This window comes from Medicago sativa, chromosome 4 (assembly GCF_051527215.1).
Source record: "Medicago sativa cultivar Bolivia chromosome 4, Bolivia_mono, whole genome shotgun sequence".
NCBI classification, from domain to species: domain Eukaryota; kingdom Viridiplantae; phylum Streptophyta; class Magnoliopsida; order Fabales; family Fabaceae; genus Medicago; species Medicago sativa.
In genome coordinates, this window is record NC_140752.1 from 65,846,767 (window position 1) to 65,918,855 (window position 72,089).

The window sequence follows — 72,089 nt, forward strand, 5'->3', positions numbered from 1 at the left end:
TTGATCTCTCTTGTTTCAAATTGTACTTTAGTTAAAAAAAATGACGAGTCTCTTTTATTTCAATTTATGACTATTTTGCCTAGGCTCTATAAATTTTTTTTTTTGAACAAGCCAAAATGGAATTATATAAATATCAAAGGTGTTTCAAGTCGCACAAGGCGTGCAAACAAGAAACCCCCAAACAGTTACAAATTCAAGTCTTCGGTGGTAAAAAACAGCATCGCGAAGAAACAATAAAGTGAAATAATAACAAAAAGATTCAAAAATAACACCCATACAAAGTAAAGGATGTTGCCACCAGTCATGGTAACTAATAGCCAAAAGTAGACATATTAGATTTCAGCCAAAAGAAAGAGAGCCTTTTGACTTTGTCTGCTATGCTCAGAGGATCTGAAATCTTCTGTTGAAAAACTCTGCAATTCCGCTCTTTCCAAATAGTCCAGACACAAGATAACCAAATAAGTTGAAAAAACGAATGTAACGAACGCGGTAACCCCGGAAGGTGTCCGAACTGATAAAAATGATCTCGAGCTGTTAAAGGAGCAACAAATGAAATACCAAGCCACCGAAGAACAAATGACCAAATGCTACTGAAAGTACAACAATCGAAGAATAAGTGATTGGCGGTCTCTTGTGACCCACAAGCACCTGCACACACGTTATTAGCAATATGAAGCACATGTCGACGCACCAAGTTATCTTTAGTCGGAAGTCTATTACGAAACAGCCGCCACGCGAACAAAGAAACCATTAACGAAACTCGTTTATGCCACACATCAACATACAAGCTCCTATCAGCAGGTATCTCCTTCGATGTGAGAAAATGATAGGTACATTTGACTGTATATCCATGAACAGGATCAAGAAGCCACCGCCAACTGTCAAAAATGTTATCCTGCAAAACAATGTTATGCAAAAAAGTTCTGACTCTGCCATTGAGTGACAATAATTGTTAGAAGAGAGGTAGTTCAAAGAGAAATGTAACCACGTGACATACATGTTGCGTTTTGTTTTTTTATGAAATGAATGGTTTTGGTTTAAATTTTTGTTTTAATTAGAGAAAAAGTTATAAAACTACTCTTGCATCTAAAATTGGTTTAAATAGTAAAAGTTGACATTTTGGTAAAAAAAAACAAGGGTCTTGTTATCTTGTGCCCTTAGGGCACAAGTTAAGGAATTCAAAATTAGAAACTTTACATAAAAAACTACAAAATTTTGACTTTTAAAAGTTGAATAAAGTTGAATTCACAACTTTTGAGACAATTGTTTTTATTTTAAATTTCTTAAGATATGCCCTTGGGGCACATGTTATCATTTTCCAAAAAACAAATGACAATTGACTTGCTAACTTATATATATAAATCTTTTGTTTTCAAATGAAAACACAATGGTATAATCGTAGAAGCATTGTTAGCAATATTCTCTCTTCAACATCCTCTTAAACATTCGTTATCTTATTTTATTAAATAAAATCAATGTATCTCTTTGCATTGATTTAACCCAATTCAATTAAAGAGTAAGTAGTAAAAAAAGTGTTTAAAGATGAATACCCACCGAATGTCTTTCTACATTGATTTAACTCAATTAGAAAGTAAAAAATATTAAAGAAAGTTTACGATAACGTTACGGTAACCGTAATTATATTAAAATTCTGTTAAAAAAATATTTACCATCACGCGTAACAAGCGCTCACGTTCGTTCCACGTTGGTGTTCCCCTGAAAATAAGCATTGGTTTTTGTAAAGAACTATAAGAAACAAAGAGTTGGTAGTACTTATTGCAGTCGGACAAAAAGGAGATGGTGTTGATGTTAAATATCCAAAAGAATTCTTATTAAAATAAGGAAAAAACAAATGGTGCAAATGTAGAGGCGACGAAAATCGACGAATACTCGATCACGGTTGGATTTTATTTTGATGGTAGCCATGTTGAAACATTGTCAACTTTTTTTTTAAATAAGCTAAATTAACTCGTTCAAATTAATATTAAGGAGAATTGAATTTGAGACTTTAACGAGGAGCACACTTAAAATCTCAAGCCAATATCACCGGACGCACCGCCAACTTTTATTGTGTCCATGTCGTGCATTAAAGGTTTTGCACCATATAATAAATAGTATCTAAAGTAGTAAAATACGTTGTTTTTTATAAAAAAAAAGAGTAAATTCTTTTCTGTCATTTACAATACAACAATTAAATCTTATTGTTTTGTCAAAAAAAATAATTAAATCTTATCATTTAAAGTATCGATGAAATAAATCTTAACTTTTTTGAATTTTTACTTTGAATAATAGTGAAACTCTTTAGGATTCAAACTCTTTCTACACCGAACACCGATCCTCGTTAAGAGTGTGTTTGGTTTGGAAGAGAATTTGAGAAGAGATATGTTGATATGAAAGTTTGGAAAAAGAGGAATATATGGAAAATAGAGTTGATTTGATATATTGTTTAGTAAAAGAGAATGAAAAAAGAAATAGAAGAAGGATTTGGATCCTCGACAGCTATTCTGGACCGGTCATAAGACCATTCACACGGCTACACGTGGACAATAATACGTCGCCTTAAGGCTACGCGCTCAAGGGAGCACGCCAACTTGCATGCACCATGCCACACAGGTATAGCTACACGTGTCCTTCCCCGCTCCTAATCACACGCCGCATAACCCGGGGACGGTTATGCCACGAGCGCGCCTATGTAAGGGTGAACTTGCTTCACCCTCAAGGTACACATCACTTTTCACAACACTTCTTACACTCTCTTTTTCAGTTCCATTACTGACTTGAGTGTTGGAGTGCTAACATGCCTGCATGCACTGTTCGTTCCACTGCAGAGACTCATCGTCGCCGCGCTGGAAGTCATTACCGATTCACCGAAGCACTCTCTGCCACTATCGTTCTCACCGGACTGATCAATAGCTAAAGTGTCTGCTGCCATCCCTGCTGCATATTAGCCTGTATTTCTGACAGGCTATAATAAATGCAGTAAATGAAGTTTGACTTAGACTTTGAAGAGAAGTTAATATGTTCGACGCACCGGTCTAGCCGAAAATATAGACTTGGAAAGGAATGTTGTTTCGAAAGTCATAGTTCGACAAGCAAGAAGGAGTCGAAAGGAGTTTGGTGCCAGATAAAACCCAAACAACAGTTTCTTTCAAGGGATGATATTGAAATTCAAATCGAAAGGGCGTTTACAGCCGTTAGTAGCAGTTAATTTCGAATGTCTCTGTGTAGTTAGTTTTCTAGTATAAATATTAGTTTACGGTAGGAGAAACAGGTCATAATTCAACCATACATAAAACTTACACTCAAATTATCCGCATTTAGAGAGAAACGAGTAACAAGTCATAATGTATGAATCTGTGTACCAATTTACATTCAATCAATGCAATTTATGTTTATTTATTTAAATTCCATTGCAATTTACTTGTTCTTTTCAAGCAATTTACTTTATTCCTTTGAAGATAACTTCGACGAATTTGACCTTTGTTGAATTAGACGATTATATTCATCTTTTATATAACAATATCAAGAACATTCATCATTTTCTGGAAAATAACAAACACAATATATCCCAAAGATTTACTGATTGATCACGCAAGTAATTAAATTTAAATCAGCGGTTCTTTACCAAAAATTAGGGTAAACACTGCATTACACCAACCATTTGTTCCATTTGTTCTGGGTTAATAGTGTTTTGCCCCCTGTAATATAAGTCATTATCGAGTTTACCCCCCTGTAAATGTTTTTTTTGGATTCGGTCCTTGTAAAAAAAATTGTTTCAAAATAGCACGTAGGCCATTTGACTGTGCATATTCACTGATGTGACATTGAAAGTAGATTTAATGCACTTATATCATTTTAGCCGAAAAAGAATCCAACGGTTGGTATGATGCAGCAGAGGATGTGGCTGTCGAGGATCCAATTCCTGATATCATACACAAAAGTTTAAGCTTTATTAATTAATACTTTAAAGAGTAAATTACACTCTCCTCCCATCAAAGACGCTTGAATTACACTCATCTCCCCTCTTATGTTAAATTATACACTTTCCTCCCCTCTTATTCAAAACATATTATAAAATATTTCACTCCTCTCCCTTGAGATAAGCTTGAATTACATTCCTCTCCCCTCTTATGTTAAAATCTACGTTTTACTCCCTCAATAATTTTTTTTTTCTTTCTAATAATCTAGAAGAAAAAAATAATCTAACACATTTTGAAGAAAAAAAGTAGTATAGGTTCATTTTGATATAATCAAAATTTGAATACATATTTTTCGCTATTTTTTATTCACAATTTCATTAACATGTAGTTTTAAACCCTTGTTATAAAATATGAAACAACCCAAAATAAAGCTAAAATATGTGAAAAATTACTAAAGTAAATTAAATAATGCTTATTTAAATGTGAATTTTATACTCCAAATTATAAAATTAATAACAAAATATTTAAATTTACTAATAATTGACATTTAAATTATTAAAAAACGAATTTATGTTTTTTAAATCGTGATTCAAAATTAGTATATATTATAAAAATATTTATTTATTTTTTTTGACAGAATAAAAATAGATTAATGTGTAGTGTATCTTTAATTATTAAGACAGGGGGTTGAAATTCAAGCTTCTCATAAGGAAGTGGAGTATCAATTTCACTTTTCAAGGGAGGAAAGTGTATATTTTAACATTAGAGGGGAGTGTAATTTACTCTACTTTAAATGACCGGATTATAGAATCCACGTCTTAATTTCTTTAAAAAAAAACGAAAGAAAATTATATGTTGAAGTTACAAACAATGTTAGGTGTCTAACATGACAATCATCATGCATAATGTAACCAACACAATTATAATAATTTGTAACAACTCAATATTCAATAGTGTAAAATAATGTAACGGTAAATATTGTTATTAGATAGTGTAACATACTGGAGTTAATAATTTTAAAATATCTAATAACAATATTTAAAGAAAAAAAATTATAACTACTCATACACATCAAAATACAATTGATCACAAGATTAAAATATAATAAAATACACATTAAAAATAATTTAATTTGTTTTTTGCATGGTTACTCATGCACGAGACTAAAATAAATATTAGAGTAAATTACATTTTTTTCCTTAAAGATGCTTGAATTACACTTTCCTTCCCTTTTATGTTAAAATATGCACTCCTATCCCCTCTTATTCAAAACACATTAGAAAATATTCCAATCCTCTTTCCTATAAGGAGCTTGAATTACATTCCTCTCCCCTCTTATGTTAAAATCTACACTTTACTCGCTCGATAATTTTTTTAATTTCAATAATTTGGCAAAAAAATAATAATCTAACACACTTCAGAAAAAATAGTATTGCGAGTCTATTTTAATATAATCAAAATTTGAATACATATTTTTTGCTATTTTTCATTCACAATTTCATTATCATATAGGTTTAAACCATATTATAAAATATGAAACAACCCAAAATAAAATTTAAATACGTGAAAAATTACTAAAGACAATAAAGTATGGTTATTTAAAAGATAATTTTATACTCTAAATTATAAAACTAATAGCAAAATATTTAAATTTAATTATCATTGACATTTAAATTATAAAGAAATTGATTTATTTTTCATAAATGGTGGTTCAAAATTAGTATATATTATAAAAATATTTATTTATGTTAAAATAGATTAAAGTGTAATGCATTTTTTAATAATTAAGGGACGACGATGTTGTAATTCAAGCATCTTATAGGGGATGGGAGTATAAATTTTACTTTTCACAAAGGAGGAAAGTGTATATTAACATAAGGGGGGAGGAGAGTGTAATTTACTCTAAATACTAAAGATGATCGTACTGATATAAAACAAATGTACGATAAAAAATAATGAAAATTGTAAATACTCCAAGAGTCCTTCAAGAAAGCATAATTATTAGATCCTTTTGAGTTTTTCAAAAACTATATAACAAATCTAATCAATTTATTTATGCAATTATTCAGGGATACATCACTGTTGAGTTCTCAAGAATTCATTAGAATAAACTTGAGTTTTTACGTATCTAAATAATGAAAACAATTATTCAAGCAATCCTTTAAGGATGCAGTTCTTTTTGAATTCTTCAAGAATTCATAAAGAATAAAATTGTTTTTTTAAGTTCTTCAGTAATTATATATTATAGATATGCTCAATCTCTACTAATAAGATCCATTGAGATCTATCTTTTTTGTACTCATACATTATCATGTATTTTATGCTTTCATTTTTTTTTTTTACTAATAAGTTACTATTTATCTAGTAGCAAAAATAATCAAACGATTTCATAAGAATGAGAAGAAATAAAACTGACCTATACGTTCTTCTTTTGCACAATGATGTAAGCTTCAAACTTTCGAATTTCAGTTGGTTAGAGCATCAAGTTGATAACGACTTATGAAAATATAGATGATAAAGAGAAAGAGAGAAAAGTGAGATTTTTAAAAAAGTATTAAAAAGCTGTCAAAAAATGTATATGATTAATTAAATTTAAGTAACAAGATTATTTAAATTAATTAATTAAATTTAAGTCACAAAACTATTAAATTACTTATACCAATTAACAAATATGAATTTGTTTGAATCCCTCACCTGTGTGTGTGTGTGTGTGTCTATATATATATATATATATATATATATATATATATATATATATATATATATATATGAGGTTTGCTAGGATACACCCACTAGTTTTTATTAAGGTGTGTTTTAGCAAAAATATAACTAAAAAGTTGTTAAATACACCTTAAGGTGAATGTTGCTAAAACACACCTTCTAAAAAATAAGTGGGTGTATGTTAGCAACTCCTATAGACATTTGCTAGAATACACCCACTTATTTTTTAGAAGGTGTGTTTTAGCAAGTTATAACTAAAAAGTAGTTAAATGCACCTTAAGGTGTAACTTGCTAAAACACTCCCACATAAAAACTAGTGGGTGTGTTCTAGCAAACCCCTATATATATATATATATATATATATATATATATATATATATATATATATATATATATATATATACATTCAGTTGTCCTCCACCCACAGTTTCAACCATGTTCTCGTGTGCAGTGCTGGAAAATTAATAGTAAATATTTTCTTGAACCCTCAAGCAAAATTTTCAACGATTTAAATAAGAAAGGGGAATTAGTCACTTTAGTCCCTGAATGGGGAACGATTCGTCAATTTAGTCCCTGAATGCAGATAATATGCAAAACAGTCCCTGCATGGTCAATTTCAGGGACTAAAGTGACTAACGAAGTCTACATTCAGGGACTAAATTGACTAACGGAGTCTACATTCAGGGACTAAATTGACTAACAAAGTCTACATTCAGGGACTATTTTGCAATTTATCTGCATTCAGGGACTAAATTGACGAATCGTTCCCCATTCAGGGACTAAAGTGACTAATTCCCCAATAAGAAACAATGCTTCGGTGGATCAACCGACCGCATGTGTTAATTGCGTCAATATATAGGGAAATGCTCTACCAGTAGAAGAAAATTGGAAAAAAAATGGCTACTTGTATTTAGGAAAATGTTATTTCTCTAGAAAAATATCATCAAGAATTTTTCAAGACACATGTGGCAAGTTTTAATTGCATGATTTATTTGTTCACTTCCTATTTTTCAGCCACACCTCCTTGAATTGTGGTAAATAGTGCATTGTGATTGACTGCTCTTTATTCTTGAAGAATTCTTGATGTTATTTTTTTAGATATATATCATTGCTATGTATTTAACTTTTCTTTTCCTCATCTCTCTTCAAACCAAATAGGATAAATTCTACCTTTTCTCTTCAAACTCTCTCTCTCTCTCCATTTTTTCTCTCCCTTATTTCAATATACCAAACACAATATAACTCTTTCTACATCGTACACCAATATACCACTGATTAGCTTAGGAGAAATATAGTTAATTGTATTTTGTGATTATTTTTGGACAATATTATCTCTCATACTCATATTATATTATTACTCTCTCTCTCTTCCTTATCTCTTTATTGTTTTTGACAAATAAAAAAAGAGAAAAAAAGATTGTCATAAAAATTATCAGTTGTGCAAATATCATTACAATTGTAGTTACAAGATCTAATTTTGATGTGTTTAACCTTTCAAATCAAGCTGTGAATAATTTTCAATAATATATATAGTTAAATAGAGAAACCATTCACTCATGGCTTTAATAGAGAACCAAATTCTTAACTTGAACTAGAGGTTATGAGATATTTGTCTAATATATATAGTTCAATTTAAGAGTTAAGGAGTTAAAGGTCCTGGGTTTGAGTCCTAACAAAGAAAAAATACTAACATAATAATTAACAAATCAATATTTGTCATTAAAAAAACAGAGATTTGCATCTTCATGTCAGAACGAAGATGTTTATTTCAACAATTTAAGAAAAATAATTTTTTTTTTAACTTGGATAGAGATCCAATGTCTTTTAAAAACAGAGATTTGCATCTTCATGTCAGAACGAAGATGTTTATTTCAATAGTTTAATAGAACATTTCAAATCAAGCCTTTAATAGGAGATCCAACTTCTCAACTTTAGAGGTCGTGAGTTATTTATCCAGTATATATAGTTCAATTTTTTTTTTTTTTTTATCTAAAAGAGCTAAGGAGTTAAAGGTCCCGAATTTGAGATCTAACAAAGAAAAAAAATACTAATATAATAATTATCAATCAATTTTTGTCATTAAAACAAAACAGAGATCTGTATTATCATGCCGAAGATGTTTATTTCAACAGTTTATGAAAATTATAAATAATTAAATTTTTAAAATGAGAGCATCCAAAGTTCACACATTTGTCGAACAAAATTGTACAACAATAAGGAAAACCCGAAAATATTTGTAACTTTTGTTAATCGGTAGCTCCATAACAACACTTGACCATGCTCATGTTCATATTATGATGATGTAAACTTCAATAATGCCATGCGTACGTTCTTCACAAGTTCCTTTATGCTCAAGTTGTACCCTTCACCCAACTATAAAATAATATATGATTAATATTAGATACAAGGGTAAATTTCATGGAGAAAAAAGACCAAAATAAAAAAAAAACAAAATTATTGTAGAAAACAACTTAGAATAAACTACTTATTATAAGATAATAACATTAAAAAAAATTGTGATAGGTAGCTACCTGAGCAATGATGGTAATGTCGAGTGTAGAATCTCCAAAGGGTAAGACACTGTTATTGACAACAAATAGTTGAAATTTTTGAATTTCGACCATAATTTTAACTAGAAGCCCCTTGTGCTCCTTGCATTGGAACCGAATCAACACTTGTTTTCCTAACACTCTTGCTTCCACTTGAAATGGTGAACCAACAACACATTCAATGTTATCCTCACATGATGACGAATCTTCATCGCTGCATATGCATGGTTTGGTCGGTGACTTTTTTTCCACAACTTCCAATCGGTTTTTAAGCTCTTTCAAGTATTTGATAGTGTCAATTAGTACAGATAACTTGTCCATCTAAAAGAAAAATAATAAAGAGTTAGAAATAATAATGTTAAATGATAGATTTGTCCTTAAATAAAATTGATTTGTCTTATTTTAAAGAAAGATAAGAATGTATTAAATATTTTTTGACAAAGAATGTATTAAATATGTAATTAATTTTCTTATATTTGTACTCACCGCTCATAATTATATGTCAAATATTTTTTGACAAAGAATGTATTAAATATGTAATTAATTATTAAATATGTATATTGTTTGTGTATATAGGAGTGTTATTTGAACAACTATTTGGTTGACAACTTATATGACAACCAAAATTTACAAAAAAAAATAAAATAAAATTTGCACAAAAACCAAGGCAATAAAGAGGTAAAGTAAAAAAATAATGTGAGTATGAGAAAGAAAATTATCACAAAAGTTGTCAAAAAAATGGATGTTCAAATATCATTTCTCATTCATATAACATACTTTGATCATATGTAAAGGGAAACGTTAATATATATGATGTTCGATTTGTCTCCCTAAATATTTCAAAATATAAACTTTTCATAATTTTTTATGATAAATATTTAAAGATATTAGTGATCAAAATCTTATACATGACATATATGAATTGGTGCAACATGTATTTATCGATGAAGTAATTGATTGATAGTTGATGATTCTAAGAGTTAGCTAATAGGGTAAGTGAAAATTACATAACATACCTTTTTAAGGTTAGGAACAAGAGCTGCAAGAGCAATGAAGCTTTGGGTGAGTTTCTCTCTACGATTTCTCTCAGCCATGATGTGATCCTTACCATGAGCACGAGGCCTTTTGCTTTTTGAGGTTTTGGCTTCAAACTTTTCATTTTCCAATGACCCTTTTGAGGTTTCTGTTGAGTGATTCATATTTTCCAATTCGGTTGGAGACACTGATATTGTTTCATTCTCTTTTGAGTTACTAGGGGGTGAATTTTGGGGGTTGTCAAAAGATGGTATTTGAAACTGAAAAGAGGAGTTAGATGGTGATGGAGAAATATTTGGTGAAAGTGATTCATTGATTTTGTCACTATTATCAATTGTTTCGTGAATGAATGACTTGCTGAGATCATTTGTGGAAGTGGACCCCAATTGTTTGTTTTGTTCTTGAAATACATTAGATATGTCATCTGAAAGAAACCCTCCCACATCTGCATCAAGAAAATTAAGGTTGCATTCCTCAGCAAATATATTGTATTCGTCCATTTCCTGCAAAAAAAAATAAAAGTTCAAGTGTTAATTAATTAATGACTATATTATTCCAACGTTGAGACAAATAATATAAAGTCCATCAATTATTGTCTGAAAAAAAAAATCTTGAAGACTTGGCCTACAAATCTATTTGAGACCTATGTATTAAGAGAGAGAAAATATGAATGAAATGTGATTATTCATTACTTGTAAATGAAGGTACAAGGGGTTTATATACATACATGAAGGAACATGATAAGCTATGATGGTAATACTATACTATAGTGTAACTAATCACTTGCTTGGGGCGCAAGTTATCTCCTTATCCTTTGTATGCTCCAATATCCCCCCACAAGCTGGAGGTTGGTAAATGTCCAGCAAGCCCAGCTTGGATAAAAGAAGAGTGAAAGGTTGAGGATGAAGAGCTTTAGTGAAGAAATCAGCAACTTGTTCTTGAGAGGAAACTGGAAGAAGTTTGAGAATGCCAGATTGCAGTTTTTCTCTCACTATGTGACAATCAATCTCCAAGTGTTTTGTGCGTTCATGAAACACTGGGTTGGTGGCAATGTGAAGGGCGCTCTGGTTGTCACAAAAGAGAACAGGAAGCCTGGTGCATGAAATGTGGAGATCTTGAAGAAGGTAAATCAACCACTGCAGTTCACAAGTGGCTGAAGCTAGAGCCCTATACTCAGCCTCTGATGAAGACCTAGAAACAGTTACTTGTTTCTTTGTTCTCCAAGAAATTAGAGAGTTCCCTAAGAAGAAGCATTGGCCACTAATGGATCTCCTAGTATCAACACAGCCTGCCCAATCTGCATCTGAATATCCTTGCAAGTGGAGAGGCGAATTTCTGGGAAAAAATAAACCTCTGCCTGGACAATTTTTCAGATATCTTAGAACTCTTAATGCAGCAGCATGATGGGTTTGTGTGGGAGCAGAAAGGAACTGACTCAACTGCTGTGTGATATAAGTAATGTCTGGTCTGGTGGTATTGAGATATAGTAACCTACCAACCAATCTTCTATAGGAAGAAATGTCTTCATAAGGCAAGGCACCATCATGATGTAACTTGAGAGAAGGGTCAGAGGGAGTGGATGCAGGCTTAGATCCTATAGTTCCTGAATCAGCAAGTAGATCTAAGCAATATTTCTTCTGACAAATAGAGATCCCAAGATGTGAATGGGCAACTTCAAGTCCAAGGAAAAACTTTAACTGACCCAAATCTTTGATTTTGAACAAGGTATCCAAAATAGATTTAATGGAGGTAAATTCATCTAAAGAATCACCAGCAAGAATAATGTCGTCCACATACACAAGTAAAATTGTGTAAGAAGTGCTGGTTTGTTTGATGAAAAGAGAATGGTCAGAGTTGGCTTGAGTATAGTGGTGCTGAAGAAGAACAGAAGTCAATTTATCGTACCACTTCCTACTTGCTTGCTTGAGACCATAGAGAGATTTATTGAGCTTACAAACTGTGTTAGGGTTTTGAACTGTAAGGCCTGGAGGTAATGTCATATAAACATTTTCCTGTAAATCCCCATGAAGAAAAGCGTTATTAACATCCAGCTGATGGAGATGCCAATGTTTAATGGAAGCTAGGGCAAGCACCATTCTGACTGTAGTGAGCTTTGCAACCGGAGAAAAAGTATCAAAATAGTCAAGACCTTCTATTTGTGTATACCCTTTTGCAACCAAACGCGCCTTATATCTCTCAATGCTTCCATCTGCATGGCGTTTGATTTTGAATACCCATCTGCATCCTATGGGTTTCACATTTTGAGGTAAATCCACAAGAGTCCAAGTACCAGTTTGTTCAAGAGCCATCAACTCAACTTGCATCGCTTTCTTCCAACAATCAAATTTGGTAGCTTCAACATAGGTTTTGGGCTCATTATGGGCATGTAAGGAGAAAACAAAAGAAGAGTGATTAGTTGACAAACTATCATGATTAATATAAGAAGAAATAGGGTAAGTGATGGATTGAAAATTATTGCAGACATAATCTTGTAAATATGAAGGTGCAGTTTTAGTTCTAGTTGAATTTCGAGGTAAAGGAGAGGCAGGAGAAGAGGAAGGAGGGACAGAGTCATCAATGAAAGTAGGAACAGGAGGGACAGAAGAATTATCAGGAATGGGGGTCAAAGAAGTTGTGGGGGAAGAAGAAAAATATTCCCAACTGGGAGTAGTGGAAGATGGGGTAAATTTATATGGAAGGATAGTTTCATGGAAAGTTACATGTCTGGAAACAAAAATTTCTCTTGTATGGAGATCAAGAAGATGATAACCCTTATATCCAGCTTTGTAACCTAAAAACAATGACTTCCTGGCACGAGGCTGAAGTTTGGACCTATGAGATTGCAAAGTGGAGGCAAAGCAAAGGCAACCAAACACTTTAAAAAGTTGTATATCAGGAAGTTTGTTAAACATGACTTGATAGGGAGACAAATTGTTTAAAACTGGAGTAGGAACCCTATTTATGAGGAAAACAGCATGTAGAACAGCATAGGACCAAAAAGAAGGTGGGAGTTTAGATTGAAATAATAGAGCTCTACTAATGTTGAGGATGTGTTGATGTTTTCTTTCAACACGACCATTTTGTTGAGGAGTCTCAACACATGACTTTTGATGAAGAATGCCATGGAAATTATAGAAATCAGGGAGAATAAACTCAGGTCCATTATCTGATCTGACAACTTTAGGAGTTATATGAAACTGGGTTTGAATCATAGTAATAAATTGTTTCACATGTTGAGAAACTTCTGATTTTGATTTTAAAAGAATGGTCCAAAGGAATCTACTATGATCATCAACTATGGTAAGAAAATATTTGTGACCATGAACAGATGAAATAGAAATGGGACCCCATATATCAAAATGTAGCAATTCAAAATTTGCAGAAGCATGAGATAAGCTAGAGGAAAAAGGTAAATGCTTTTGCTTTGAAAAGTGACAAATGTCACAAACATCTTTATTATTATGAACAATAGAGGGATACAATTCAGACATCTTGGTCATTCTTTGATTTGAGAGATGACCAAGTTTAAAATGCCATAAGGCAGAAGCAGGAATACAATTGCTTGATTGACAATCAACTGAAAATGAAGAAATACAAGCTTTATTGCTAGAAAACATAAAATTGTTGAAACATTCATCAAGAGCAGGACTGTATCTGTAAAGGCCATGAACTTGTTTAGCCAAACCAATCATCTTCATAGAAGTTTGATCCTGTATCAGACATTTATCATGAGAAAAATGCAAAATACAAGAGAGAGACTCACAAAGCTTAGCAACAGATATAAGGTTTAATTGACATAAAGGTGAATATAGAACATTTGTGAGGTAAAGCTGAGGAGTAAAAGAAACATTACCAGCATAATGAACAAGGATAGTAGTTTTATTTGGAAGAGTAACACAAACAGGTTTGATTCTATGAAAAGAGGTAAAATAAGAAAGATTGCAGCATAAATGCTCATTTGCTCCTGAGTCTAAAAGCCAATAATTGGGAAGAGAAGATATACCTGCATTCACTGAAGGAGAAGCAGTAAAACTGGTAGAAATAAGAGGAGTAGCTTGAATATGATTGGAGGCAGCATTGGAAGAAGAAGGAAGAGATGCTGAAGGGACCAAATTTGCCTGTTGCAGCAAGGATACAAGTTGAGTGTATTGCTCTGGAGACAAACCATTACCAGAACCAGTGGAAACCTCCAAACCATGATCCATTATGCTACTCTCATCAGGACCATCATTAGAAGCAGCATTAACTTTGGGTTGCTGCTTGGGAAAACTAGGATGACCATGTTTTTGATAACAAAAGTCAACTGTGTGATTGGTTTTGTGACAAAAAGTGCAATATCTTGTTGGTTTCTGAGAATTGAAGAAAGAACCTTTACCACGCCCTTGTGATTTCTTAGCATCAGAAGCATTCAATTGAATGGTGTTATCATCAGAAACTGACACTGCAGAGGGTAAAGAATTATTGCTTTCTTCTTGCACTACAAGGGAATATACCTTGTTAAGGGAAGGAAGAGGATCAAGAAGAAGAATCTGAGTTTTGACAATACCAAAGTTGTCATTCAAACCAGTAAGAAACTGCATGATAAGATCCTCATTTCTATAGAGTTTAGCAACCCTAGTAGCATCACAACGACAAGCATGAACACAAACACACGAAGGAATAGGTCTGTGAGAAGCAAGTTCCTCCCATAACGCCTTCATCTCAGTGAAGTACTCAAGAACAGACCTAGAACCTTGCTTCAAATTATTGATAGAAGAACGCAAATTTGCAATGCGTATGCGATCAACTTTGGAAAAACGTTCATGAAGATCATTCCATACCTCATAAGCTGTATCATAGAAAACGATGGTTTGAGCAATCGAATCAGAAACTGAATTGATGATCCAAGATTGTACAAGATGGTTACAACGTTCCCATGCACTTCGATTGAGATCATCAATGTCAGGATGCTCAATAGAACCATCAATGAAACCAAGTTTGTTCTTCGTGCCCAAAGAACGCTTCATGGAACGGTTCCAAGCCAAATAATTGGAACCATCAAGCTTTGGCAAAACAGTTAGAGAAGAAGGACCTTCACTCGGATGAACATAAAAGGGAGATTCTTGATCAGGACCTTGATTACGAGGAGCCATGATCAAAGTAAATCAATGGAGAAAAAGCAAGAAAAACAGAGTATGAAGAAGAACTTCTGAAAAACAGATGAGGAAGACGAAGTGCACAACTTCGAAAATCCAAAACGAATCAAAGAAACAAAGCTTGAAGATGAAGAATTCAAGCACAAACAAGGAGAATCAAGCACAGAATCATGAAGATTCGTGAAGAAAGAGTGAAAAAAGGTGCAACGGAAGATGAAGAGAAAAAACGGTTATGGCGGTTATGGATCGTAACAAACTCCTCCATGGAAGGAGAAGAAACTGATACCATATTAAGAGAGAGAAAATATGAATGAAATGTGATTATTCATTACTTGTAAATGAAGGTACAAGGGGTTTATATACATACATGAAGGAACATGATAAGCTATGATGGTAATACTATACTATAGTGTAACTAATCACTTGCTTGGGGCGCAAGTTATCTCCTTATCCTTTGTATGCTCCAATACTATGTTTATTCTTATTTAAGGTTAGGCTTATTTCCCTTGAGACCTATGATTGAGTAAAATAGCATAAGATTATAAGCTTCACTTAGCTTACATTTAACTTAATTAATGGCAAAAGAATTAATTAATAATCAACCATCTTTGAATTTGGAAAGCAGGAAAGGTGAATAATTGCCTTTTGATTTTCTTACCAAATCAGATAACCAGCTGCTGATTGATGATACTTTCATTGCTTGGTTGTTGATTTCCTCCATTGTCTCAAGGGTAACACTTGTGTACTGAACTTGAAACAGGAAAGGATTCAATGCTATTATTATTTGTGCTGAATTAGAGTCCCACAGTTGGATCTTTTATAGGACTATATTTTAAGCACGTGTTGTCAGTAATGTATATTCCCTTTCACTCTAATACGTATATAAATATTCTATTTTATTGTTTGGATCAATAACTTATATATTTGATTTATATTATAGATGGTATACATACTTTTTTTTTATTGAAAGAATAGATGGTATACATACGTTGTTAAATGAATCTAATAAATTATTGTTTGCTTTGAGACATGAAAAAGTACACGACTATATCATTTGTTTGGCTACATGATATATCATTTTTTTAATACAAAAATTACTACTATATTATTAAAAAAGGAAAATTGATATTACACTAACGTGTTTAATAGACAACCCCTTATACATATACCCACCCCCATAAACACCCTCTTATATCCAACCCATAAAATAAAATATTATATTATTTATAGGCCAAATATCTTTGATGGTGGTGATTTAAGTTTGATGTTTATAACAAATTAGTTTTTTTTTAAAGGAAAATTCATATGTATTATTCAGCCTTAGTTTGTAATTAAATCAAATGATTACCGAATTTATAATGTTGTAGATGAAATTTTTATTTTTGAAATTAATAGATTTGAATTCGAAAACAAGAAAAGAAAATATGTGTAAATAATCATAATTAATATGTAACCAAGAAAAAAATCATAATTAATATCATAAATAATTTTTGGATCTACCACATCAATGTTAAATGGTCAATTATGGCTGACAATGAACCGAGCTAACTCGAACATAGTTCGGAACTCGACTCGATAATTAACTCGTTGGTCTTGGTTCATGAACCAAATGAGCTTAACTTGGACTGAAAATTAAGTTTGTTAAATAAATGAGCTGAACTTGAGCTATGTATAGTTCGACTCGTTTGGTTCATGAGTTAACTCGATAATGTATATAACAAAATATATAACATAATAAAAGCTAATGATAAAATAATGTAACCCTGAATGTGGACGATGTATCATATACTCTCTCTAGTTCAAGCTTTTAAACAAACCTATGGATTAAAATAGTCCCACGTCGGGGTGTTTAGAAACCTTAGAAAACATGAGTGTCTATAATACTGAAGCGCATCACTATGTACGGCAGACAATAGTAGTGGTATGATCAATGCTCTACAATAAATATTAAGTGCCAGTATGCTTTTCACTAATTTATTTTAAAAGGAAAAATTAGAGTTAGGAAGAAACGTGAAAGAACTTAATAGAATCTTAAAATAATATATATGATCATACCTGACCAAAAGGTGACTGCCGGTGCTGTGGATGCGGTGGTTGCTACGGTGGTAGAATGTGTTGGAATGCTTGTTGGAGCGGATGGGGGGTGTGTACCTGCAGGCACTCCGACGTTCAAGTCAGTAGAGATTCAGAGAGTGAGGGTTTTAGAAGGAGAAAGAGTTCTACCTTGGGGACTGCATTGAGTCCCCTATTTATAGAGGTGGAGGGCTGCAGAGCCGTTGAGGAGGCACACCTGACCCTGGCGGTTACGAAATCGTGGGAAGTGTAACCGCCAGGGAGTTTATTGCAGGAACGTGCAGAATGTGCAAAGAGACGTTGGAGTTCTTTTGAACCGGTCTCATTTGCTTCCTGCACCCCCCTCGCGGGGAGGAGCAAGCAATATTGCCAAACATGGGGTTTGGGCTTTGAAAGATATTGGGCCCAAGTTAATGGGCCAAAGATCTTTTGGGTCGGTCCAGAACAGTTGCCCCCCAAGTCGTTGCTCTTGATTAAGAGTGATGCATTAAGCGCGAGCATTTGATCATTGGCGACCGACTGCTTGAAGGATATTTTCTTGTCGAGCATCTTTCCCGTTGAAGGGTAAAGAGGGCCTTGCTCGCCTGACCTGGAGACTTTTTTGATTCAGAGTGTAGTCCGCGCGGGCGGTCCAGAGCGTTAGTAGGGTAAGACGAGCGAACTCGTTCTTCCCTAGCCATGTTCGCCTTGTGCTTGAATGAATTTGCCAGTTTAGATGAGTCGTGCTCGGCATCCTGATGTTCAACGGAGGGTCGGACGGAAAGATTCCCTTGCCAGAGAGTTTGGTCGAATGTCATTCCGCAATTAATGTTCCCGTTTCGAGGAAAAATTGAAGAGACATGACCTTTGGTTTCTGTATGACACGTGTAAAGGCTATTGTAGTACTTGAGTACCTATAGTCTGTAGAGTGTTCTCGGCTTGTGTCTCCGAGGTGTCATCATAACTGTTGATTCAATCCTGACGTTCCATGAACCGCTGCCAACAATCAGAGCCCTTGGATGAATGGTTTGATCAGATCTGGACCGTAGGAATGCTACAGGGAAGTAGAGTCGTACGTGAAGGGCTATATTGGATAGAAAGTCGTGACTTTTGAGTGGTTTATGAAGCGAGTATAAATAGCCCAAACGTTGTTTGGAATGTTACTTCGTTCATTTTCTCAGAGCGTTAGAGGTTTTCCCCGGAGTTTCTCAAAGGCGAAATCTTTTCAGTCTTTCACTTTCTACTTCAAGTCCAAACCATCCATCGTAACATGTAACCTGCTGATACTCATCTTTTTGTTTTTGCACTTGTGTTTCCTTTAGTTTCTACTTTTATTTAGAAACCGTAGGAGTGCATGCCCTTAGGGCAGAAGTGTTTCCAACTCGATGGTTTCCGCCGTTGGATATGGCGGTTTCCACCGTGCATCGGAAGTCTTTGGAAGTATGTCGTCTGTTTTCTATTAGTATTTAGAAGAACATTGGCGACAGACTTAGGCTTTGTTTATAAGCCTTTGGGTCCGTTCGCCGGGATTTGATCTCCCCAATGTGTGAGTTAGGCCTGTTGTCCTTCCTATTTTCTAGTGGTAGTGTTTTGATCCCTTCCTTGTCGTGGACGACCTGATGGGTGAAGGAAGGGTGGATCTGAATGTTGGATTCACTTTTTCCCTTGCTTTTTCAGGTTTTTCATGGCGGAGGAGGGAAAGTCTACTACTTCCTGGCTAGGAGAGGAACCTCTAGAAACAGAGTCTGTCTTCGCTGTTGGTGGTGTGGGCGAGGTTCCTTTTGGGGCTATATGTGATACTAAAGATTGGGATCTGATTCCTCCGAGCACGTCTGATCGGGTGTGTTTGGAGTATGAGAACTATGTCTTTCCCATGTATGAGGTGGTTTTCAAAGACATGGGTTTCCAGCTTCCTTTCTCCAATTTCCAGCAGGATATGCTTCGTTGGACCAAGCTATCCCTCTTCTCAAATCCATCCCAATTCTTACGCCTTCATGAGGGCTTTCGAGCTGCTGTGCGATTATCTCCGCATCCCAGCTTCTAAAAATGTTTTCTTCTCCTTCTTCACCGTACAAAGAGGCACGGACTGGGTTTCCTTTCGCCAAACCCAGAATATGTTTGAGATTTTTGCTGGAAAGGTCTGGAGCTTTAAAGAGCGTTTCTTTTTGGTCTGGCCAAAAAGTACAGCCGCTTTGGATAACCTCTTGGAAGCCGCTAAGGATGGCGAACAGGAGCGCCATCCTTTCTTCCACTTGTGCTGGTCTCAGGACCACTTTGTCTATGAACCGAGGGACTTTGGTCGAACCATCGCCAACCTTACTGATGAAGAGAAAAGACTGCGTCAACAACTTTGGCCTTTTGTTCAGTCTCTCCGGAAGAGGGTTAAGACTGACAAACGGGGTAACCTATTGATGAGTGCGGACGAGACCCCAGTAACAGAGCCCCGCCTCATCAATACCCACGAGTTGCTGACTTCCGAGAATTTTGAGGATTGCTGATAGGGCCAAACCGCAAGTGCACGGCCTATCGAAGTAATAGTAGTAAGTAGAGTTATCGTTCTGCTAGGGAGTTGGTCAATCCAATTAGCTTTTAGAAATTGATTAGAAGAGAAAGAAATAAGGAGTGGGAGAGTGCAGTTTTTGAAGGTAAATAACAATAATATTTAAAAAGCCTTGGGATCATTGGTTCATCGTAATAACGAATCTTTTCACAAGCAAGCCTTAAACTTATAATTAAACGTTAATCCTAATTACTAAGGACAAGTTTCTCTTTAGCATATCACAGCTCCTCTCGAAGTCAGTGAGTGTATCCCTCCAACAACCACACCTATTCTCATGGGTGATTGCCTTTGGGACCCTTGAAGATCGAAACTTTATGTGTCCCAAGGTTTGCTAGACTATTCTCATGTTTTGCAAACCTTGTCTAAATTCACTTGTTCGGATATCAAAGCTCCGCGTTCGCTTTATGAATTGATATCTGTGATGATGAATTAACCATTATCAAACCCTCCGCGTTCGCTTCCACAGTTTGATAATAATTAATTCATGTTAAAACGGTGAATTTAGATTAGGAATTAGGGTAACAATTAATTAGGGTTTAAGACTTGGCTTGATCCGGATTACGTCATTAGACTTATCCAACGATCCCAAGACAAAGAAGTCTACTCACTCATGTTCATCGTAGACATGGGGGAAGAAGAGAGAATGCGATAAAAGTAAATTGCAAAAGAAGAAAGTAAAACGAAATAAAGACTTTATTGAAATAGCAATTGAAATAAACAAAGTAAAGATCATTGTTTATGGTGGAGAGCTACTCTATTTATAGCTTTACAATCGACTTAGAAACTAAGCAACTAAAAGGGTAAAACAGTAAAGCTGCAACAGGGTAACTTGGGCCCGAAGAAAAAGCAGCAAAAGAGACTCCTGGAGGTGGCACGGCCGTGCCACATGTTGGCACTGGCCGTGCCAAGCTTCTGACTTGGTGGGAACATATTTTTGTCCCGTATCTTCGTATTCTTGCGCTGTATTTGCTCCAGTCCTCTTTATTTTGCTCCAAGACACCTTCCACCATATATTTATTCCTAAAATAAAATAAAACATAATTTGAAGTAAAATATTCTAATATAAAATAAAATGCAATAAAACTAAATCAAATCTAAAATAAAACTAAACTAAATAAGGCAATAAATTATACTATCTATGACTCATCAAACTCCCCCACACTTGAATCTTTGCTTGTCCTCAAGCAAAAGGCAGCAAACATAGCAGCAACAAAGATTGATTTATGGCAATATTAAGAACATAAGTCTCAAAGAAAGGTTTTGTTCCAAGTACACTAATTACAATTTCAAATACTTCTCATGAACCTATTCTACCCAACATCAAGTCTCAAGTGAGTGTGTGTGTGCAGTCCAACCCTTTTCTTGCTCCTGTATAAGACATATATTATGAGGAATAGGTTCTATCCTTAGTGCTAAAGTAACCGAGAAAAGTCCTTTCTTCATTTCATATAAGAGTGATGGGAATTTGAGTTAAAATTAAATTAAATTAGATTTAACAATTAAGCACAAGGGGCTGCAGATGCTTAGGGGCTATCTATCCTCGTAGGGAGTCTTCTCGGATGTAATTGTCCTTTCCCCCTAGATTCAAAATCACCCTAAGTAGTGCTGCAAAATTATTGTTTGTTTCATCTCCGCGCAGGAAGTCTTTTTGGATGTAATTGTCCTTTCCCCCTAACATTGATGAATTTGTTTCACTTTAGGTTCAAATTAGGGAGTCACCACCACAATTAGGAAGTTAGGGATTGTCCTTTCCCCCACATGTTGGTGCCATTCTCCCGCCCCATTTAACATTAACAAATTAATAAGAATATAACAATTAAGAACAATTTGATTAATTTTCCCACACAAACTTATACTACTTTTACTCTTAAGACTTTAAAGGGTCTAAGTTAACACTAAAGATAGAACGTGTTCCTTAAAATACCTATTCATACATTTACTCAAGGATTGCAACCGGGTGCTTTTCTCATTGGAGAATTTTCACATTAAAACAGGATATGGGCATAGCAAGAACATAAGAAACACAAGAAACTACTTTTATGTACAAGAAACAACCTTTAGAGAAGAGACAAAACAAAATTTTTCATGCCATATTTACATTAAAAACAAGCTACTTAGTCATGCCTCTTGCTATAAAAACAAAACAAAAGAATAAAGTTCAAGGGAGTTTGGGAACACTACGACTCTAGACACTTTATTAGGCCCCCCCCCACACTTAGGGGAAGCATTGTCCTCAATGATTCAAAAGAAGAAGAAATTAAAAGAAGAAGAAGAAGAAATAGAAGGAGAAGAAAGAAGAAGATGAGTAGAAGAATGAGAGAGATAGGAAGAAGAAGAAGAGAATAGAGGAAGAGGAAAGCTCACATTTGTTTATTGAGGTCCGTAAGGAGGACCTTGAAGTTGGAGGTGTTGCATCATCCGACGGAGCATCTCATTATTTTCATCATTGACACGGTTGCCCCTTTGAACTTCATTGCGAAGGCCGGAGATCTCAACACCTTGCCTTTGTTGCTCGGTGCTCATCCTCTTGATTTCATTGTGAATCCATGTCCATCTTCGATTTTCATGAATCTCACCGGTTTCATGGCCATGGTGCCCCTCTTCATGGTGCAAGTTAGCACCTTCTCCTTCATCATGGTGCAAGTTAGCACCTTCTCCCTCATCATCATCTGTCCCGTTGCTTGTTGTTCTTGAAGGTTATTCCATGATTCTTTACTTGTGCTTGCTTCTTTGGGGGAGGTCCTCCTTGAGAGCTTGCTAGTTCTTTACCACTTCTTCTTGAAGCCATTGACCCTTGTTGGAATTGGTTTGGAAGGTTTAGGGTTTGGGAGGATTTGTGGTGGAAAGGATTGGTTTAAGGTTGGGGTTGATGTTTAAGGAAGGTTTGTTGGTTTGGATGTGTAGTTTGGTGAAGGTTTTGTGGTGTTTGGGTTAGGTTTTGAAAGATTAGGGTTTTGGTGATTTATGGGTTTGAATGGATGAAAGATGTTTTTGATTGGTGGTCTTTGTTTTGGGTGAAGTTTGTGGTTGATTGGTGAAAGAATGGAGTGATTTGGTTAAGAATTGAGGGAGATATGAGGGTTTGAAGTTTTGAAGGTTATGGAGGTTTAGAGAGAAGTTTGAAGGTAGAGAGAGGTTTGTGGTTTGGGAATGAATGGGGAAGAAGAAGAAAAGTTAGGTTTATAGTGGCTAGAACACGGGCACGGCCGTGCCACCTATTGGCACGGGCCGTGCCATCTTTCTGTTGCTTTGGCCATTTTTTTTCTTCAAATACCTGGCACGGCCGTGCCATACTTAGCACGGGCCGTGCCACCTCTCTGGTCACAGGGCTTCAAAATTTTTTCAATTTCTTGATTTTCTTCAAATCAAACTTGGACAAATACCTACAAAAGAACTTAAAACAAAGAAAAACAAAACAAAAGCAATTAAATGCGTGGGTTGCCTCCCACGAAGCACTCTTTTAATGTCATTAGCTTGACGGTTAGAAAGAGTCCTTAGAATGGATCAAAGATATCATATTGTGTAGATGACGCTATAAAACGTTCTTTCACAACATGATCGTTAAGCATGCAACAAGAGTAAAGCGCGGGACCTTTCATAACGTTTTCCAACTCAAATCCTACCATCTTATCACTCACTTGAAAGACTATCCTACCAAGTTTAACATCAATGAGAGCTCCTGCAGTTGCAAGGAAAGGTCTACCTAGGATTATGGGGACGTCATCGTCCTCTTCAATGTCAACGACTACAAAATCAGTTGGGATGTATATCCCTTCTATCTTAACAGGTGTGTCCTCGACAAATCCTACAAGTTTCATGGTAGAACGATCAGCAATTTTCAATTCCATCTCGGTAGGTTTCAATTCTCCTATCCCTATCCTTTTAAGAAGAGACAAAGGCAGCAAACTAACACTAGCTCCTAAGTCACATAAAGCTTTGTTTGTGGTTTCATTCCCAATTTCACATGGTATGGAAAAGCTACCTGGGTCTCTAAGCTTAGGGGGTGCTTCTTGGATGATTGCACTAGTTTCCTTAGCCAAGGCTATTGTCTCATTATGCTCTATAGCCCTTTTCTTTGAAAGAATTTCCTTTAAAAACTTGGCATATAGAGGCATCCTAGACAAAGCTTCAGCAAAGGGAAGTTTAATGCAAATCTTCCTAAGTATGTTAACAAATTTTTCAAACTTACCCTCTAGTTTAAGCTTTTCAGGATTTAAGGGGGATGGAGTTTTGTTTTCTTCAAGTGGTTTTGCTTCATCTATCACAACTTTATCACCTAAGGGCTTGACATTTTCTTTCCCAATGTTTTTAACCTTAGCAAAAGTTTCGCCTAACTTACTACCCCTAAAAGATATGACATTAACTTGGGCTTTGGGATTGGCTTCGGTTTGACCAGGAAAGACTCCCGGTGTTTGGGAAGAGGTAGCCACTTGTTGGGCTATTTGAGCGATTTGAGTTTCAAGCATTTTAGAGTGAGTAGCGATAGAATCAACCTTGGTATTGAGCTTGGAAAGAGAATCATTCAGAAATCCAGTTTGGTTTTTAAGTTCTTGAAGTTGTTTGTTTTGGTTGGCAATAGAATTTTCCAACAAAATTTCCAAATTGGATTTCTGAGTGAATCTTTGGTTGTTTGCATAACCGGGTGGTGCTACTTGTCCATAGGGATTTTGGTTTTTATAAAAATTTTGATTTTGTCTCATCCCTTGGTTGTATTGAGCATAATTCATTTGCTCAACACCGTTAATAGCACTACCTAGTTGGCAATCAACACCAGCATGACCAGTTATACCACATATTTCACAAGAAGGAGTAGAAGCAGAATTGATGGCACTAACATTGATTTTTTCAAGTTTTTCAGTTAGTGTATCAATTTTAGAAGCAAGGTGGTCATAGTTAGAGACTTCGTGTATACCTGCCTCCTTTTTGGAGGGTGAAGAACTAGTGATGGCTCTCTCGTCGGTCCACTTGTAGTGATTTTGAGCCATGTCTTCGATCAAGGCATACGCCTCCGTGTAATTCTTGTTCATAAGTGCTCCACCTGCAGCTGCATCAACAGACATCTTAGTGGTATAAGACAAGCCATTATAAAAAGTGTGGACTATAAGCCACTTCTCTAGGCCATGGTGGGGACAAAGTCTTGGCATTTCTTTGAAACGCTCTCACGCCTCATAGAGAGATTCCCCATTTTTTTGGTTGAACCGCGTGATTTGGTCTCTAAGTTTAGCGGTTTTAGATGGTGGAAAGAAACGGGCAAGGAATGCTTGCCTCATCTGATCCCATGAAGTAATGGAACCGACTTCGAGGGAATGGAACCAAGCGCTAGCTCTATCCCTTAAGGAAAAGGGAAAGAGATGAAGTCTTACGGCCTCTTGGTTCTCCTTCATGGTTCCACTAATTCGTAGGAAAACAGAGATGTGAAGATTGGGATCCTCAGTGGGGGATCCCGAGAATTGGTTTTGCTGCACCAAGTTAAGTAGGGCAGGCTTTATTTCGAAATTGTCATCCTCAACCGTTGGGTACACAATAACAGCTTGTGGCTCAGCCATAGACGGCGTTGCACACTCTTTAAGAGTGCGATTGGCCATGGCGGTGTTATTTCGTGCGTCTCTCTTTCGTTTATGCAAATACCTTTCGATCTCGTTGATTATTACAACTCGATTTCTGGTTTTTCGCATAAAAAATTGAGAACCCAAGAAGTTAACAATGACAGAAAAATAAAAAGTTAAAAATAAAAAAGAAAAGAGAAAGAAGAGAGAATTCTAATCACTAAGGAAAAGCTAATTAAATTAGTTAACTCCCCGGCAACGGCGCCAAAAACTTGATAGGGCCAAACCGCAAGTGCACGGCCTATCGAAGTAATAGTAGTAAGTAGAGTTATCGTTCCGCTAGGGAGTTGGTCAATCCAATTAGCTTTTAGAAATTGATTAGAAGAGAAAGAAATAAGGAGTGGGAGAGTGCAGTTTTTGAAGGTAAATAACAATAATATTTAAAAAGCCTTGGGATCATTGGTTCATCGTAATAACGAACCTTTTCACAAGCAAGCCTTAAACTTATAATTAAACGTTAATCCTAATTACTAAGGACAAGTTTCTCTTTAGCATATCACAGCTCCTCTCGAAGTCAGTGAGTGTATCCCTCCAACAACCACACCTATTCTCATGGGTGATTGCCTTTGGGACCCTTGAAGATCGAAACTTTATGTGTCCCAAGGTTTGCTAGACTATTCTCATGTTTCGCAAACCTTGTCTAAATTCACTTGTTCGGATATCAAAGCTCCGCGTTCGCTTTATGAATTGATATCTGTGATGATGAATTAACCATTATCAAACCCTCCGCGTTCGCTTCCACAGTTTGATAATAATTAATTCATGTTAAAAAGGTGAATTTAGATTAGGAATTAGGGTAACAATTAATTAGGGTTTAAGACTTGGCTTGATCCGGATTACGTCATTAGACTTATCCAACGATCCCAAGACAAAGAAGTCTACTCACTCATGTTCATCGTAGACATGGGGGAAGAAGAGAGAATGCGATAAAAGTAAATTGCAAAAGAAGAAAGTAAAACGAAATAAAGACTTTATTGAAATAGCAATTGAAATAAACAAAGTAAAGATCATTGTTTATGGTGGAGAGCTACTCTATTTATAGCTTTACAATCGACTTAGAAACTAAGCAACTAAAAGGGTAAAACAGTAAAGCTGCAACATGGTAACTTGGGCCCGAAGAAAAAGCAGCAAAAGAGACTCCTGGAGGTGGCACGGCCGTGCCACATGTTGGCACTGGCCGTGCCAAGCTTCTGACTTGGTGGGAACATATTTTTGTCCCGTATCTTCGTATTCTTGCGCTGTATTTGCTCCAGTCCTCTTTCTTTTGCTCCAAGACACCTTCCACCATATATTTATTCCTAAAATAAAATAAAACATAATTTGAAGTAAAATATTCTAATATAAAATAAAATGCAATAAAACTAAATCAAATTTAAAATAAAACTAAACTAAATAAGGCAATAAATTATACTATCTATGACTCATCAATTGCCTCGGTAGTTTATAATTTTCTTTGTTGTCTTTCACCTGTTTGCTTTTTTGCTACCTTCTTATGTTGTTCCCCTAATCTGACGAAGTTTCTTTATCCTTGTGTTGCAGAAAAAATGAAGAAGGATTTGAGGGACCTCGTGAATGCGACGAGGAAGAAGATATCGGCCAAGAAGAAACGGAAAAATGTTCAATCTCTAGAGCATCTTATTGCTGGTTCTGCCCCTGGCTCGTCCTCTGAACCTGTGGTGGACTTGGAAGGAGAGGAGCCTTCTGAGGATCTGGTGCAGGATTCTGCTAAGAGAGAGAGGGTGAGGATGTCTTCCGAGGATCCAATCACGCCGATCAAGTCCATTCCCGTCTGTTCTGAGAAAGGAGACTTCCTCCAGCTTCTGAAGATGTGGTCCGAGCTGGAGCTGTGTGGCCCTCAGTCGACCCTTTTCTTGGATGATCCTGAGCTGAAGATCATCCAGGATCTGGGTCCAGCTGGCCAGAGTAAGGCGATAACTGATGGAGTTATTGCCACTATGAAGGCCTTGGAGGTTGCTGCTGCCCTGAATAACGATTCGCTGGAGAGTGAAGTTCAGGTTGATGCTTTGGTGCGGGAAATGGATGCTTTGACCGTTAGGGTGGCCGCTCTCGAGGAGGATCAAATGAGTAAGAGGTCAGTTGCGGAGGAGCGTGACCGTCAGCTTGCTTCTTTGGAGGAGCAGTTGTCTGGAGCTCAGACTACTCTTGAGAAAGCGACTTTGTCTTCTCGGTAGTTGGCTGAGGAGAAGGTTCTCTGGAGGAAGCTCTGAAGAAGGCGGATCTCCCGGGAGAGGATGAGGCGGAAGACCTTGCTGTCCTGCGGCGTGCCGGTCTTGTGGATCGGATTGGTGAGCTGGAAGGAAGCTTGGTGAACGCCATCAAGCTTGGTTTTGATCGGGCGGTGGCTCAGCTGAAGGTGGTGAACCCGGGCATCGAGCTGAACATCGATGGAATTTATCCCCTTAGCGAAGTAGAAGATGGGGTGATCACTCCTCCCCCCGATCCCGAGGAAGATAATGGGCATGTTGTTGAAGCCCAGGCCTGACAAGTCCTTGTAATTAATTTTTCTTCAACAACCAAATTTGTAATGACATTGTGCGCCCTTAGTGGTTTTAGCACCTTTATAATATGATTGTATTATTCTCAATTATACTTGTTCTGAAATGTATGATTTACTTTCAAGTATAATATTTTGAATTTGATTGCTCGTTGTGTGAGGCTTTTTAATACTGTGTGAAGTATTTATTGAGAGCGAATTATCTATCTTGTGTGTTTGACAGACTGTAATAATTCGTATGCCCTTAACTGTTCAACTTGAGATGTTGTTCGCTTTTGAAGTACGAAGCTCTTAAGCTGAAGCGTGTTTTGCTATGGTGGGATGGACTACCCCCCGCAGTCATTATTTCGACGAAGTGATTTAATGACTAGAGAGTTTAGCATGCCCGCCTAACTTCTTGTTACTTTGACTTGATGAAATCAAAGCTCTGCCCTTTTCTTCCAAGGTAGTTAGTTACTTTGTTTGGAAAGTTTTACCTTTGCGTTGTCTTGCGTGGAAGAGCTCGGGCAAGAGGTCTCCGACTGTTTACGCGGAGTATTAGTCGGAAGTACTGCACATCCAAGAGATTGTTTATCTGAATGTGTAACCAAAGTTATGGACGTGTAACAACAGATGAACGAATAAACCATTCTAAGTTCAACGCACTGAGGCGTGAATCACCCATCGCGAGCTGGGGTTCTACCTAACATGCCGAGCAGTGATGTCGCAACGGTAAGCATACATACTGAGGAGTGAAAGAACTTGTTGTGTAAATTTCTCTCATCCTTTTTCTTTTTGGATTTGGAGTGGCACGACTTTCCTCCTCCGTTTATTTGCTCGTTTGAGAGCAAAGAGTTCGTTGCATCGAACTGAGTATGTACACTAGAGTGAATTGGCATTGTCTGCCATCTAAGTGTAATACCTTTTGAGTTTTTCTGCATTCCAAGTCCTTGAAATTGCATTTTGGTGGAGATCTTCGAGTCCGTAAGCCCCCGTTCCGGTCTTCATCCGGATCCTGTAGGGGCTGTCCCAGTTGGCGGCGAGTTTCCCTTCTTCAGAATCCTTCTGGTTTTGCCGGAGGACGAGGTCGCCCACTTCGAATTCTCTTTTTACTTTTTGCTGTGGCGAGTGGCTATTTTTTGTTTCAGCGCTGCCTCACGCAAGGTTGCTCCGATCCTGACTTCGTCAACAAATTCGAGCTCTTCACGTAGATTTGCCGTGTTGGCGGAGAAGTCGGTGTTGGCGTCGGTACGCCATGTGAGTTCAGTTAGCTCAATGGGTAAGACTGCCTCTGTTCTGTACGTGAATCAAAAAGGTGACTCGCCAGTTGTGGACTGGGGAGTAGTTCTGTAGGCCCAGTGGACCGCGTGTAACCCTTCAGCCCACTGAGTTTTAGCCGTGTCCAGCCTTCTTCGTATCCCACGTAAAATGACCCTGTTTGCAGCCTCGGTGAGGCCGTTGGCTTGAGGGTGTTCGACGGAGGTGAAGATTTGTTTAATGCCGATATTCCTTAGGTAGTCCTGGAACCTTTGGTCCGTGAACTGTGTACCATTGTCAGATATGACTAGAGCTGGTACTCCGAACCTTGCTAGGATGTTTTTCTTGAAGAAACGGAGTACGTTTTTAGCTGTGATTTTAGCCAATGGTTCGGCTTCGGTCCACTTTGTTGAGTAGTCGATGGTGACTCCGAGGTATTTTAGCTGTCCGGCGACTTTAGGGAACGGTCCCACAAGGTCGATGCCCCACCAAGAAAAAGGCCAAGGAGAAACCAAATATGTTAGCTCAACGGGAGGTGTTAGATGCATGTCGCCATGTCGCTGGCATTTATCGCAGAGGTTTACGTAATCTTGGGCGTCTTTTAACATGGTGGGCCAATAATATCATGCTCGTAGGACCTTCTTTGCGAGAGCTTTAGCGCCAAGGTGTTGTCCGCATATGCCGTCATGAACGTCGGCAAGGACTTCTTGGGTCTCGTTCAGTCCTAAACACTTAATTAGGGGAATGATGAAACCTCTTTTGTATAGAGTTCCTTCCATCAAAGTGAATGAGCACGCCCTTCGCCTCAACCTTGTCCTTTCTTGCGGGTCAGAAGAGAGTTCCTCGTTCTCTATGTATCGAGAGATGGTCCCCTCCAGTCTTCCATTTCGATGATCGTATTGATCTCTTGAGGGAGAGTTCCTCTATCCTGGATGCTCGGTTCGCTGAGAACCTCCTGTATGACTGTTTTGTTTCCGTTCGCAGTTCGTGTACTTGCGAGTTTTGAAAGAATGTCCGCCCGAGTATTCTGTTCGCGAGGAACGTGGGTTACTTCGACTGTTTCAAACTCTTTCATTTACTCTAGTACCAACTGGACGTACTTTTGGAGGTGGTCCTCTTTTATCTGGAACTCTTCGGTGACTTGGGAAGCCACGAGTTGCGAGTCGGTAAAGATTTTCACCTTTCGGGCTCCCATGTCGTTGGCAGTTCGCAAGCCAGCTAAGAAGGCCTCATACTCTGCAGTGTTATTGGTAACAGGAAAAGACAAAGCGAGGGACATTTCGACAACGATACCTTTGTTATCTTCTACGATTATCCCGGCTCCGCTTCCCTTGGAGTTGGATGATTCATCTATAAAGACGGTCCAATTCTCAGGGCTATCCTTTGCTGGGAAAGTCATCTCGGTGAGGAAATCCGCGAACACTTGTGCCTTTAGTGCCTTTCTAGATTCGTAATGTATGTCGAAATCGGATAATTCGAGTGACCATTTCATCATCCGACCGGCTACGTCTGGGAGGCCCAAGATTTGTCTGATGGGCTGGTCCGTCCGGACCACCACCGTGTGAGCTAAGAAGTACTGCCTTAGCCTTCGGGCCGCTGTGAGGAGTGCGAGAGCTATCTTTTCGATCTTCTGGTACCTCGTCTCTGGACCCAGTAGGGCTTTGCTGGTGAAGTAGACTGGCTTTTGCCCTTCCGTCGTTTCTCTGATGAGCATGACGCTTACCGCGTCGGAAGAGACGGACAGGTACAAGTACATCGTTTCACCCTGGTCGGGTCGTGAGAGTACGGGCGGCGCTGATAGGGTGTCCTTGAGGTGCCTCAGAGCATTCTCGCATTCCTCGGTCCAATCGAACTTCGTTTCCTTCCTCAAGAGTTTGAAAAAGGGAAGTGCGTGTTGAGCGGACTTGGCCACGAATCTGGAGAGGGCAGTCAGCATTTCGTTGAGTGTTTGGATGCACTTCTTGGAGTGGGGGTGTTGGAAGCTCGGTAAATGCGCGGCACTTATCTGGATTTGCTTCGATTCCTCTTTCGGTCTGGTAAAAACCAAGGAATTTTCTTGCTTGGACTCCAAAAGTGCATTTTTCTGGGTTGAGTCACATGTTGTACTTCCGAGTTTGCTCGAACACTCTTTTGAGATGAGCGGCATGATCCACCTCTTGTTGGGATTTTACAATCATGTCGTCCATGTAGACCTCGAAAATGTCGCCCAGAAGCGTCTTGTCATAGACTTTGTTCATCATACGTTGATAAGTAGCCCCCGCGTTTCGCAGACCGAAGGGCATTACATTGTAGTAATAGTTCCCTGATTCGGTCATGAAGGCTGTTTTCATTTTATCTTCTTCAGCCATGGGTATCTGGTTGTACCCAAAATAGGCGTCCATGAAGGATAAAAGTCTATAGCCGGAGGAGTTATCTACGAGTTTATCGATGTTAGGAAGAGGATATGCGTCTTTAGTGCAGGCCCTATTAAGATCGGTATATTCAACACACATACGCCACTTTCCATTAGATTTCTTGACAAGTACAACATTGGAGAGCCAAGTAGTGTATTTGGCCTCAGAAATAAAATTTGCCTCGAGGAGGTCTTTTACAGCTTTTTCTGCAGCCTCTGACTTTTCAGGAGACCGCTTTCTACGTTGCTGGGCTACAACGCTAACTCTGGGATCTACCGTCAGCTGGTGACAGGCGACGCTAGGGTCGATTCCGGGCATGTCGGCCGCGCTCCAAGCAAATAGGTCGGCGTTCTCCCTGAGGCAGGCGATCAGCTGGCTCTTGATAAGTTCGGGGAGATCCTTGCCAATCTTGAAATTTTTCGAGGGGTCTCTTCCGAAAGGGATCAGCTCGAACTCACCATCAGGAACAGGTCTAAGAAGTTTCGCGTTAAACGGATCCTTCTTCTCCCATTTTTGTTCCTTCATGTCTTCCTTGGTGAACCTGGGATCAAGTTCGACCAAGTTGGCTTCCAAAGGGCTCGCAGCAGCTTTCCCTTTGTCTTCAGCAGGCTTGCTGGATTGGGAAACCGAGCTTTGGGATTTGTTGGCTTGGAGGAAACATCTTCTTACAGCTTCGATGTCTCCGCTGAGGGAGGCGATGATGTCATCCTTTGCATGGTAATTCAACTTCAGGTGAGCGGTTGAACATGTGGCCCCTAGCTGGGCAAACCCAGTTCTCCCTATAATGCAATTGTAGAGAGAAGGGCAGTCGATCACCAAGAATGGGACCTTTATTGTTTTCTTGGCCTCCTCTTCACCGAAGGTGACCAGTAGCTCCACGTACCCCCATGGTTGAGTGGACGAGCCGTTGAAGCCGTAGAGTTCATCCCCAACGTAGGGAGAAAGGTTTTTCTCTGTTAGTTGGAGAGTTTTGAACAGGCTGGTGTACATGATGTCGCAAGAGGCCCCTGTGCCTATCAGGACTCGTCGGACATCTGTATTGGCCATCGATGCTCGCACGAGCAAAGGAATGGAGGAATTTGAAGCCCCACCAGGTAGTTCGGAGTCGTAGAACGCCAAGGGTGGCCTTCCTCCTCGACTAGAGGGAGTCATTGCATTGATGCTCATGAGCTCTTCAAATTTCCTTTTCATGCTTCCCGTGGAGATGTTCAGCGTTCCTCCAGTGATGATATTGGCGGTGGGGAACTGCTCCCAGGTGCATGAGTAGGGGGTGATTTCTACGTTGTCTGGGAAATCGTCGAGGTGCTCCACGGACATGGTGATTTCCTTTCTGTTTATGGATTTTTCACGTACTGCTTGAGCCGTCCTCTCTGGATGAGGAGTTCATTGGCATCCTTTAGATGAATGCAGTCGTCGGTGGTGTGTCCGTGGCACTTGTGGAACCGACAGTATTTTGATTTGTCGATCCCTTTCCTTTCCTGAGATGGAGGCTTTGGTGGCTTGATGCCAACCTCTGCCAAATCAGCTATAGCGATCTCAGCGAGGATTTTCTCCCAGGACATGGCCAAAGGAGTGTACACAGTGAAGTGGCCGTTGGGCCTCTTGCTTTCCCGAGTAGTTTTGCCTTCCTTCTTTTTCTCGTGGAAGGGCTTTTTGGAGGATTCGGCAGCAGGTTCCTCCTTCCTGACTTTGTTGGGGTTGTCCACGTATAGAGCCTCTTCGTAGGCGATGTAGATCTTTGCGATCGCTAGGAACTCGTTAAGGGTCCTTAGGCGATCTAAGAGAACAGCTTTCTTCACGTCGGTCTCTTCGCGTAGACTTTTGGCGATGAGGTATAGCTTCATCATCTCGTTGGCGTCTCGTACCTGGACGACCTCTTTGTTGAACCTCTCGATGTAGTCTCATAGGGGTTCGCTTCTTCCTTGAACAATGGCTTCCAGGGATGCCACCGTTTTTGGCTGCGTCCTTGAAGCCGTGAAGTGGGTTGTGAACTCGTTGTAGAGGTCGCTCCATGAGTCGATGGAGTTTCTCCTTAAGTTCTTGAACCACGTGACCGCTCATCATCTCAAAGTGGTGACGAAGAGCTTACGTTTGACGGCGCCTCGCACCGACCTGTAAATGAGAACTGCTTCGATGTTCTTGATGTGCTCATCTGGATCGGTCGTCCTGTCATATGAGTCCATTTGCGGAGGCTTTTCCAGTCCGCGAGGAATAGGAGCTTCTCAGATGCGTCACGTGAACGGACCATAAGCGTTACGGTCGTAGCGGGTGTCCCGAGTGTCCTCAAAATCGGAAGGAGACCAAGAGCTTCTGCCTCGCCTAGGCGGGGATCTTCACGGGGGAGATCTCCTTGGGGGAGATCGTCTTGGCAGTGATCGCCTAGGGGGAGATTCTCTTGGTGATCTCCTTGATGACCTCCTGGTGTAGCTCGGAGATCTGGTGCTTACAGAGCGCCGAGGGGATCTAGAACGGGGCCTATGAGGGCTCTTTCCCCTTCTGCTATGTGTTGGGGAAGGAGTTCACCTGGTGGGGACGATGTGACGCGCCTGCTCTAGATCCATCAAGCGTCGGTTCTGTTCCTCGATTAACGATGTCTGTCGTTGAACCGTGCGGATCAGGTTACCGACGAGGATGCTGGTTAGTGTGGCATCCTCGGGTGTCTCCGTAGGTCGCGGGGGACCTTGTAGAGGCCTTTGTTGGAGAGGAATAATGTGAGTTAGTTCCTCCCTGTTTGTTTCCACAGGTGAAGGTCAAGATGTCATGCCATCCTGTTGAAGGACGTGCACCTCACTTCGCAACTGGGAAATGAGCACCGTTGGTAGTCATGGTAGTTTTTTATGGAAAGCTTTGGTTTTTAGGGGTATAAAAACAGGGGAGCTTATGTATTTCCCGCAGACGGCGCCATTGATCGTACCTGACCAGAAGGTGACTGCCGGTGCTTTGGATGCGGTGGTTGCTACGGTGGTAGAATGTGTTGGAATGCTTGTTGGAACGGATGGGGGGTGTGTACCTACAGGAACTCCAACGCTCAAGTCAGTAGAGATTCAGAGAATGAGGGTTTTAGAAGGAGAAAAAGTTCTACCTTGGGGACTGCATTGAGTCCCCTATTTATAGAGGTGGAGGCCGTAGAGCCGTTGAGGAGGCACACCTGACCCTGGCATTTACGAAATCGTGGGAAGTGTAACCGCTAGAGAGTTTATTGCGGGAACGTGCAGAATGTGCAAAGAGACGTTGGAGTTCTTTTGAACCGATCTCGTTTGCTTCCTGCACCCCCCTTGCGGGGAGGAGGTGTGTTGCAAGCAATATTGCCAAACATGGGGTTTGGGCTTTGAAAGATATTGGGCCCAAGTTAATGGGCCAAAGATCTTTTGGGTCGGTCCAGAACAATATATATATATATATATATATATATATATATATATATATATATATATATTACTTGGGGATGCACTTGAATCCCCTTCACTTTACACATCTACACTGATACTAGTATTGTAAATCATTTTGAATCCCTCAAATTTAAAATTTGCACCAACTGGACACTTTTCTTCGCATTGTATAAAAAAGCCACTCACTCTCCATCCAAAGTCAGGTACAAACCGCAAGGCCATGTGCGTGGAAAGTGAAGAAGTGTAAGTTGTAATTTTTTGAACAAATCAAAATGGAATATATTGTTCAAACGAGAAGTGATTCACCCCGCACAAGGTGTGCTAAAAGTGATGAATCACCCAAAATCTGTTACAAAGAGCAGGCACCTATCAAAAGGATGCCACCACCGGACAAAAATATAATTACATGAAACTCATACAAAGGAGTGGATGTCTCCACCGATCATGAAAACCAAAAGTTAATGGAACATAATTCGAAGATAACCATAAAAAGGAATTCATCTTCACCTTTTCAAGAATAATGTGAGGATCGATTACCGTATTTTTGAAGACACGGTTGTTTCTATCCTTCCATATTGCCCAAGCACAAGCAAGCCAAATAACCTTTAAATATGAATGAGTAGTTCGCGGCATGCCCACCAAATGAAGATAATGATCCATAATGAATCCAGGAAAAACAAATGAAAATCCAAGCCACTGACAGACTAAGTACCAAACAATCCAAAATAAATCACAACCAATGAAAAGATGATCCGCTGTCTCAATGCTACCACACCCTCCAACACACAAATTATCATCAGGTTGAAGAACATGTCGTCTCACCAAGTTTGATCTTGTCGGAATTCTATCTTGAAGAAGACGCCAAGCAAAAAGGGAAACTATAGTAGGAACTAGCTTATGCCAAACGTCGTTGTTTTCACCAGCAACCATCGGTTCATCAGCAAATGTTAGGAAACGATATGTCCCACGAACCGAATAACCGTGTATAGGATCTAGTAGCCACCTCCAATGATCCTGAATATTATCCTGCAAAATAACGTTATTCAACAAAGCAGAGCACTCCCTCACACTCTCCTCCTCCCACGCCAACAGTCGTCTCCTCCACCCCCAAGCGTTTCCTCCTTCCTCCACCCTAATCTCGTCATATCCTCCACCGAACACTCCTTATGCACTGATAAAAACTCATATAGACGACTGAATTAAAGCTTTAAAGGGGGCTCCACCCAGCCAATTATCAGTCCAAAAGAAAGTGTTTCTACCGTTACCCACCACCCGCCTAGCATTGTCATCAAACCAACTTCCTACTCCCGACCCAACCCCATCCCTCACGTTACAAATCATTCTCCACCACGCAGAAGCGTGCCTTACCCCTTCCTGTATTCGGCCCCCTCCTCCCCATACCGATCGAGCCCTTAACATATGGTACAACAACCCATCCTTCTCAACTAATAACCTCAAACACCACTTACCTAACAGAGATAAATTAAATTCCCCCATCCTCCGAACCCCCAATCCACCTCGGTGCACAGGTAAACAAATAGAATCCCAATTTATCCAAGCTATTCTTTTAGAGACCTCACAACCCCCAAAAAAAATTTAAAAAAAAATAGATTCAATAGAAGAAATTATACAAGTAAGGGCCTTGAAAAAAAGAAAGAAAGTAAACCGGAAGAGAGGACAAGATAGACTTCAGAAGAACCAGGCGACCACCTAAAGATAAAAACTTATTATTCCAAGACGACAATCGAGCAATAATTCGATCAACCACAGGCTTCCAAAAACTGAGTTTCTTACCATCTCCACCAATAGGTAACCCCAAATATATAAAAGGGATCGATACAGTTCTACAATTTAAAATTGTAGCAGCTTCTGACAGCCATGTCGGAGGAATATTAACACCTGTCAGCATACTTTTATGGAAGTTAACCTTCAGCCCCGACACCTCCTCAAGTAATAAGAGCACAGCCCGAATCGAACGTACATTCAACCAACATTTTTCACCAATAATAATGGTATCATCAACAAACTGAAGATGAGACAACTTGACTTCCCCTTGCCTTCCAACCCCATACGCATGAAACATATTATTTGTGACCAATGCCTTCATCAAAACATCAAACCCTTTAGCCGCCAATAAAAATAGAAACGGAGAGAGAGGATCCCCTTGTCTGAGCCCCCTCTATAGGAAACTCCTCCATTGGGCACCCATTGACAAGTACTGATGCAGTAGCCGTTCCTACACATTCCATTATCCACTTACGCTAAAGAGTTGGAAAAATTCATGTTTACCAGCACCAAATTTAAATAATTTAAATCCACGGAATCGTAAGCCTTCTCAAAGTCAACTTTAAACAATAACAACTCCTTATTCATGTGTCTAACTTCATCAACCACCTCATTAGCAATAAGTATCAAGAATTTGTTTACCACGAACAAAGGTTGACTGAGTATCTGACACAACAAAACCCATGATAGATCTTAACCTATCCGCGAGTACTTTTTCCAACACCTTATACATGCAACCAACTAATGCTATGGGACGAAAATCAGCAAGCCTTTGGGGGTTGTCCACCTTTGGAATCAAGGCAATAAACGTCGAGTTTACACCCTTTGTCAGTTTCCCATTTCTATGAAATTCCATAAAAAAATCTCATAAAATCATCTTTCAACTCATGCAAAAAATCTTTAATGAAACCAAAATTTATTCCATCTGGGCCAGGACTTTTAAAACTATCGCAATCCCAGACAGCCTATTTAACCTCTTCCAACGTAAACGGGCGCACCAAATTACCTCCTTGAGCATAAGACAATCTTCCATATACCAACGCAACATCATCAAAAAAAAAAAAGATATTCCAGGCATGTAACGGAATCCAATAACACCTCACCCAAGCACTTCTTTCATACAACATATCACTATCCTTCGACCACGGTCGGCAATCGTACAAAAATTGACAAAAAAAATCTGCCGCATTATTATTGACTTCCATCACCGCTTCCAATCCCAACACATATAAGAACACTCGATCACCTCCCAACGGTGCCACCTTGAAGTCATGGAACTCAACATCTAAAGTTGTTTGTTGTAACACCAGAATGGTCACACCATTCAGAATCCTAGCCAACATCCCCTTTGATGCCCAAGACAAGTCCTCAGATGTCGACATAAAGCTCCTTTTCTCCACGCCCCCTTCACCCACCTTCGGCTGCTTTACTCCAACATACTCCCCCCCCCCCCCCCCAAGCGGCGGAAAATTCACGTTATTAACCTCCAACCCCTTCGTCTCCTCTCTAAGCACCCTAGACACCTTACCCTCCCCAACAACCTAAATTTTTTCCTCCCTCTCTATTTCACTTTTCACCGCTACCTCTTTCACCCTCTCCAACTCCTGCTTCCTAGCATTACCGACCTCCTTGACTCTCCCCCCGTACTCCCTCGTATTTTTTCTTCCACTTTTCTATTCATTTTTCTCCCTCACCATTCCTGGATACCCCGAGTTTCATCGACTAAAATATGTCTTGAAAAAGTATATATATATGTAGTTAATTGAGATATAATAAATAAAAATACTACTCCCTTCGTCCTATAATAATGACTCATTCTACTTTTCAATGTAATATTAATGATTTTTTATGATAGACTCTAATTACTAATAATTTCATCGCTCCTAATTCAATATATTTCATTTTGTATTTATAATAATGGTGAATGCATCAATACTTGATAAACGACATTCAAAATCATACAATTTTCAATACTTAGAGTAGGTATCTCACATTGTCTTTTTTGAAAGAGGTATCTCACATTGTCAGAATTGGTTCAACGAATATTACCAAATTAGAGCATTATTTCGATTTTTTAGTCGTCATAGGAAGGGTGTCTAATTTTTCCATGATAGAAAATGCATCATCGTATCATTGCTAAATTATTCACATGTATATAATGATCTAGATTTAACTACGATTATCTATTATCTATCGTTGTATAACTACGATTATAAGCAATTTTTGAAACAATTTTATTTTTCATATTTATATTGTGTGTTTTTCTCTTTCTCTCTCCCTTTTTTATGTTTTATTTTTGCTTCAAAAGCAGAGGGAATAAAATGTTGTTCTAAAAGAGTTAACTAAAAATTATTGTACAAATATAATTTTTCTATTATATTATAGCAACTTTTAATTTAATTCGGGCAGTTTTAATAACTATGTTGAATATTTAGCCAATTTTTTTGTTAAAATATTTTAGACTTAATTAAATATTCAAAAGTAATTATTAATTTTTGGAGAATGTTAACCGGTGTCTCAAGGGCAATGGTTAAACATTTGTGCCCGTTTGGTTCAGCTTTGAATATAATTGATTCTGAGAGAATTGATTCTGATAGAATTGATTCTGACAGAATTGATTCTGAGAGAATTGATTTATGTTTGGATACAATTATGTAGAATTGATTAAACAAAATGATTTATGTTTGGATGCAATTATGTAGAATTGCTTTTGAATGTATAATTACTAAAATAGACATAGGTAAAGGAGAATTGATAAAGAATGAGAATTGATAAAGGGCAATAAAGTAAAATAACGTGTTGTAATAATAAAATATACAAACCTATACACGTTGTTCAAGGAGAATTGATTCTAGAAAAGCTAGAAGCTAGGATTTGTAGCTTCATGGAGAATTGCTTTTGGAGGACAAAAGCAATTCTGAAAAGCTGAACCAAACACGTTGTTTTTGGCTAGAATTGCTTTTGGCACCGTAGAGAATTGATTTTGGGCTAGAATTGCTTCTCAGAAGCCAAACCAAACAGGCCTTTACAAGTAAGTTTTTATGAAAAAAGTAGTGTAATCATTACTTTATCAAAAGTAACATTTTATATTTTCAAAGTAAAATTTTTATTTGTAGATTCATTAACCATTACCCTAAGGACATTGATTAGAAAAACTCTTAATTTTTTAATATTCTAAAATAACATAAAACAAACGAATATAACCAAATTCGTTGATCTGGAACCAAATTCGTTGATCTGGTCAATAGCGTACCAAGGATGCATCATGCATGAGTTAAAAAGTGATAGAGATAGTCAATCAATCTTAAACTACTAACTAAAGCAATGAATATTAAAAGCAAATGTAAGAAAAGTCTTGTAAAAAGTAAAAAGTGATAGGAACACCATCGGTACATGGGCATCAATGAAGCATGTGAGTCTTTTTAATTTATTTCACATGCAAGAGTTTAATTTGAGGGTGTACAGGATGATTATGATACTTTGTCTCAGAATGATTATGAATCTATGATACTCACGTGAATGGATTTTGAATGTACTCTCACCCTTTTAAATTAAGTATATTTTTTTTTAGTTTTATAAGGTTATTTTAGAAAATGATTAAATTTGTTAATTTTAATGATAAAATATATTTAAATTACTAAATGATTGTTTGTGAAGTATCTAGATGATTGAAATGCAATAAACAAAAATATTTTAATGAAAAAGAATAAAAAATGTTGTATTAGTATTATAAAAAAGAACAAATAATTTGATATGAAAAAAATAGTAAAGAGCATAGTATAAAATTGTAACACAAAACAACACCGATGACATCAAACATGAATATAGATTTAGACTCTCATTGCCAGCTATTTTATTCAAAAAGTACTAGTTTTATATTTTAGGGTTACTCTAAGAAATGTCATAAGCACCCTTGTTTTTTTTTTTTTTTTGAGGGAGTAAGGACCCTTGTTAAAGATTTAAAAAAGAAAAATTATACATCTTATGTAAAAAAAAAAGTTTCTTTTTGAAGGTTCAATGTGTTGAATAGACAATTTTAAAGAAAATGTTTCCTCTTTGAACTACTAAACAAGTGCTCCAGAGACACTCGTTAACATTCCCTATATTTTTTTTTCCTCAAAAAAACATTCCCTATATTTTAACAAGAGAAATAGAAAAAATAACTAATAACAAATCAATTAATATCTCACATAGAGATATTTATTCTGCAAGTCAAAGAAACAAACAAAAAGTGTCAGTCTTATATTTTAATTAGAGAAAGAGAGAAAATAATTAATAACAAATTAATCACTATCTTACATAGAGTTATAATCTCCAACTAGTATCTTAATATAATAAGCTTTTTTACAGTTAATAAGTGTGTGTGTGTCTATATATATATATATATATATATATATATATATAACCAATTGATATAATTTAGATCCTTTGATTTTAGAAAAATTAAAGGAAAGTATGTACAATAATATTTGGAAACAAATTTAAATGTAAAGCTTTTCTTAAAAAAACAAAATTTAAATATAAAGATTTGTTTCAATCAAAACAATTATTTTATTATTAAATTTCAAAATATTGCAAGCACTTTGAAACATTATTGTAATCGTGTTTGGTAAAACCGAATCAAAATGATTACCTCCATATACACCCCTTTATTTATTTTATTTTTTAAATCAAGTTGTAATAAAATAATCATATACGCTGTAAGGAATAGACATAAATAAAATCATCGGGCTTGAAAAATTGATTGTATAAGGATGCATGAGCCTCATATGGAATAAACAAATACACTAATAAAATACAATTCTCATTGAAAAGGTAAACCGACATCTTTTTCTTGGTTAAAGTCAAAACATGCAACTTTTACATACAACTATTATGACTGATGGAATCATCCGCTCCTCTGTATGGGCGTCCACTTGTAATCTTTTGTATGTTTTGTTACTTCGATGGTGCCCTGTTTTGTTTAGCACTTATGTGATTGTAAATACTCTTGTGTAGTCTCCCTTTTGCACGCCTTGTGCGGCGTAAACTACAGTTGTTAATATATATCATTTTTGTTTGTTAAAAATAAAATAAAATACAATTCTCATAAATGTATCTATATAAGGATTTGATTTTCTCTCAAAAAAATATATAAGGATTTGATTCTAATTGATGAATTTTCAAAAATATGGTTTTAATCATCTATACAAAATCCCCTCAAAAAAAAATCATCAATACAAAATAATAGGTCAAGAACGATTGCATACTTTCTCATTTCTAAAAAAAAAAAAAACGATTGCATATAATTTCTCAGTTGTTTAAAATATACTCCGTGATCATGTGATAATAATCCGTTATGAACCTTTTTTTTTTTTTGAATAAATGAACCTTTTTTAATAGAACAAGAGTGAGTATTTCATAAATGTACATTTATGTTATAAATGAGTTATATTTATAGAGAAATACATTGATATGATATGTCAACAATATCGCCCGATATCCCAATAATAACATCCATTTATTTATAATATTCATAACAATTTTAATCTTTAGTAAAAAATATTTTTAATCTTTTACTTTATTTTTAAGACATAAATAGTACACTTTAAAAGAAAGGAGACAAAAATGGGGCTGCTACACATTTAGAATGACAAACATGGTGGGAATAGTTAATGAGCACGATCTCACATGACTAACATGGCTAATATAGGGCAAGGATTCTCTCCCGTGGCAGTGCACTTGGTCCAGTGACAATTTCAGCCATTAAATTGTTTTTTAATGATTTCATAGAGTCTAATGAAATAAAATGAGTGACTGAGATCCCACAGGACTCTCCAGTCACTGGAGCAGATATGCTCCCGTATCTTTAATACACTCTTTAAACATGGTGGGAGTAAATTTTATGAATCTTAATAAGTAGAATATTCTAAAAAAAAATTGTAAATTAAAATATTCTACTTTTTAAAACAGACATCTTAATTTAGAATGTTAAAAAATTAATGTCTTAAAATGCAGGCTTTCCTTCTCTCTATTCTCTCCTTCTCAAACCCTAGCCGTCACTCTTTTTTCTTCTTCTTCTTCTTCTTCTTCGTCTTGTCAGAGGGTCAATTTTGACCCAAAAATCATCCCTCCGAGTTGTTTTTCCTTCTATCCTAATTGAATAAGTGATTTCACATATTTTCTGTTTTCTTTCGTTTGTTTTTGTGATTTCGTCGTCTTTGCACGACTCTGTTTGTTTTGATTTCCTGTCTCTGTGTGGTGTATTTTTGATTTCCCGTCTTAGTGCGGTGTTTATTTGATTCTGGTTGAAAGATTAGCTTTGAGCAAGTGCAGATCCGATCAAAGACAATGATTTTGGTGTCGTCAACGTTGCAGATTCGGAGACATGACTATTCCGGAGACTTGAATATAGTCATATTCAGTGGCGTAGCCAGGAACTTTGAGTAGTGGAGGCACCATATATATAAATTTGTAGCAGTGTCATTTTAAATAATTTGAAAACCTAATTCTAATTTTATATCAGGGTCATCTTAAACAATTTAAACGCCAATGTACAATAATAATTTAGAGACTGATACTGATTTGGAGTAGTCATTTTGGTCTCTAAACGTGTGATGTGTTATCACTAAAATATTTGATGAATTTTATCAAAATTATGAACACATTTTCAAATGTTTCTTTTGTTACTATTGAATATATATATATATATATATATATATATATATATATATATATATATATATATATATATATAAGGATTAAATTAACCGACTAAAGTTACATTTAAAGATCAAAATGACAAATAAAAAACAAAGTTTGTTTTTGTAATTTTAATAGAAAGATTGATAACCCTCTTGATGCAAAACCTTTAAATTTTTCCATAATATAACATTACATTAATATATAATATTAATTAAGGAAAATGAAACCAATATAAAAAATGTTCATGTGGGGAGATGCAGAGCAAACGTTTTTGTTTCATAGGCTCCAATCAAACTTTTTTTGAGTAAATAAATAAATAACACATATGTATAATATATATGTTCCCTAAAAAAAAAGTATAATATATATGTATTCATGAAGACATGGGGAGGCCATGGGTCTGCTAGATGCAATGCAATGGGTAAAAGAGCTGAATATGGTGCACATGGACTTCGAAACAGACTCCAAAATAGTGGCAGATAGCATATATGGAAAGGACGGTGTCTCTGATTTCATGGTGATAATTAATGATTGTAGACATTTGTTAGGTACCGATTTAGTACACTCTAATGTGAGTTTCATTAGGAGACAAGCCAATGGTGCTGCTCATAGTTTAGCTAAGGAAGCACTATACAAATGTTCATCTTAACATCCCACATTGTATTTCTACTTTGATTAATAATGAAAAGCTATAAGCTTCTTTCTGTCAAAAAAAATATGTATTCATGAAAAAACCTTGCAAAATTAGTGGGGGCACAAGCCCACAGATAGCCAAATGTGGCTCAGCCACTGGTCATATTAGTCATATTTGTAGGCATAGATACTTTGCCGTTTTATGCTATTGATATGCATGTTGTGAGTTTGTTCACAGATTCATCCCTTTTATTTTTAGCGAATTTAAATTTGTATTGTATCGAAGTATTATATCAATTTGAATGAATGAATATCGTTTATTTTTGTAAAAAAAAAAAAAAATTAGAATGTTAAAGACTTCTCGAGATACACGAGACATACTTTTTTAATAAAGGGGACCAATTGCCATCAATTTTTGGAAGTTTGATATCAAAAAAAAAAAAAAAAAAAAAACGCAATAATGCTCTAGTTTTGTCTCTTTCGTCTATATATTTGATTGTATTCGTTTGTCTTATGTAATGTCATTAGACAATGTTAAATACCTACTCCGTCTCCGACCCTCGATTTGCATGCAGCATGCCCACAGTCAATTTTTCAAGGAACGTGATTTTATATTTTTAAAAATGATTTTACTAAAGCAAATTGTTTAAGGATATTATATTAAGCAAATGGTTTTATATTTTTCAAGCCACGTGATTTTATATTTTTCAAGCCATGCATGAGTGCTTAAGTGCATTGTTTAAGGATATTATTAAAGGAAATTTTATCTTGTAGATACAAATTTTTTCTTTAATCAATGCAATGGTTATGGTTATACAATTTTTTTAATACAAATTTACTATTTTTAGTGCTTTAATCAATACTTTAAGAGCACTTGTTAATATTTCCTTTTTAAAAATGCTTAGAATTATCCACTTATTCAGGAATTATAAAATGACATATTACTTTGAAAATTTTATATTCAACTTTTTAAAAAACTCAAAAAAAAATGTTTTTTCAATGCAAACTTGTTTTTGCCTTTTACTTTTAGTCATTTAACCAAGTCGAACACAAGTCTTTATATTGAGTTATATATTGCACTACAGTACACACCACAGTAGGTAACATATAAATATAGAGAAATGATTAATGTGGAGAATATTTTTTATTTTTTATTTTTGAAACAATGTGAAGAATATTTGACAACCTACAACGTATCTATGTACCAACTGAGAAGGGTAGCACTTTGGTGCCATTAATGGCACCGTGCCATTAAATCTGGGCCATTAATGGCACCAATATAGATGTGTTGTGAGATGCAATGGTAATGTGTTTGTATGTCCCAAATTTAATGGCACGGTGCCATTAATGACACCAAAGTACTATCCAACCGAGAAACATATGCATTCCATATAAATATAGAGAAATGATTCATGTGGAGCATCTTTTCAACCTTTGAGTCATCCTTCAAAACAGGAAGATGAGATCTCAAAACAAAATTGGGGATTCTAATTTTTTTTCAGATAAATAGTTTAATTAAGATTTGTACCAACTGCCAAAACAATTTAAACATTTTCTTACTATCTTTCCGTATCGTCCCGATTTCCCAAAAATTGAAAGAAAAAGAAGAAGAAAATTTAGAAAAATAATAATTTTACAACAGGAATCTTTCCATAATAAAGAGAACATATGAAAGTTATTATGCTTTTATTCCAAAATTCATTAACTCAATTGATTGGCATGCAAAGATTATTTTCCTTTGGTTAATTGGGGAGAAATAAGATTTTTTTTCCTCACTTGATGCAAGAAATCAATGTTAGTTGTACACTTAACAATTATTTCATACTTTCTGGTGCAAGGAATCAATGTTAGTTCTGCACTTCACAATTTTAGGGGCCCTAAAAGACATTGAGAAGTCTTAAAAAGAATGCTCATCATTTAATATGTTACTAAAAAAAGAGTAAATTGACAGACCTTGCCCAAAAGGTGTGAAAAGGATGACTTTGAGTGAACCATCAAATTCGTCCTTGAATTTTAACGGGTCGGTCAAATTCATCCCTCAATTATGCGAAATATCAACTTAGTCCCTGAATTTGTCAAACGTCTATCAAAAAGGTCCCTCCGTCCAAGTGCTCTGTTAGTCATGCTGATCTGTCGCACTGCATGCTGTGTTGTCTTGTACACGTGGCAAAAAGGAAGCCACATGTTCAAGGACTAATTTGATGGATAGTGAAAAAATTCCAGTTTTCACTTTTCAGTTTAATTTTTTATGTTATTCCAATGTTGCCCCTGTATTACCCATAATTCCTTCCTCACATTTCACTCAGAAATATCAAAAACGTCCTTGACCCTTCTCCTTCCCGCTAAAACTTTCTCCATTCTCACCTCTTCAAAATCATCATCATCATCTCCGACGATTCTCACCTCTCCAAAATCATCATCATCTCCGACGATTCTCACGGTTTTGAAGTTTCTGTGTTTGGATGTGACTTTTGCGTATGTATTGGATTTAAAAAGATGTTTTGGATTTGTAATATTTAGGCTTATTTGAATTATGCCCCATAGTTGGGTTTCTTTTTACTTATCTTTATTTAAGACTTATGACTTGTTAATGCCCCATAGTTGGGTTGCTTTTGCCTATGTAATTTATCAGACTTATGACTTACCTATGACTTTTGCCTATGTAATATTTCAGTTTCAATTTGTGTGTTCTAGCATTTTTACTTAATTTTGTACATATATGCTTCAAGGATCAATTTGATATCTGATTAAACAATTCAGGGACTTATTTGATGGGTTTTTAATATAACGTATGGATCTATTTGATAGATAGAGAAATAATTCAGGGACTAATTTGATGGAAATATTATTACAGAAAGGTTACATTTCTGAATCATCTTCTACCTCTTTTCATCACCATTAAACTTGGAGCTTGAAGATGAAGCTCGACTTTCATAAATGTTTTTTCCCATATTCCCACCCCCATCATTTCAGATTCAATTTCAATAGTTTTCCTTCAAGAAATTTTGAGGATTTTGGCTTTCAGATTCGATACGAAAAAATTAGGGTTTGAAGTTTTTTGAATTGGGGAAGAACTGGATCACTTATTATTGGAGGAAATTTTGGTGATTTTAGAGTGTAGATTGCAGATTGTGTAATTAGGGTTCCAATTTTATACAATTGGGAAGAAAGAGTCGTTGGAGAAGAAAAGGGGAAGAAAGTCAAAATATTTTCTATAAATCAATCAATTTAGTCCTTTGAAATGTTTGTTATTATCAGTCAAATTAGTCCCTGCCTACGTGGCGTCTGACATGTGAGAGGTTAACAGCCACGTCAGCCCCGTTAACGCTCTATTTGAACAGAAGGACTAACTTGATTGACATTTAACAAATTCAAGGACTAAGTTGATATTTCGCATAATTGAGGGATGAATTTGGCCGACCCGTGAAAATTCAAGGACGAAGTTGATGATTCACTCGGATGACTTTGTTTAAGTATCTAGAAGGTTGATATATCAGTACTTGGTTAAAGATTGATTGACGTCTCTGTATCTAACTTTTTTAGCCATGCACGCTTACTAGTACAGTCAATTTTTCAAGCCATTCTATATTTTCAAAAATGCTTACAAGTGGCCACTTATTAAAGAATTATAATATAAAATATTCCTTTGAGAATGTTTTTTTTTTTTTTAAGACACTAAAATGGGATATATATTAACCACGGCGGTAAGCATTCCTCAGAACAAGGTGTACCGAGGAATCCACCCCAAGAAACAAAATGTCACTACAAAGTATATATACATCAAAGGTTAGTCGAGACCCAAACACATCAAAGGGTCCGACCACCATCTCTGAGAACGGTACACAAATGAAACATTATTAGCTTTCAGCCACCAATACGAATGGAACTTTACTTTGTCTAAAAGCTGAAAAATAGGAGTTTCTATGTTATTGAAATGCCTGTTGTTACGTTCATTCCATATCAGCCAAACTCCAAGAAGCCAAATCATTTGAAGAAAATACGTGTGCTTCTTGGAATAACCTGTATAATTAATAAATTGGATAAAATGCTCTCTAACAGGGAGAGGATCAATACTAGACACCCCAATCCATGATCTGATATGCTGCCACAAAGAACCAAATTCCTTGCAATGAATAAACAAATGGGACGCTTATTCCTCGATGCCACATCCAGACACATACCTAATAGCATCGACCTGAAGCAGACCGCGACGTTGCAAGTTGATTTTTATAGGTAGCCTGTCCTTCAGCAACCTCCAAGCCACCAAGGAAACCTTCAGGGGAACATGCTTATGCCAGACAAGCTCTCTCGTAGCATCAACATCAAAGTTAGAAACCAGAGTTGTTAGAATATGATATGCTCCATTCACAGTATAACCATCTTGAATGTCCGGATCCCACTTCCACCTGTCAGAAACATAAGGCTGCACAAAGACATTAGCCAATAAATCCCTACACTCCCTTAACAACATCTCCTCCCACGCCCACAACCTTCTCCTCCACCTCCACGCATCACCTCCCTCGTCCCAACCACGCACCCACATGTCTGACACCGAGCATAACTTATCAGACACTAAATCAAACAGCCTGGCAAACCTCCTACACAACGGTGTATCTCCTAACCACCTTTCATACCAAAACAGAGTATTTGTACCATCCCCTATGACCTTCGACACCCTCTCCGCGAACCAGCCACTCTCACTATCACCTACCCCATCCCTAATCTTCGCTATCTCCCTCCACCAAGAAGAAACACTCCAGCCCCCAACCGCCAACCTCCCTGCCTCCTCACCATATCTCGCCACCAACACCCTATACCATAACCCACCTCTATCCACTAACAACCTCCAGCACCATTTCCCTAATAAAGCTAAGTTAAACTCCTTCAACTGCCTCACCCCCAAACCTCCGTGCTCCTTTTGTAAACAAACAGAGCTCCAAGCAATCCAGGAAATTTTCCTGTTATCCTCATCCCCTCCCCCAATTTTTTTTTTTTTAAAAATAGATTCAATGGAAGAGATTATACCTGACAGAGCTTTGAAAAAATAAAGAGCATAGACAGGAATGGAGGTAAGTCAGACTTGAGAAGGACTAACCGTCCCCCAATAGATAGGAATCGACTTTGCCACCCCGAAAATCTAGATTTAATAGCAGACACCACAGGTTCCCAAAACGCTAGCCTCCGCGGATCCCCTCCAATCGATAAACCAAGATACAAGAACAGAATTTTACCAACTTTACAATTAAGGATGGAGGCCGCCTTCGTCAACCACGAGTCACTAATATTTATACCAACCAGAAGACTTTTATGAAAATTTACTTTCAGACCTGACATCTCCGCAAACAAAGTCAACACCGCCCGTAAGGTTCGCACATTGGCCCAACTCTTCTTCCCTATTAACAACGTATCATCAGCAAACTGCAGGTGGGAAATTTTTACCGCATTTGAGTTACCGACCCCATACCCTGCATACAAGTTATTATCAACCACCGCCTTCATCATAACATTCAGGCCCTCCGCTGCTAACAAGAAGAGAAAAGGAGAAAGAAGGTCTCCTTGACGCAACCCTCTTTTCAATGGAAATTCGTTTGTAGGGCTTCCATTAACTAGAATTGAAGCAGTTGCAGTAGTCACACACTCTTTGATCCATTTTCTCCATAACACTGGGAAAGCCATCTTCCGCATTACCTCATCTAAGTACCCCCAATCCACTGAGTCATTGGCTTTTTCAAAATCAACTTTAAAAAGCATCAACTCCTTTTTTGACTTGCGGGCCTCATCAACCACCTCATTTGCAATTAAAATACCATCAAGAATCTGCCCGTTTTTCACGAAAGCTATCTGCGACTCGGACACTACCCTTCCAATAACTGATCTCAACCGATTGGCCAACACTTTTGACAAAATTTTATACAGACAACAAACCAAAGATATAGGACGGAAATCATTTACTTTCTGGGGGCTGTCCACCTTCGGAATAAGAACTATAAACGTTGAATTAATTCCTCTTGTCAATTTACCATTCCGATGGAAGTCTGATATAAAACGCATACCATCAATTTTTAACTCTTTCCAAAACTCCTTGATGAAACCAAAATGCACACCATCTGACCCAGGACTTTTATAACTGTCGCAGTTCCAGGCTGCTGCTTTGACTTCACCTTCTGAAAATGGTTTCACAAGACCGCTACCCTCCGCATAAGAAAGAGTATTAAAATTCAAGTTTCCGACCCCAGGCCTTTGAACATGCTGCGCCTCATAATGGTCCCAAAAATGAGAAAATATTGCGTCCCGAATAGGCTGCACACCTTCCACGAGATTACCATTCACCACCAGAGAAACAATGGCATTTCTTATTCGGCGACTAGATACAACAGAGTGAAAATATTTTGAGTTCGCGTTGCCATCTTTTAACCAAAGAAGTCTTGACTATTGCCAACTGATACTCATACTAACACGTGACAGGAAATGAATATCATGCGTAACACCTTTTAATTCCTCAATTTCTTCCACTGACAACCCTTGTTCCTCCCCTTTTTCATCCAACTGTTCTAGCCGATTTTTTAATACATCAATCTTTCTCGGAATATTCTTAACGTGAACTGAGTGCCACTCCTTCAAAGCTTGCTTAATCAATTTTAATTTTTCTCTAATAACAAAACCTCCCCACCCCTCAATATGGTATGAGTGCCATTTTTCTTTCACAAACTTTTTGTAACCTGGTACCTGTCGCGTCATTTTTCGGAGATCAAGGCTATTTGATTAGCTTTTGACTCACTTTATTATTTCACGACCGAACATTTAATCTTTAAGAAAAAGGGGAAAAAAGTTCAAACACCCCATTTTGAAAAGATTTAGGGTTCGGGGGTTAGTTACATAAAGGGAAGGTGTTAGCACCCTTTATGTCCGTAGTACTCTACGGGAACCTCTTGGTTTTATTTAAATTATGTGCTATAACTTGCTTGCTTTTTGAAAAATGGAGTTTGAAATGATAAAAGAAAGGAGACCTAGTTTATGTACATTTTATTGATTTGGAAGGACAAGTCTTTTGCCTACGTACTCATGAGGGATCAAAATCATGTAGTTCGTGGTTAAAAAACTGACGTTTGATTGGTTGTATATTTTTTATTAGTTTGAAAAAGGTTTTAAAATGGAAAAGCCAAATGGCAAAATGAATTTGTTTGTATTTTTTATATTAAAGAAAAATGACTTGAAATATGATTATATTGATTGAAGTTTGATTAAGGAAAGAAAATAAAAAAACGTCACTTGATTTAAGATCAAGGTTTATTTAAAAAAAATATTTTTGTGTTTTGTTTTTTGTTGCTTTTGAATGATAACTAACGGAGCATAAAAAAATAAAAGCGTACGGAACTTTATGGTGGCGTTGGACCACCACAAGAGTCCTTTACCTAAACTATCAAGCATAAGAGTAAACATACACCCACTCACGCACGCATGCACCTAAGCTATTACAAAAAAACCTATTAATACATTCTATGGTCTGCGAGAAAAAATAAATAAATTACATTTAAAGCCTACTTTACATTCTAAATTATGTGCAAGAAACGAAAATAAATAAATAAATTACATAAAAGGCCTATATACATTCTAAAATCCATGCCATAACTACAAACTAAATTAAAATGTAAAATGCAAAAGGAAAAAGAAAATGCATGAATTAGCTACATCCCAACCTAATGTACAAGCTAACTAAAGGCTATGTAATGAAATAAAATGACTAAAATAAAAAAATAAGTGTGCAATGAACAATAATGGAAACAGAATGGTAAACCTAAACAAATAAAATGCAGGAGAATAGATATAAATAAAAAAGAAATAACGAAAAGAAAAAAAGAACAAAAAAAAAATGCATGAAATACAGCAGGTGGGGTGTAAACAGTAATCAGGAGGGTGTAGAAATGAAAAAAACGAATTGGGCCTTTACAGAGTGTAAGGCGCGTGTTGGGCTGAAAAGGGGCTTAAACCGGTTCGGTTCAAGCCTGGACCGGTTCCAGGGGAACCGAACCGGTTCAGAGTAGTATAAATATGATGTAGCCGGTTTTTTGCTCATTTTTACAAACATTTCTCTCTCTTCTCCTATTCTTCTCTCAAAATCGCCCTCCCTTCTCTCTTCTTGTGTTCATCATTTCTGGGTTTCAACATGAAGTTTCCGGTGAAACTTCATCTTCTTCGGCAGAGGTAAGGTGGGTTCTGGCGGCGGTTGGCCGGCCGGTGCGGCGGCGCCACCGCATCGGGACCCCAAATCATTTTTTTTTAAATTTTCCTTCTAATCTCCTCCACTCTTTCTTCTCATCCTATTTCTACTATCAAAAGTCTCAAAATCCGAATCAACAGTCCTAAATCTACGTTTTATATAAAGAACGAAATTACCTTTTGAGGAGACTATGATTGTTCGATTCGGGTTTGCTGAGTCGTTTGACGGATTGAACCTTCGTTGTGTTTGCTTTGTTCAGTACAGACTCGGATTCGTCTTTGAATTCGTGATGTGTTTTGACGGCTGTGCTATCGGCTCCCGACCTACTGCTGTTTGTGCGTTTCTCTGGCTATCTGTGTGCAGGTTTTGATCGATGGTGCTTTGACTCCTTCTCTCTGTGCTTCTGCCGGTTCCTTTTTGCGTGTCTTTTTTTGTTTGATGCAGGTCTCTATTTATCACACTGGGGTTGAGACTAGGGTTTGTTAAGAAGGAGCCACAAATTCTGTGGCTTGGAGATGAATGAAAGGAAACCGGCGCTGGATTAGGGATGAAATCGTTTTTTTTTGGATGAGGCTGAGGAAAAATGGATGGAGCGTGTGACAGTTGCTTGGATGAACTTGGACCATTTTTGGGTTGGTATGCTGAACTTGGACGATGCTGAATGAATCAGATTGGATCGAAGGCAAAACGCGTATGATATCTTCATGGGACAGACTGGACTATTTTTGGATTTTATCAAAATAATAATTAAAATAAAAAAGGAAAAATAACAATAAAGAAAGATTATACAGACTTGGACCTATTTTTGACACTTAAATGACGCAAGGAAAGTAAAAATAAGAAGAAAAAAGTGACTTAAAAAAAAGAAAATTGAATAAAAAACTAATATATAAAAAAAGTTAGAGTTTGATTAATTAAAAAGAAATTAAATAAAAGATGGAAATTTTAGTTAAAAAATAAAAATAAAAATTAAAAAAAAGAAGAGGGCCCGACTCGAACCAAAAATGAGGTATTTTAAAATACCTCTCTGCCGAACTTTTAACTGAAACATCATATCGACTAGGGTCACGTGACGCGTGTCAGTGGGACCTTAGGTCAAAAATTGGGGTATGACAGTACCTCTTGCCAACATTTCAACATTCTAAATGGACAGGGTCCCTAATTTTCCTCATTAACAGACAACTGAAGAGGGCAATGATAAGAGAGGCCCCGTAGAAGAGCCACCTGAAAACAATTTGGCCAATGCATACACCACTCTTCTGAAAGCAAATATCGATCTAACCTGCTCATATATGTGCCATCCCCTTTATACCCGTTGTCTTCAATAAACATGCTTAAGTGTGGAGTTACCGGAACAACATTTCCCCTTCTAAGAGATCGACGTTCCTCCAGAGTCTGAACCGCATTAAAGTCCCCACACACGCAGACCTTCTCGCCCCTTAACATCTGAAGTTTTGTTAACACCGACACCCATAACTCCTGGTTCGCCCGAGATTCGCAAGGTGCATAAATATTGAACAAATAAAACATCTCATTCGTCCATAAAAATCTGCCATGAATTTGTAACACATGTTCGAAGCTGACTGATGACCACACCTCTACTTCCAAAGTATCCCACAATGTCAACCCCCCCTGCTCCTTTGAGAATGTTATATTCTACTCTCTCTTACTCTCTAAACAATAGTCGTTTAAGGTCTGTATACGATTTTTAAGGAAATGATTGAATCTGTTGATTTAAGGCCCACTTGTTTTAGATTTAAAAAAAATGGATTTTTCTTTGTATTTCTAAAAATGAACTTTTTTGAAATTTACTCAAATTACAAGTTATTTCAAACTCATTTGGTATAAATTAAAGAGAAATGTTAACAGTGCCCCGGGACCCGGGGGCACTGGTTAAGGAAGCAAATATAGTAATATTTCGACATTCATTAACTTAAATATTCATTGTTTCATATTTTACATAGTAAAAATCACATTTTTTTTGGAAAATGACATCTTTGAAAAATGATTTTTATGAAAAGCTATTTGAAATAGTTTTTTTTTTATAGAGATTTCTTCAAAATTTTAGTATCCAAAAAAAATTATAACAAAATGATGAACTACTTATGATGACATTTTAAGATAAATTATTCAAAAGAATTTTTCATTTGAAGATTTCCTTGAAAATTTCGTTCTTAAAAAAATTATAACAAAAACATATTCCACTACAAAAATCTATTTTAAAAAAGTTATAACAAACATGCCCTTAAATGATAAAATTAATATCATTTACGAAAATATTCTTATTGATTGTAGTCAGTGGTGTAGTTAAGTTGGATGAAATTCAATAAATAAGGGTATAATATTAAAAAAAATAAAAAATGTTGCATTGATATTCTAAAGGGACAATTATTTTGAGACAGAGAAAAAAATGATAAAGTTGAAAAAAATGATAAAGAAACAATTATGAAGGTGAGAAAAACACAAGAAGGGGGGTTGAATTGTGTTTTTAAAAATTCTTCGTTTCTCCTAAAACTGAACACACTGATCAGAAGCTAAGTGAAACAGCTTCTGAAGTGGTAATCAGAATCTAAATGCAGCGGAATAAAACAGAGAGAGATAAGAAGAACGACACAAAGCAATTATACGGGTTCCTTCCACAATCCGGAAGTAGTCCAGTCCCCCTTGCACTTCCAAGGAGATTTCACTAAGAGTAATATCTGATTACAATTGCTCAAGCACACCTGTAAGAGACTTCCTTTGCTCAAGCACACTTTGCAAGAGTCTTCCTATGCTCAAGAACACAATCAAGAGACTTCCCTGCTCAAGCACAACTGCAAGAGACTTCTAACTAAACAAAATTACACAAAAAATTGTTTAAGGTTGAACACTTGATATATAATCAGAGGTGCTCACAATACAAATCAGATACAGACTCAATGACTTAAGAATTTCTAAGATATGACTTTGAGACACAGAAATTCTAAGTGAATGCAGAACAATTTCAGCAGAGGTTTGGCACTTGTAAGAATGTTGTGAGTCTTTCGTTCAGCATTACCAATTCTCTAAGTCTTCACTCCTTTATATAGAGGTGTGAAAGAGACGTTGTGAAATTGCCAGCACATCAAAGAGTCGTTGTTGAAGCTTGATCTTTCACCAATAATCTTTTGCCTGATTTGGTTGTTGTCCTATGAAGAACAAATTTGAAATCCATTCCTTATCCAAAGGAACATCTTTGCAGGCGAAGCCGTATTCTGGAGCTGTTTTCTTGTCTTGTAGCGTGGACACAAAACAGAGTAGTGGAGAAGGTGGTTGTACAGTTCGTACAAAAGTACAATGTCAACGCTTTCGTCCAAAATTGCAAGCACATGCCTTCAAACACCTTTGAAATGACGGTTGCAAAATTCCACTAATCTTTTGTTGTGTTTTCGAATCCAATAGACAGCTTTTGCAGTGATGATTCTTCAATCCTTGAATCTTTGCAAATCCAGTTGATCTTCAGCTTCTGGTGAAATGACTTCTGATGAGGCAGCTTCTGATAATGTAGCTTCTGATGATGACGTAACACTTCAGGACTTCCAGTCTTCAGGAGCACTAGTCTTCAGGAGCGTTTTTCTTCAGGAGCGCTATTCTCTCTTCAGGAGCAGCTAGACTTCAGGAGCGCTTTCCATCTTCAGGAGCAGCTATTCTCTCTTCTGGAGCAGCTAGACTCCAGGAGCGCTTTCCATCTTCAAGAGCAGCTAGACTTCAGGAGCGCTTTCCATCTTCAGGAGCGTATTGCCTTCAGAAGCGTCTAAGCTTCAATTTCATTGATTTCTTTTGCTCTTTATTTGCTCATTCAGAACCAATAAATAATGTAACTTTTTAACTGTGGTCCTGTACACTTGAATAAATATTAGCTAGTCCAATTTACAATTTTTAATACCTTGTTATCATCAAAACTCTTTAACGTTCATTGTTAAACACATTTTGTTCCAACAATCTCCCCCTTTTTGATGATGACAAACAATAGTATTTAAAATTGATCAATTATTGTTAATCTAATTAACAAGTTGACTTTGGGGTTCTAAGGTTTGTAAGCTCAGAGTCTGAGGTTTGTAAGCTCTAACTCCCCCTGAGTCTGATAGTCTTTAAGGTGAGGTTTGTAAGCTCCCCCTAAGTTCTATCCAGGTTAATTAAATTCATTTTTCGCACAATAATATCAGAGCTTAAAAAATTTTGAAAGAATTGACTTATAGATAAGAAGAATGGTTCAATTAATTTTATTTGAAATTTGATACTCCCCTTTTTGATACACCGTTTTAAGGTAAAACAAAAGGATAGAAATTTTCAAAATTTTCAAATATTATTAATGGGGGCTCAGAGCCTTTAAATACTATCACATATACTCCCCCTTTTTTCATTAGCAAAAAGAAATAAACAAAAAGAGAGATGAGAAAAACATAAGATAAAGATTCAGAGCATTTAAACCATATCACTAAAGCATATAAACCATCTTCAAACACTAAAGTCAGAGCAGATACTAAAACACATATATGTTATTCAGAAGTGAAAAGGTTCAGAAGCAGATAAAATCAAAATATATCAGAAGCCTAAGAAACACAAGTAAGCTAAAGGTGTGCAACTAAGGGTTTGGCTTAATTGGGCTTTTCGAAGATCTTCTTCAGAAGGTCTTGAACTTCAGCATACTTCTGATCCATGTCTGACTTGTATTTTTCATCCCTGATTCTGGCTTCTTTCATGTGAGCTTCTAACTTTGATATCTTCAACTTCTGCTCTAGAAGCTCTGTTTCCAGTATCTCATTCTTTTCCTTCAACACTTTGTTTTCCTGAACTAGAGCCAGGTTGGGTGCACCATTCTTCAAGAGGATCTCAGAAGGAATTATCAAGTCTAAATCCTTAGGCAATAATTCCTCAGGATTTTTACCTCTGATACTAAGTGGATTCTTCACCCAAGTACCAAGAATTTCTACATCCCCAGTATTCTCTTCCACTCCATTCAACCAATCTTCCAACTTCTGCTTGGCTTGCTCTTGAGCCTCAATACACGAATCATGCAGTGTTGAGATCAGGTTGACGACCCTTTCTTTGATTCTCCTCCATTTCTTCTGATAGTCTATTGTATGACCCAAGTCATTTCTTCCTGCTATCAGTCTGAAAACTTCAGAAGCAATGTCTTGCCACACATCCTGTAATACTTGAGAGTCCAAGAAAATGGTGGGAGGTTAAGGTTGTCTAGAGGGTTTAGGTGGGGCAGTGGGTACAATGGCTAGGTCAGATGGTGATTGGCCATTTGTAGGTAAGGTGTTGCTGGTTGAGGGTTGGTCAACAAAGTTGTAAATTCTCATATTAGAGGAGTGATCATCTTGATCATCCTCTGAATCTGTGTCCATATCACACACACCAGTGTAGTGGGTGATCTTGACAGCTTGTACTGGTGAAGAAGTTATGGAAGCAGGGGTTGACTTAGGAACATTGTGTTCAAGAGCAGCAGTTTCAGATACAGGTTCTGGTATAGATTCAGGTTCAGGAATGGGTTTAGTAACTGGTTGTTCAGGAACAATATGTTCAGGAACGGTCTTTTGAGGAATGGCTTGTTCAGGAACAGAAGGTTCAGGAACAGTAGGTTGTTGTTGTGGGGGTGATAAAGTTATAGGTTCTGGTTGAGGTTGTGGGGGTGAGGTGGTCTTTTCTGGTGAAGGCTTTTGTGGTTCAGGTTCATGGTGTTGGGGGCTTTCTGAAGTGACTTTTTCAGAAGCAGATGCTTCTGGAGTCATTTCAGAGACTTTCTCTGAGTTTGTGTTAAAGCTAGATTGGGGTAGTTCACCTAGATAATGACTTTCTAGGTGATCTAAAAGAGAAGTGTCTTCAGAAGGGATAGAATATGTGGTACAAGATGTGTTTGAGACATTTGATACCTGAGATAACTTTGATGTGTTATCAACAACTTCTGAAGTAGACTTTGAAGCATCAGCTTCTGAAGTATCAGCTTTTTTCATGACCATCCGTTCAACTTCATCAGCAATTTTATTAACATCTGCCATCTTCTTTTTCTTTTTAGGCTCCATTTCTTCTTGTTCTAGCCTCTCAAGAGCTTCTTGCACCGTCTCCTTATCAGCTTTGCCCCTTTTTCTCTTAGCATCTTTCTGTTGCTTGGGCTTATCATCAGTGGCTTCTGATGCAGTAACTCCCTTGACCTTCTTCCCTTTGGTCTTAACAGGAGCAGCTTCCTCCTGTGGGCTTGCATCTGTTTCGATGACATACTCAGCTACTGTTTTAGCTAAGATTTCAGGATTGCTTTCCTTAATGATGAAAGGAAAGTCCTTGATAATCTCAGATTCAGCTGTAGTCATTTCCAGCCACTTTTCATCTTGAGGGGCATTCTTGAAAAGATGCGTGGAATGCAAGGTCTTGCTACTGATAGTCTTCTCAGCAGTAGAGACTTCAAAGCATTTATCAGATGCATCCCTTGTCTTTTTCAAAATGTCTAGCACTCTTCCTTGATAAAAGATCTCAGACAATAATCTTCCATAAGGCACTTGCTTTCTTCCTTTAACAGCACCTTCATTAACAGCACCTTCCTTGCTTTCTTGTCTTTTGCTAGCCCAGGATATAAGATTATCACCCAAAAATTTACAATTGCCACTGGTTGACTTTCTTTCAATCCTATCACCAGCATAATCAGCATCACAGAATCCAATTAGCTTATAATCTAAGGATTTCCTATAAAGGAGTCCAAGATTAGTTGTTCCTTTCAAATACCTGAAGATTCTCTTGACAGCAGTCATATGAGATTCTCTTGGATCTGATTGGAATCTTGCACACAAGCATACGCTGAACAAAATATCTGGCCTGGATGCAGTGAGGTATAACAAAGAACCAATCATACCTTTGTACAGCTTCTGATCTACTTTAGCTCCTTCATCTTCTTTGCTTAAGGTGCACGTAGGGTGCATTGGAGTGTTCATCACTTTACAATCTTCAAGCTTGAACTTCTTCAAAAGCTCCTTTGTATACTTTGATTGATGAACATAGAATCCATCTTTGCATTGGTTGATTTGAATGCCCAGGAAGAACTTCAGCTCTCCCATCATGCTCATTTCAAATTCATCCTGCATTAACTTAGAAAATTCCTTGCAAAGAGATGCATTAGTAGAACCAAATATTATATCATCAACATATATTTGCACAACAAGAATATCTTTCCCAAGGGTCCTTCTGAAGAGTGTTGTATCAACCTGTCCTCTTTTAAAATCATTTTTGATTAAGAAATTACTTAGTCTATCATTCCAAGCTCTGGGAGCTTGTTTCAAGCCATATAGTGATTTCTTCAGTTTAAAAACATGGTTAGGATATTTAATATCCTCAAATCCAGGAGGTTGCTTGACATACACTTCTTTTTCTATGACACCATTAAGAAATGCACTCTTGACATCCATCTGATATAATATAATGCCATGATTAACTGCATAGGACAGAAGTAACCTGATTGCTTCCAATCTTGCAACTGGAGCAAATGTTTCAGTGTAATCAATGCCTTCTTGTTGACTATACCCTTGTGCAACAAGTCTGGCTTTGTTTCTTGTTACTTCTCCTTGCTCATTCAACTTGTTTCTGAATACCCATTTTGTTCCAATAATGTTCTTGTGCTGAGGTTTGGGTACCAGATCCCACACATCATTTCTTTGAAATTGATTCAGCTCTTCTTGCATAGCTAAGATCCATCCATCATCTGAAAGTGCTTCATTAACTGTTGTAGGTTCAATCATTGAGATCAGTCCAATCATTGATTCTTCTTGTCTGAAGTATGATCTTGTTCTTCTTGGACTATCTTTGTTTCCAATGATTAATTCCTCAGGGTGTGAAGACTTGTGCTTGAAGGTGTTTCTGAGAGGATCTGCTTGATGTGAGCCATCTTGTGCTTCATCATAAGCAGCTTCATCTTGCGTTTCTGATGTGGGTTCAGCTTCTGGACTATCTTCAGATTCAGTTATCTGATCAGGTTCTAGAGTAACTTCAGGAACCTGTATCTCTGCAGAACTTTCACCTTGCTTTGAAGTTTTATCTTCAAGCTCTTTATTATCAAATTTAACGTGCATAGATTCTTCAACACAGAGTGTCTCTGAATTATACACTCTGTATGCCTTTGACCTTTCAGAGTAACCTAAGAAGATTCCTCTTTGGGCCTTGGCATCAAATTTCTTTAGGTAGAGCTTGTTATTTAGAATGTAACATGTACATCCAAATTGATGAAAGTAAGAGATATTGGGTTTACTTCCTTTAAAGAGTTCATATGCTGTTTTCTCCAAAATAGGTCTGATATAGATCCTGTTCTGGACATAACATGTTGTATTCACTGCTTCTGCCCAAAAATGTTTTGGTAAATTGTTTTCATGGATCATGGTTCTGACCATTTCTTGTAAAGTTCTATTCTTTCTCTCTACAACCCCATTTTGTTGTGGAGTTCTAGGAGAAGAGAATTCATGGACAATTCCATGTTTTTCACAAAAAGCTTCAAATGGCTCATTTTCAAACTCTCCACCATAATCACTTCTGACTTTCAAAATCTTTGATTCTTTTTCAGATTGAATTTGAGTGCAAAAACTACTGAATACATCACAAGCAACATCTTTACTCTTTATGAATTTCACCCAAGTCCATCTGCTATAATCATCAACAATGACTAATCCATATTTACTTCCATATAAGGATGCAGTACTAACTGGTCCAAATAAATCAATATGGAGTAGTTTTAAGGGTCTGGAGGTTGAAACAATGTATTTGGTTTTAAAAGATGATTTCACAATTTTCCCTCTCTGACATGCACCACAGAGTGCATCTGAATGATAGTCAATGTCTGGTAGCCCTTTGACAAGTTGTAACTTACTAAGCTTAGAGATTAGTCTCCAGTTAGCATGTCCCAACCTTCTGTGCCACATCCATTTCTTATCATTCACTGATAGAAGGCAAATCACCTTCTGATCAGCCAGTTCAGAAAAATTGATTTTGTAGACATTATCAACTCTCTTTCCCTTGAACACAATAGATTTGTCTTCCTTGTTGATTACAGTACAGTTGGTTTTCTCAAAAAGCACATCATAACCATTATCATAAAATTGACTAATGCTCAAAAGGTTATGTTCAAGACCATCTACCAACCATACATTATTAATTGAGGTAGAGGAATTACCAATAGTTCCTGTACCTATGATCTTGCCAGTTTGGTTGCCTCCAAATTTCACACTTCCTCCTTCCTTCATTGTTAGGCCTGTCATGTGTCTTGAGCAACCGCTGTCTAGGTACCATGATTTTTGCTTTGGTGCTGCTCTTAAACATACCTGCATCATTGACATTTTCAGATTTAGGTACCCATTGTCCTATGGGTCCTAAAAGGTTAGTACTTGAGGCTTTACTCTTCACTTCCTGTACCTTGTGCTGTGAGTTGGATTGCTTCTGATTAACCATCACCTTAGGTTTTGGTACTTCAGAAGCAGTAACTGTCTTCTTCTGAAACTTAGACTTCAGAACCTCAGATTTTGGTTTCACCAGACTCTGAGGAACAGGTTCTGATCTTTTCAGGATCCTGATCTTTGAAGTCTTGGATTCAGATTTGATCATAGCCTTTGGCTTAGAGTTATTTGGCTTTAAAGTAATCTTAGCCTTAGAGTCAGAAGCTTCAGGTTCTGATTGAACAACAGTTTCCAACTCAGCACCTTCAGGTACAAAGAAGGTTTTCAGACCTTCCTTGATGCATTCACAACAAGATTTAAGATTGGTTTTCTCAAGTTTAACTTCTGGAAAACCAATTCCTCTGCCATTGTTCTTGTAAATGCTATAAATCATAGAAGCCACTCTGCTTCTGTCAATGCCAGATATGATAAAATCTTCAAGAGCAATTTCATGGTTGCTTAAAGGTTTTTCATTACACTTTTCTTGTAGCTTCTGACATAAGAACCTGAGCTGATCTTCATAAGTTTTACACATGAAGTCAAAGCCCCTAAGTCCTTGTTCAGGAGCTTTCAGATCCAATAGAGTTGATTTTTGCTGTTTTAGCAAATCAGCATATTTTTCTTTTAAATCTTTCAACTCATTGGTTCTTACTTCAAAATGTGTAAGAAGTTCTTTAAGTGACTCAACAAGTTCATCTCTGGGAATCTTAGAATATACCTCATTTTCATCTTCAGAATCTGAGTCTGATCCAGCTTTTGAAGTTGCTGTGGCAACTAACCCAACTGCTACCTTTGCATCTTCATCAGCTTCCTCTTTATCAGATCCAGATTCACTTCCCAAATCATCCCAGGTTGCCATTAAACTCTGCTTGATCTGCTTCTTGAATTTACTTGGTTTGAACGTTGACTTCTTTGACTTGTCCTTTGACTTCTCCTTCTGAAGATCAGGGCATTCAACAATGAAGTGTCCAGGCTTCTTACAGTTGAAGCATCCCTTCTGATCTTGTTTCCTTGAGCTTCTGGAGTTACTCCTTCTTGCTAGAAACTTTCTGTTCTTCTTGGCCAGATACTGAAGTATGTTGGAGAGCATGGCCATTTCAGCAACATCTGGTTCAGAATCTGAACTTGATTGTTCTTCCTCTTCAGATTCAACCACTTTGAGAGCTTTTGATGACTTACCTTTGGATGGAAGAGCTATTGATTTACTCTTCTTAGTAGACTCATGTTCATTAAGACTTAACTCATGAACTTTGAGAGAACTAACAAGATCTTCGACACTTAAAGTGTTTAAATCTTTAGCTTCCTCAATGGCAGTCACCTTTGGTCTCCATCTTGCAGGCAAGCTTCTGAGTATCTTGCTCACATGGTCAGAAGCAACATAGCTCTTCTTTAAAATTTGTAGCCCATCGACTAAGGTTTGAAACCTTGAGTACATCTCCTCAAAAGTTTCATCATCCTTCATCTTGAATAACTCGTACTGATGTACAAGCATGAGAGCTTTAGCTTCTTTGACCTTCTTGCTGCCTTCGTAGTTAGAACAGAGAGAAGCAAACATAGCTTTAGCAGTGGATTTGTCACTCATCTTCATGTACTCTGCTTTGGGTATAGCAGTGCCAAGAGCTCCTCTGATAATATGATGCTTCTTGTAGAGTTTCTTCAACCCAGGAGTATGTTTCTTTCTATCCACAGCAGCTCCTTCTTCATCAAGGTCTAAGCCACTAACACCATCTTCTAGAATATCCCATAGTTCTTCATCTAAGCTCATGATATAACTATAGAAGTTGGTTTTCCACCAAGAAAATTCTTCAGCATCTCCGTTGAACTTTGGAATCTTTCCAACACAGGATTTCTTGTCAACATTGTAATCATATGCAACACTTTTGTTGTTGTTGCCAGATCCATTTCCAGAAACAGATTCGTCAGACATGTTTTTCTCTGATCTTGGACTATTACACTGTTAGGTGTTATCAACAGAACCAAGGCTCTAGATACCAATTGAAGGTGAGAAAAACACAAGAAGGGGGGTTGAATTGTGTTTTGTAAAATTCTTTGTTTCTCCTAAAACTGAACACACTGATCAGTAGCTAAGTGAAACAGCTTCTAAAGTGGTAATCAGAATCTAAATACAGTGGAATAAAACTGAGAGAGAGAAGAAGAACAACACAAAGCAATTATACTGGTTCCTTCCACAATCCAGAAGTAGTCCAGTCCCCCTTGCACTTCCAAGGAGATTTCACTAAGAGTAATATCTGATTACAATTGCTCAAGCACACCCGCAAGAGACTTCCTTTGCTCAAGCAGACTTTGCAAGAGTCTTCCTATGCTCAAGAACACAATCAAGAGACTTCCCTGCTCAAGCACAACTGCAAGAGACTTCTAACTAAACAAAATTACACATAAAATTGTTTAAGGTTGAACACTTGATATACAATCAGAGGTGCTCACAATACAAATCAGATACAAACTCAATGACTTAAGAATTTCTAAGATATGACTTTGAGACACAGAAATTCTAAGTGAATGCAGAACAATTTCAGCAGAGGTTTGGCACTTGTAATAATGTTGTGAGTCTTTCGTTCAGCATTACCAATTCTCTAAGTCTTCACTCCTTTATATAGAGGTGTGAAAGAGACGTTGTGAAATTGCCAGCACATCAAAGAGTCGTTGTTGAAGCTTGATCTTTCACCAATAATCTTTTGCCTGATTTGGTTGTTGTCCTATGAAGAACAAATTTGAAATCCATTCCTTATCCAAAGGAACATCTTTGCAGGCGAAGCCGTATTCTGGAGCTGTTTTCTTGTCTTGTAGCGTGGACACAAAACAGAGTAGTGGAGAAGGTGGTTGTACAGTTCGTACAAAAGTACAATGTCAACGCTTTCGTCCAAAATTGCAAGCACATGCCTTCAAACACCTTTGAAATGACCATTGCAAAATTCCACTAATCTTTTGTTGTGTTTTTGAATCCAATAGACAGCTTTTGCAGTGATGATTCTTCAATCCTTGAATCTTTGCAAATCCAGTTGATCTTCAGCTTCTGGTAAAATGACTTCTGATGAGGCAACTTATGATAATGTAGCTTCTGATGATGACGTAACACTTTAGGACTTCCAGTCTTCATGAGCACTAGTCTTCAGGAGCGTTTTTCTTCAGGAGCGTTATTCTCTCTTCAGGAGCAGCTAGACTTCAGGAGCGCTTTCCATCTTCAGGAGCAGCTATTCTCTCTTCAGGAGCGCTTTCCATATTCAGGAGCGTATTGCCTTCAGAAGCGTCTAAGCTTCAATTTCATTGATTTCTTTTGCTCTTTATTTGCTCATTCAAAACCAATAAATAATGTAACTTTTTAACTATGGTCCTGTACACTTGAACAAATATTAGTTAGTCCAATTTACAATTTTTAATACCTTGTTATCATCAAAACTCTTTAAGTTTCATTGTTAAACACATTTTGTTCAACAAATTATTCTAAGACGGAGGAAGTACTTTTTAAAAATTGAAAAAATATTTTTCAATGCAAACCTGTTTTTGCCTTTTACTTTTACTCCTTTAACCAATATTCCGACAACACCGTTTAGCAAGACCTTTTGCTGGAAATAAAAGGTTGGAATTTTGTTTATTTTTCAGCAAAGTGTAAAAAAACAGATGGACCCCAAAGGTCGAACACAAGTCTTTATTTTTTTATTTTTAAAGAACGAACACAAGTCTTTATATTGAGTTATATATTGCACTATCACCACATTAGGTTACATATAAATATAGAGAAATGATTCATGTAGATCATATTTAACAACCTACAACGTATCTATGTACAATATTGTGCAATATATAACTCTTTTTTTCAAGCTTTGAGTCACCCTTCAAAACAGACAGATGAGATCTCGAAACAAAATAGGGGATTCTAATTTTTAATTGGGAAGATCACAAGTTAATGAACCTAAAAATGAAAATTTTGTCTAGAAAATTATGCCAATTTATTCTTATAAAGATTGAAAATTAATGTTTTGTAATAAATATTTATCATTTATGGAATCTTTAACATGTGATATAAAGGCACAAGTTAGCATTACCATTTTTAATTAGATAAACGGTTTAAGATTTGTACCAACTGCCTTAATACATGTACAATTTTTTATATTATAAAGAACGTGTAATATTGCCCAGTTAATCAGTTTAATCCTATTCAGTTTAATCTTATTTAGTCATGAGGTTTGATAGAAATCTAGCAAGTGTACCAAAAACTATCGAAGTAGTAATAAATATCGATCCACAAGGACTGTGTTAATTTCAATTCTAGCAAGCGCGTTATACGTTAGGATGTGTAAAGTTTGTATTTGGTTGCTCTAGGCAGAAAAGTTTGGTTTTATAGACTTAATTAAAATAGAAAAAGTGCGAGAGAAAATTATATTGAGATGAATGGTTAAGCCGGTGAATCCGCTATTGCTCTATATGAAAAGTCTACCTCTCTCTACTCTCAATTACTACTCAATTTTTACGATAAATTAACTAAGTGATTTTGATCAATCTCTTGACTCAAAACCCTTTCCTAAGTTATAACCCTATTAATCTCTTAATTTGATTGAATAACCGCGGAAGCAATATTGGTACGTTAATTCATGTATCATAACTCTCAATTTCCTATCTCTAGGTTCCTAGTGTTGAGTTAAACAAAATTACTATTTTAGGATTAAAAGCTAGGGCTAGTAGTCATTCAATTCCTAAGATCAAATCATGTGATTGCAAGAAGCTAGGGCTAGTAGTCATACAAAACAATAACATGAAAAGCAATAAACACAAGTAATTCTGAATAAAAACTGAATAGCATTGATTATAGAGAGAGTTCAACTACAAAATCATATATTACAAAAGTTTCATCATGGCTTAACCAAACTAAAGGTTTAGCTACTCATAACTAAACAATCATAAGCAATAACAAGAGAAAACATACATAAATCTAACCAACGGAGTGTTGGTATGAGATTCAGGGCGTGTTCCTTGGCTCCTGCCGTCCTCAGTGCTCAAAATCACAATAATAATCAGTACCCTAACCCTTGCTAGTAGCTGGATATTTATAGAAAGAATTTAGGGTTTCAGAAAAAGCCCATCATCGTGCCACGTTACGGGCTGGTCGTGGCACGATGGCTCATTAATCCTACGTGGCAGCAGACAAAATCAACCATCGTGGCACGTTGCATATTGCTTCGTGCCATGAAATTTCCAGAGATGCATCTTTGTCCCACGCTTCATCAAACGTGCCACGAAAGAGATAAACGTGGCACGATGCTTTGTACTTAGGCAAAATTTCCTTGTTTTCTCCATATTTCTTCTTTTGAGCTCTTGTTCCTGTTTTGGCTTGATTTCACCATGAATTCATTGCAGCTGACTCTCTAAATGCTATAATAAAGACATAAATATGACTAAAAACTAATGTTGATGCACCGTCATCACAACCCCAAACTTAAACCATTCCTTGTCCTCAAGGAATCAAATTTGCAAATGGAAAAATTGCAGTGAGATAACAACTTACCAACCAATGATATGCTTAAAAAGTTCACTCCTTTCCGGTGTAATGATGTACCGGATGCCTAGCTCTTACCTCCAAATCCACAACTCCACGCAATTGTTTGAATAGGGTCACACAATCATCATGCAGGTCTGCTGTATTACCATAAGCTTGAAAAATTTCTAAACTGTCAATCAAAGTCAGAGTCAAGTACACACTTTTAAGGTCTTTCAGGGTTATAACAGGGCTTAGGTGAAAGGTGGATATATTTGGGAAGTAGTGTTATAAAATAATGAAGTTAAGCTCATACTACTTGGGTATCTTTGGTAACATCACAGAAAACCAATCTCCTTCCTTTCAAATTTAACACAAAAGTACTAGAGAACTTATTCTTTTGAGACATGTAAACATTATTGGTCTCATACACAAGATTCTTTTCTTTTCATCATTTCATTTTTTTTCTGCACATTTTAAAGTGCTTTTTGCTTTGTTTTTCAAGAGATAAAAATTTAGAAATTTTTCTTCTCTTGGTTCTCTAGTACCCCCACCCCAAACTTAGTAAGTTGCTAATTCCAGAAGCAACCCCAAACTTGAACATTTCACACAACCTAAAGAGCTTACTTCCAACAAATAATTGGGACATTCATTCCTAAGGCCCTCTAGGTTTGTAACATGGCTCGTCACCGAACAAAAAGGATCGATACCTAATGGCTCAAATTGGCTTTACAAAGGGTAAATAATGCATAAATCAAGGTAGGCTCAAAAAGGCTCAAGGTACCAAGCACTTTACCTTAGTGTGTACAAAACAAGACCAATCAACAAATAGAGAAATATCGCAAGTTCTAGAAACAGCAGTTGCATGGAACACTCATATATGTAAAATTGGAAAAATAAAAATTTGGCTATGGACCTTACAAGTTGAGATATCTGGGAGTTGTGGCTACCTATTTCCTTTGCCGAACATTTCCCTTTGAATCACGTAGGCATCATCCTCCTTGAACTCTTTGGCATATCATTGGTATAGCACTGTTATGAGACTGATAAATTTCCACAAACAAACAGATTCATTAATAATAAACAAAGGAAAGCATTACAAACGGGGGGCAATAAAGTTAAACACGGGGCACACCAACATAATTGTTCAAACGGAATAAAAAAGTACATCAAAATAAAGAAACAAAATATAGAAAGCTGAAAATAAAATTGGACTCCAAGTCCATCACTGCTCATCCTCATAAGTGGCCTCCGGATCACCCTGCAAGCCAGCATAAAACTCATTCACGCTCTGATCACTGGCTTCCTTCCCCCGAGCGAAGTCGAATCGAAGACGACCCTCTCTCTCACCAGCATGTCTCCTCTGCTCCACAAAGTAGTCCTCCATGTTGGCCTCAGTGCCAAACCTATCAAAAGCATTGCTCTGAAGGGACCTCTGACGGTGCTGATCAGCAGCAAGAGAAAGCTCCGCTCCAAAGTAAGGACTGTCCACATACAGCTGTGATGATGTATCCTGAGCCCGGCAAGCCATACCTCCTAAGTAATCAAGCATCATCGGGTGTAGTGGTGGGTATTGAGGCGCATCCTCCTGCATAGGTTGTGCCTGAGATGGTCCTCCACGCTCTCGCTGAATCGGTGGTCCTTCACGACCCTTCTTCTTCTCGAACTTCACCATGGCGGTATCATCAATAGCTCCCTTCGACTTAAGCATAATGTCTCCAAGCTCCTCCGGGACACCTTCCTTCTTACACAAAGCATTAATCAAGCAAACATACCCCAAATGCACCGAAGTCCCGCAATTTGCCATTTCCTTAAGACTCAAATTGATCAGTCGCCCAACATTTATCCCATAGCCAAAGATAATGGCCTCCAGAATATACAGCCTCTCCATAGGCAACTCAGATGTAGCAGAAACACTTTCTAAGGTAGAATGAATGAATGAAGCCCAAGCTTTGTATTGTGGCTTGAGGTCCACCACATCCATCCTAGTAGGAAACCCAGTAGCTCTGGACCTAACATAATCAACACCCTCTTCGCCAATTTCCTGTAAGATTTGCTGAAGCACATCATCAAAAGGAAAATTATTCGAGCTCTTTGATCTCCTCATTTCCACGTGACACTGTCTTGGAGGCTTTAGCCCTAGAAATGCATTGATGGCTCTAGGGCTGTAATCAACCTGCTTCCCATGGACATAAACCACATTATCCTTATCTCCAAATGCATTAGTAAAGAACTCAAGAGCAATGGTGCGATTGCTTTCTTTTTCAACCATGTCGTTCAATTTCTTCCACCCAAGCGTCCTTATAGTTGTTTCAAATTGAGGGTACCTCTGAAGATTGAAGAAATCAAACTTCCTTTCACCAGAAAACTTAAACCCCTTCATCTTTTCAAACCTCTCTGCATGCTCGTCATCCTCAAATTTCTCATAGTTGGGTTCAAGTGGTGGTTGGGTTGATTGGGTGTTGTGGGTTGTTCTGGAGCGTTTGTTGGATGCTGAGGCCATTTGTGGAGTTAGGTTAGATGGTTTGGATGTTTTGGGATTGAGGAAGATGAAGATTCGGGGTTAGGGTTTGTGAAATAAGGGTTAAGTTGAATTTATGGAAAAAGGTTAAAGATTTTGTGTTGTTGATTGGTTAAGATGTTTGTGAGGGAGATGGAGATGATTATATGTTGGTTAGGGGCGAATTTTTAAGGTTGAAGATGAGTGAGACGAAAATTGGGCAGAGTTTTGGTAGGGAATATGAAAATGGTGAAAAGTTTGTGAAATAGGTATATATAGAAAAAGGTCCATCGTGCCACATTACGTGGTTATCGTGCCACGAAGCTAATTGTAACGGTCAAAATTTTTTAAAACTTCCCACTCACGTGCCACGATGCAAGAAACGTGGCACGATCCTAGTTCTGGGTAGCTTCGTGCCACGATCATAGAACCATCGTGCCACATTCATAGTTCTTCCAGCAAACGTGCCACGTTTTGAGAGGGTTCGTGCCACGAAAATTCCAGTGGCGAACCTTGTTGAAGCAATTCTCAAAACGTGCCACGATGAAGAACCATTGTGCCACGTTGGTCTAGACTTAGAAATTTTTTTCTTTTTCAGCTTTCTAAAAAAAAATATTTTTGCTGTTTTTGTTTTATGAAAATACATTAAATAAATATAGACAATACCTGAGCGGATCTAAATCTGATGGGTTGCCTCCCATCCAGTGTTTCTTTACCGTCACTAGCTTGACTTATGATGACCCCTAAGGATCGTTCAACACCACTCCCGCTCTATTCTTTGGGAGTTCACCTCCAAGGTACGGTTTCAGCCTTTGTGCATTAACCTTGAAAGTTTTTTGTTCACCAGGCTTACTCAGCTCCACAGCTCCATAGGGAGTCATGTCTACAATCACGAATGGTCCGGACCACTTGGATTTTAACTTCCCGGGAAATAACTTCAACCTAGAATTAAACAGCAAAACAAGCTGTCCAATATAAAATTCTCTCCTCACCAACCCCTTGTCATGATACCTCTTAGTTCTCTCTTTGTAAATTACGGCGTTCTCGTACGCACGCAATCTCATTTCCTCTAGCTCATTAAATTTTAATAGCCTTTTCTTTCCAGCTAAAGTTTGATCAAAATTTAGGGCTTTGATAGCCCAATAAGCTTTATGTTCCAATTCAACTGGGAGATGACGAGCCTTTCCATAAACCAACTGATAAGGGGACATTCCAAGGTGCGTCTTAAAGAGCGTCATCTAACTTCCTAGACCAATCCTTCCTAGAAGACGCTACAGTTTTCTCCAAAATTTGTTTCAACTGACGGTTTGAAACCTCCGCTTGACCACTAGTTTGAGGATGATAGGGAGTTGCAACTTTATGTTTGATGTTAAACTTTTTAAGCACAGTTCTAAGAAGATTGTTGCAAAAGTGCTTCCCCCCATCACTAATCAAAACTCTAGGGGTTCCAAACCTAGTGAAAATATTCTTCTTCAAGAAATTAACCACAGTTTTAGCATCATTAGCAACACATGGTATCGCTTCAACCCACTTGGTAACATAGTCAACACACACAAGTATATGGAGATAAGAGTAAGAGGAGGGAAATGGTCCCATAAAATCTATGCCCCAATGTAGACCATGATTTTCGGGTGTCAATCCATTGATTGGTTTTGAACCCTCAATCGTTTGGACTTTCTCGATTTTTTGTGGGAAGGGAAAATGAGTTAAACCCTTATTTGGATCCGAGGGTTGGTTACGATTAGGGAAGGTGTTAGGCACCCGCATCGTCCACGGTACTCCGTGGGAACCTCTTTCTAACTTTATTTTTATTTTGAAAATTTATTGCTTAAAGTTTAAGTAAAAGAATGGAGGGAGAAGAAGTAGGAGTTTTTGTTATTTTTATTTGATCGATTTGGAAGGAATAAACCCTTGCCTACGTACCCTTAAAAGGGATCAAAACCGCCGTAGTTCATTCTCAAAATATTTTTTTGTGGGTTAGGTTGATTTTAATTATTTTTGAAAATGATATTTAGAAGGGGATTGAGGGGCCTCAAGGCTCTAGAAATAAAATAGAAGTGAGGTTGTTTCATTTTATTTAAGAAATTTAGTCTAAGTTTAATTAAGATTCATTAGAAATTTGATTAAGAAAATAAAAAGAAAAACAACTTGGATTTGGATCCAAGGTTTGTTAAGAAAATATTTGACTTTTGCTTATTTGATTTTTGAGATAAAAAGGTTTTTCTAACGGTAAAACTAG

The 72,089-nt window shown here is 37.2% G+C and overlaps 4 protein-coding genes, 1 non-coding gene and 1 pseudogene across 5 annotated transcripts; 2 read left to right on the plus strand and 4 right to left on the minus strand.

Annotated features, from left to right (window-relative positions):
* Positions 1-8,697: 8,697 nt before the first annotated feature.
* LOC146930843 (transcription factor bHLH18-like) lies at positions 8,698-16,146 on the minus strand. The gene is made up of 4 exons (XM_085702286.1): positions 16,019-16,146; positions 10,207-10,728; positions 9,173-9,511; positions 8,698-9,014 (listed from the first exon to the last, which is right to left on the minus strand). The coding sequence occupies exons 1-4, from the start codon at positions 16,079-16,081 to the stop codon at positions 8,934-8,936; spliced, it is 1,005 nt and encodes a 334-aa protein (XP_085558412.1). The 5' UTR covers positions 16,082-16,146; the 3' UTR covers positions 8,698-8,933.
* An 8,941-nt stretch (positions 16,147-25,087) lies between these two features.
* Positions 25,088-25,194, plus strand: LOC146930844 (small nucleolar RNA R71). Its single transcript, XR_015009087.1, has one exon. It is a non-coding gene; the product is annotated as a small nucleolar RNA R71 (small nucleolar RNA).
* Positions 25,195-27,058: 1,864 nt separating this feature from the next.
* On the plus strand, positions 27,059-28,081 carry LOC146930845 (uncharacterized). The gene is given in 3 exon segments (XM_085707607.1): positions 27,059-27,399; positions 27,601-27,783; positions 27,786-28,081. Coding segments are annotated over 3 exon segments (756 nt in total). The 5' UTR covers positions 27,059-27,122.
* A 7,432-nt stretch (positions 28,082-35,513) lies between these two features.
* On the minus strand, positions 35,514-36,256 carry LOC146930846 (uncharacterized). Its single transcript, XM_085707609.1, has 2 exons — positions 36,182-36,256; positions 35,514-36,137 (listed from the first exon to the last, which is right to left on the minus strand). Exons 1-2 carry the CDS (start codon positions 36,254-36,256, stop codon positions 35,514-35,516), a joined length of 699 nt encoding a protein of 232 aa, XP_085563735.1.
* Positions 36,257-36,707: 451 nt separating this feature from the next.
* On the minus strand, positions 36,708-38,278 carry LOC146930847 (uncharacterized; annotated as a pseudogene).
* A 32,315-nt stretch (positions 38,279-70,593) lies between these two features.
* On the minus strand, positions 70,594-71,088 carry LOC146930848 (uncharacterized). The gene has a single exon (XM_085707610.1). The coding sequence runs from the start codon at positions 71,086-71,088 to the stop codon at positions 70,594-70,596; it is 495 nt and encodes a 164-aa protein (XP_085563736.1).
* Between the last annotated feature and the right edge of the window lie 1,001 nt (positions 71,089-72,089).

Excerpts from the sequence above, each read along its gene's own strand:
- LOC146930846 (XM_085707609.1), bottom strand. The coding sequence starts at position 36,256 with ATGACGAGATTAGGGTGGAGGAAGGAGGAAACGCTTGGGGGTGGAGGA. Across the intron at positions 36,138-36,181 it reads GTTGGCGTGGGAGGAGGAGA|GATAATATTCAGGATCATTG; the intron begins GTGTGAGGGAGT and ends GTTATTTTGCAG.
- LOC146930848 (XM_085707610.1), bottom strand. The coding sequence starts at position 71,088 with ATGACGCTCTTTAAGACGCACCTTGGAATGTCCCCTTATCAGTTGGTT.
- LOC146930843 (XM_085702286.1), bottom strand. The coding sequence starts at position 16,081 with ATGGAGGAAATCAACAACCAAGCAATGAAAGTATCATCAATCAGCAGC. Across the intron at positions 10,729-16,018 it reads GCAGCTGGTTATCTGATTTG|GAAATGGACGAATACAATAT; the intron begins GTAAGAAAATCA and ends TTTTTTTTGCAG. Across the intron at positions 9,015-9,172 it reads ACATTACCATCATTGCTCAG|TTGGGTGAAGGGTACAACTT; the intron begins GTAGCTACCTAT and ends ATTATTTTATAG.